General features: G+C 40.4%; 2 protein-coding genes across 2 annotated transcripts; both read right to left on the bottom strand.

Annotated features, from left to right (window-relative positions):
* Nucleotides 1–33533: 33533 nt before the first annotated feature.
* On the bottom strand, nucleotides 33534–34091 carry LOC142162207 (uncharacterized). Its single transcript, XM_075218529.1, has one exon. The coding sequence runs from the start codon at nucleotides 34089–34091 to the stop codon at nucleotides 33534–33536; it is 558 nt and encodes a 185-aa protein (XP_075074630.1).
* A 253-nt stretch (nucleotides 34092–34344) lies between these two features.
* On the bottom strand, nucleotides 34345–34928 carry LOC142162206 (uncharacterized). The gene is made up of 2 exons (XM_075218527.1): nucleotides 34754–34928; nucleotides 34345–34571 (listed from the first exon to the last, which is right to left on the bottom strand). Exons 1-2 carry the CDS (start codon nucleotides 34926–34928, stop codon nucleotides 34345–34347), a joined length of 402 nt encoding a protein of 133 aa, XP_075074628.1.
* Nucleotides 34929–72089: the final 37161 nt, after the last annotated feature.

The raw sequence follows: 72089 nt of genomic DNA, 5'->3' as shown, positions 1-72089 counted from the left end.
AAGAAGTAGATAGCAGCCCGCAGCTACTGCCGCGACGAGCAGCAGCAGCAGTCCGTCCAACACCTGCTGCGACGAGCAGCAGCAGCACGACGTCGAGAAGCAGCATGAAGCAGATGCCCCGGCAGCAGCACGACGTAGGAAGCAGAAGCAGCGGCGGAGGAAGGAGGAGAAGTAGCGGCGACGAAGCTGGAAGACGCAGTCGCGACAACAGCCATGGCGACTTCCTGTTTTTGGAGGAGGAAATGACGCAGTGACATTTGTATTGAAGTGAGGAAGAAGAAGCAGTAGGGTCAGCCATGGACATTGAGCTCAAGCTTGAGCTCGATGAGCTTCATCAATGGCGGATAGGGCTAGGAAATTCGGACGAAGAAGAAGGAGATGAAGACGATGTAGCCATGGGTGGTCGGAGAGCAGCTTCGTTTCTGCGTCAACTGTTGGACAAAGGGTGGTCGACGGGCGGACATGGGAGGGCAACTTGGAACTTGAGGAAGAAGAAGAAGATAAGGAGGGGGGGTGGCGGATGGTTTAGGTTTTTTAGGGTTTGTTTTTTTTCTTTTGTTTTGTTTTACAAGATAGGGGTGTTGGGTTATGGACTGGGTTGACCCAGTTCGAAATGGACTGGGTCGTAGGGAAGATTGGGCCATTTTTTGGGCCTGTGGCTTGAAATCGAAGAAGAGGCCCAATTCCGACTTTCTTTATATTTTTGCTCTCTTTTCTTCTTTTATTTTTCTAAAACTAAATTATAAAAATACTTAAACTATTATTCAAGAACTAAATTAAGTTATAAAAGCGCATATTAACTCCCAATAACAATTAACGCGCAATTAAGTAATAATTAAGCATAAAATTGTATATTTGGATATTAAATGCTAAAAATGCAAACGATGCCTATTTTTGTAATTTTATTTTTTGTAAAACAAATTTAATTACTAAAAATTGTAGAATTAAATCCTACATGCAAAATGCGACATATTTTTGTATTTTTATTAATTTAACAAATAAACATGCACAGACAAATACAAATAATTATTCAAAAATATCACAAAATATCACAAAAATTGCACACCAAGGAAAATTATTTTATTTTTGAATTTTTTGGAGTAATTCTCATACAGGGAAAAAATCACGTGCTTACAGCTGCCCCTCTTTGCCCGAAGACACGAAGGGTTTTCGTGCAAAGATAAAGCGAGCGATTTTTTGCCCATCCGAGTACTCCGTGTGAAGCATTTTTTGAAAAAGATTTGACCGAACCTTTGCTTCAAAGGTTTCCTATATATCCTGGGCTAAACAGGAATCAGGTCAATGTAGTTCGGAAAATTTTGGTAGCTGGGACTACCGTGGGACTGCATTGTTACTGTTGTTGCATGCTATTACCACTGCTTACCGATCTCCTTGTTACACCATGCTTAAAAGAAAACAAGAAGCTAGGCTAGAGTACAATTTGTTTTTGTTGCCTTGCTTCCTTGTCTGCTTGCATTTCTTCCGGTGCTTTTCTTCTTTTGACACATGTACTTGAGTTTGTACTGTGACCTCTTGTTGCAACCTTCTGTTTCCCGGTGCCGGGGAATTTTATTGTTTACTGCTGGAGATTCCTATTGTAACCCTCTGTTTTATTGTCCTCTGACTTGATCTTGAAATGTATGCCTCTGTTATCTGGGCGGGCTCCCAACTTCAATACTTGAAAATTAAAGACTTGAAATGTATGCCTCTGTTATCTGGGCGGGCTCCCAACATCAACAACAAATTTTAAAAATAAGCGACATTCCTCTCTTCAGGCGGGCTCCTGACTTCAAATACACAACTTTTAAAATAAACGACTTTCCTCTCTTCAGGCGGGCTCCTGACTTCAACAACAACTTTGAAAATAAATCGCCATTCCTCTCTTCAGGCTGGCTCCTGACTTCAACCAATACATCGCCATTCCTTTCTTTAGGTTGGCAAGATTTCAACAACTTTTAAAAACGCCTTTCCTCTCTTCAGGCGGGCTCCTGACTTCCACAACAACTTTGAAAATAATCGCCATTCCTCTCTTCAGGCGGGCTCCTGACTTCAACCAATACATCGCCATTCCTTTCTTTAGGTTGTCAAGATTTCAACAACTTTTAAAAACGCCTTTCCTCTCTTCAGGCGGGCTCATGACTTCAACAACAACTTTGAAAATAAATCGCCATTCCTCTCTTCAGGCGGGCTCCTGACTTCAACCAATACATCGCCATTCCTTTCTTTAGGTTGACAAGATTTCAACAACTTTTAAAAACGCCTTTCCTCTCTTCAGGCGGGCTCCTCACTTCAACAACAACTTTGAAAATAATCGCCATTCCATTCTTCAGGGGGCTCCTGACTTCAACCGATAAATCGCCATTCTATTCTTCAGGGGGGCTCCTGACTTCAACCAATACATCGCCATTCTATTCTTCAGGGGGGCTCCTGATTTCAACCCATGAATCGCCATTCTATTCTTCAGGGGGGCTCCTGATTTCAACCAATGAATCATCATTCTATTCTTCAGGGGGGCTCCTGACTTCAACCATTTTTTCAAAAGTGCCATTCCTTTCTTTGGCTGGCACGATTTTAACAACCCCTTTTTTTAAAAAATGCCTTTCCTTTCTTCAGGCGGGCTCCTGATTTCAACCAATAAATCGCCATTCTATTCTTCAGGGGGTCTCCTGACTTCAACCATTTTTTTCAATTCAAACTTCTTTTTTTTATCAAATTATCCTAGGAGAAAATTCATCAGACTAGGATTTGATATCTTATCTTAGGAGAAAGATTCATCGGACTAAGATTTGATATCTTATCTTGGGAGAAAAATTTCATCGGACCAAGATTGTGACTCTAGGAGATAAATAGTCAGACTAGGTCCATTTTGTTGTGATCTTAGGAGAAAGATTCATCCGACTAAGATTTTATTATATTATCTTGGGAGAAAAATTTCATCAGACCAAGATTTTGACTCTAGGAGATAAATCGTCAGACTAGGTCCATTTTGTTGTGATCTTAGGAGAAAGATTCATCCGACTAAGATTTTATTATATTATCTTGGGAGAAAAATTTCATCAGACCAAGATTTTGACTCTATGAGATAAATCGTCAGACTAGGTCCATTTTGTTGTGATCTTAGGAGAAAGATTCATCCGACTAAGATTTTATTATATTATCTTGGGAGAAAAATTTCATCAGACCAAGATTTCTATCTTAGGAGAAAATTCATCGGACTAAGATTTGATATCTTATCTTGGGAGAAAAATTTCATCGGACCAAGATTGTATCGGGAGGGAAGTTCATCAGATTAGGACTTTTTATCCTAAGAGGAAAATGTAAAGATCAATGATTTGAGAAACTTACCTTCGTAATTTCTTCTTTTCTTTTCTCCTCCCTTCGCTCTGCTTTGTTCTTGCTTGCTGGGGATAATACCACTGTGGGAGTCTCCTTTCTTCCCCTCCTTTAAATTCAAAATTTTTTTTTTGGTTTTTTTTGGTTTTTTTTTCCAGAATTTATTTAATCTCAACACTGCTGGGGATAAAAGTGTTATCTTCTTGGGATAACGTTGTTGAGGATAACGTTGCTGGGGAATTTTATCCTTCCAAATCGATGTTTCATTCTTCTGGAAGCTGCTGGGGATGATAATGGCTCTTTGCTTTTATGAGCACAAATGTCATCCCTTTGTTCTGTCTGCTGGGGATCAACTTCCTTCATTGGAAACTTATTATGTCGGGGGCAACACTGGTTCAAAGACCACTTCCCTTGAGACTGGTGTTATTTTTATTCTTCCTCGAATGGGTACCTGACTTCCAGAAAACTTTCCAAATGAAAGGAAAATTTTCTGCCCCAGTTTTACAGTCTCCCTTATGGCATGCATTTTCCGACATCAATGCCATTTCTTTTACCTGTTTCAAATTAAAGAAAATTTGTTAGTTTAAAAAAAACGGTGGTTGGTTGTGATACTCCTACTGGGATGACTTTTCCCTTTCTCCTTCCTTGCTCTGCGTTCCACAACTTGTTGGGGATGATATTATTTGCTGGGAATGATTCCTTTTGCTGGGGATATCCCTCTTCTTTTGTGGCACAGCTCGGTAACTGGTATTTCCCTGACCTTTTAGTCTCATATGAATTTCCCAAATCATGTTTATTGCTCTCTTTGTTTGTCCACGGGCCTTGGCCTTGAGGTTTTGATAACCTTTGATTTCGGCAAGGATATCCCTCTTGACACTCGTCAATCCTTTTGTCAATCTCCTTTTGCTGGAGATATCTTTCTTGACACTGGCCTTGCGCTTGTTCCTTGCTGACTATATCATTTGTATGTACTAGTCAGATCTTATCTTGGAAAGCTGATGGCCTATTTTGAAGTCATTTCCCACTGGTTCTGACCAAACAGACTCTACTGGGGAAATTTCTATGAAAGGAAAAGATAAAAGGAAACAAAATAAAAGACAACGGAAAAAGATGACTCTTTAACAAAAGAAACTATAAATAAAAAAAAACCTATCACACGCAGATACCGACTCTAATGGTCATGACATGCATATGTGGCCTATCCTCTGCTGTCAATCATCTTTCAAGATCTTCAATTGGCAATTCCCCACCTGATTCTTAATCTTATTCGACTTGTAGTGCCCAAAGGGTTTTCACTATCAAGCCTCTCTCATTTTGGGTTTTTCTCTCAGCTTCCATCGCCTTATGGTGTCCGTGAAGATTTTCACCGATAAGACTCTCTCATTTATATCACTTTCCAGCTGGGGATTTGGAGTGTTGCCGGTATGACTCTCTCTGCTGGAGATTAGATTCCTTTTTGCTGTGGAACAGAATGTTTTGTTCGCCGGTAAGACTCTCATTTGTCTGACTTGACATCTTTTGCAGACTGGTCAGAAGGTCTTTCTTTGGACCGTAATGTGGGTTTTTGGATAGGCTAGAAAGAAAGGGTATTAAAGGCTCAAAAACAAAATAAATTTGGGGTTAAAAATTACAACATTCGGAACCAATTTTGCTTACCACGAGCGCAACCCTTGCCCCAGTTTCTTGCTTGGGGATTATTTATTTATTATTTTTAATTTCTTTTTACACCATGACCGAGCACACTATGCACCCTATGACCGAGCCGTGAGGTGCCTACGTATCCTCTTTGAGGAATCAGGTCAAACGTAGTTCCCAATTCCTCTGTTTTCTTCTGACTTTCTCTTTTTTTTTGTTATCATTTTTCCTTTTTTTTTTCCTTTACCTTCCAGGCTCGTATTTCCTAGTCGTTGCTATTGATTCCGAACGAGGGGTATGAAAGAAAATAAATAAGGCTCAAAAGGGATAACGAAGGATAAAGTGTTTAGGTAGCAGAACAAAATGCCTTCGTCATTCCAGTCTTCAAAATATGCCAAGTGCAAACAACACAATTGAACATAGATTTATAGTCTCTTCCGACGGTGCTGGTCTTGACAATTATGTTAAACACTTGCTTTTCATTTGTCATTTCTAAAGCACTGCTGGGCGACACTCTCACTCTCATGAACGACCCTCATGCCAATTTGGCGAATCTTGCATTTAATGGTTTTCTTTAAGTTTTACTTGCCCCAGTTCCACATGACTCGGGCTTCAAATAATCTCACACCGTTCTTATTTCCTTTAAATGGTCTGATCACCTTTCCAGAGTTTTATAATTAACTTTTAAGACTAGGCCCAAACTGTGTGCGCATGTCATGTCCCTAGAATCGGCATTGAACGAAAATGACAAAAGGACTAAACAAAAAGATGACTGGAAATAATAAAAGACCGGTTTTTGTATTAGACTACCGGCGAAATGGTTTGAATAATAAAACAAACAAAACAACCAGAATAAAATCCTAACACAGCCTTGTCAAAACTTAAACAAACTGATATGACAAACTGGAAAGATAAGAAGGTTTGACACAAGACAATATTCGGATTACAATCCTAAGAATAATCCGGACAACAGAAATGACAACAAAATAAGCCACCACAAGCTTCTCTCTTGCTAACCAAGGAACGGAGCGTCCTCCCACTTTATCAAAATTGGCATCTTAGCCACTGAGCGTTCGCATCAATACTGCCAAGACCATTATCAGCTTTAATATCATCAACCTCCGTCAACAAGTCCCCAATAGGATTCGAGTGCTTCTGTTATCAGGCCCGATTCCTGCAGAGTGTGTATCACAAGGTGCAAGTAAAGGATTCTGCGCGATATTCTGGGTGTCATTGTCCGGATTACCACAAACTAACCACCTTCTTTCTTTGTGATTCGAAACAACAGGTTAAACTGGACTCAGTCGGTCCCCATTATTAACAACATTTTTTTTTCATTTTTTCTTTTCTTTTCTCTTTTTCATATTTTTTTTCATTCTTTTCTCTTTTTTTTTCATTCTTTTTTTTTCATTCTCTTTTTTTTGTTGTGGTCGAATCTTATGGAGATTGCCTACGTATCATGACCCCGCATGAATCAGACCTTGCGTAGTTCAGACCAATAGACTGGGTAAGAACAATGAAACATTTTTTTTCTTTGGAATTATCAATTTTCATAATAAAACAACTGGATTTCAAAGGTTTAAAGATGACCTACAAACTTGAAAATCAAACGACTCACGTATTATAATCAAAAGATTTATAACCTCAAAACAAAAAGGCCAGCTTCCTTTCCCCGTTTGACAAATGCAACCAAACGACTATTTTTGCAAATGTGGCCCTTCCAAATTTTGAGGCCGGAGAGGATTATTTTATGACACTTTACAAACTTGCTCATTCTTTTATGAAAATAGCCTTTCGACAACTGAAAGATACTCTAAGGCTATTTCGGCAAGAACGGTTTAAGACGCGGTCGAAGCTGGCTCGGCTTATTTTGACCAAAAATCCAAACGGTATTCACCTGACCGTTGACTCTTTGTTTTTTTTCAAATTACAATAAAAACCTAGTGTTGCAAACACGGCCCTTCAGCACCTCGGGGACGAAGATTTTTTAAGGCTGTGTGGGTCAACTTGACCAAAAGTCCTAAACATGACCCAAAAGGTGGCTGCTTATGCAAAGTCAGCCTTCCGGCGTCCCTTTCGGGAACATTCGGCTATGTCTTGATAAAACAGCGTCACCCGACTTCTTTATGACAAAATTAAAATTTGACATATTTTTTTTGGCTATTTTTTAACAAAAGGGGAGGCTGGACACCGCCCGACTTATTTATGACAAAATTAAAATTTTGACCCGTTTTTTATTTATTTATTGGTTTTTGGCTATTTTAGCAAAAATGGGGGTTGGACCCGATGAGGGTTGCCTACGTATCTCACATCCGGTGAGAATCGAACCCGCGTAGTTCGGGCCTATTAACCGAACTATTTTAAAACAGTTTTTTTTCTTTTTCAGCAACAAATAACAAAACCACTCTCAAAGCACGACTCTTTTCAATTTCATTTTGGCATTTTCAGAAACGAATAAAAAAAACTATTTTAAAAGTAAGACTCTTTTTCATTGTCATTTTCAGGGGAAGACAAGCTATTTTCCTTTTTTATATTTTTTATATATTTTTTTTAAAAAAAATAAGACAAAACAACGACTTTTTTTTTATTTTTCCTTTGCTTTTAGTAAAACAAACTAATAAGACATTTTTTTTCATTTTCTCAAATTTTCTGCAAGAGTTTTGACGGTATTCGGGCATTATTTTTTTTTTTTCAAAATAAACAATCAATTCCCTAACTGCTTATTTTTTTTCCATTTCAAAATATTGTTCTTGATATTCAAAAGTCAGTCAACACACAAGTCCGAATCAAATAAATGCGCAAGTAGGAGCAAGTAAGATGCATCAGGATGATCATTTTCATTTTTGGTACACCTGTCCTAGACAGACCCAACCCCTGTGTTGAGCCTCCAAAGTCAAATGCACGTGATACAAACAAACGTTCCTACTAGGGATCCGGCATGAAGCTGAGTTATTCTAAGTGAAAAACCTGAGGCATATTGTTCTAGCCCTAGCTTACCCAAGTGGATAGCTTGAGCCGAAGTGGGGGCAACGTACCGGGAGCACGAAAGTCTACCCGGCCTAGTTACTTGTCCCAACTTCGTTTTATTTGGTATGACTTCTAACAGAAAGGTGGGCCACGCGCACGTGTACACCATAAATTCGGAAGACTCAGAAAGAAGAAGGGTTTCGTAGCAGTTTTATATACACAATTCAGATAATATTAAAGCGGTAAAAGCATCATTTAGCACATTAGGCATATATCATGTAAAAATCAGATAAAAAATAAAGCCAACTATAACAGTTATTTTAAGCTCGAATTCTTGAACCCTGAACTAGTGGTTCTGGGTTAATAGTCCCCAGCAAAGTCGCCAGAGCTGTCACACCTCCTTTTTCCGCCCCCGCGAGGGTGCAAGGGAGTTTTTCCAATTAAAGGACAGTCGAAACGGGATTTGTTTGTTTATTTCAGAGTCGCCACTTGGGAGTTTTAGGGTGTCCCAAGTCACCAATTTAATCCCGAATCGAGGAAAATATTCGACTTTCCAAATGAAGTCTGCGAACCAGAAATTCTAAGTAAGGAATTCTGTTGACCCGAGGGAAGGTGTTAGGCACCCCCGAATCCCGTGGTTCTAGCACGGTCGCTTAACTGTTTTTATTCTTGGCTTAATTATCTCGATTTTACATTTTTTATTGCATGATTTTGTTATCGCTTCTGTTTAGATTGTTTATAATTAAAGACCCTTCTTCGAATCGAATCACGCATACGTGTATTCGTTTTATATATTATATATTTTTTAACGTGAAAAATCGTGTCACGCGTACGTGTACACAATGATATTGATAATATATTTATTATAAAATAATTATTTTTTCGAAATTGTGTTTTAAATAAAATCAAGAACATTCGCACTTTTTGTATGATTAAGTAGTGAACCGCACATCTCGGGTTTTATGAAATTAATTTAAGATCCTCCGACGAATCTCTTTTTATTAAAAATTTGCTCGAAGTTGCGCGAACGCATAATCCGAATTGCCTTTAGAAGTATAATCAAGTCACGCGAACGCATCCCTAATTATGCAGATATTCTTGACAGTAATATAAATTCTCTACAAATGTTTATTGCATCCATGTATTTTTAAATGTAAGAGTCATGGAGAATCACCGATTGGGATGCCACCAAATTTCTTGACAAAGAATTCAAAATTTATTAGGCGTTGACTGCGAGTTATATTTTACATGTATGAATTATATACCTCAAAACTATTCAAATTTTAAAGAATTAATGATATGAAAAAGAAACAAACAACCTGTAACTAAAAATACTACCATTTTTATCGTGGATACAATATTAATATATCCAAAAATCGAATCGCATATAAAACTGGAAAAAGAATTAATTTGATAAACAAATTAATAGTTTCTGAAGAATTTTCACTGTTTTATTTAATGCGAACTCTATTTCTACATATTCTTGACATAAAATGTTGCAATTCGTGCTTATAAATCCCATATCCTTCTCATATACTTGTTTTTCCAAAGTTATAATTGTTTGGTTAATTTGTTTACAATGGTAGATAAGAATCAAGTTGATAAGAAAGAGAACTATTATACAAATTGATTCAATAAAATTGCATCACATGCAATATAGTTGTACGTTTGAACCATTCCTAATATTCTAAACTCGTAACGAATTATATCAACTCACCTTTCACTTATGGTTATACATGTAACTGTTATCACGCCATGTACGAACAACATACAACTTTCATCAATCTAGCTTTAAATAAAATCGGACTTTTGTGACAAAATATGCTAGTAATGTAGTTTCTTGATACTTCCATACTATTTCATATTTAGCCAACAATATCATAAGATTTAATTAATGGCTAGCTTTCTGCCATGTTCCCTATCTTATAATTTGAATATAGCTATACTTAATGAAATTCTGAAATAAATATCATTATTACAAAGCTTATGCGAATTTCAAAAGGATGATTAACTAACGGTTCTCACATCAAATGTAAGCTACTATATTAACCAGCTGAAACAAAACTGAAATTTAAACTAATAGATTTAAACGAGTAAAAGACATAATTATAATTCCGAACTTTATTTATTTGGCCATGTTGAAGCTTTCCACAACATGAGTCTAAAATATATACATGATATTGGAAGCAAAAGAAAATGAAGATGAGAATCAGCAGCAGTAATAACAGTACAACAGCAACAACTGCCTAGCAACAGTAACAACCCAGTAACAGACCGGTGGAGTAGTAATCCCAAAAAACAAAAGCTTCAAGCTTTGATGAAACAACAATTAATTCTGATTTCAACCAATGAAAGAAAGCAGAATATTTGTTTTTAATTTGACAGTTTGAAAGTTTAAATATTTTTCGGAATTTTCTCCCTCTTAAATGTTCAGCCTTTTTTCTCTCTCTTATTTTTTCTTTCAGATTCGTTTCTCTTATCTGTGTTTTTTTTTCTCTCGTATCTGTGTGTTTATCTCTATCTGTCTTGTGTGTTTTTCTGTGTGTCTTGTCTTGTCTTCAAGACTTCATATATATAATCTCATCCCATAAATCTTTTAATCAATTAAAATCAATACTTTTTCTCTACCCAACCCATTATCTTCCCACTCATCCCCATTACATTAAATAAACATATCACACCACCCCATTATATTTTGTCCCCCATGCCTAACATAAACAAATACAAGATTCCCCCACACTAAAATTTGTCTTGTCCCCCCTTTATATTAAACAATTATATCACAACCCACCCTATTTTATTTTGTCCCCCATGCTTCATATAAACAATTACAAAATGTACAATTCCTAAACTACCCCTCCGACCTTATTACAAATTACTATTTTACCCCCGAACGTACTACAAATTACCAAACTACCCCATCAGCTATAACACATCAATTAATCAAACTTAACCAAAATATAGACAATATGATTAATTTCTAACAATGTTCAAACAACAAATTTCATGAACATGATTTCTTCAACATTTTAACAACAAATCACATGAACAAGATTTCAACAACATTTCAACAACAAATCACATGAACACAAATTGAACAATAAAGAACAACTAAAATTTGATTGAACAATATTTTAGCAACAAACAATCCTATTTTTGGATTCGACAACAACAACAAACAAGTATATTTAGATTTCTAAATTCAATAATATTGAACTTAAAATCAACTACTCTAACAACATTACAACAAACAATTCCTATATTAAACTTAAACAAGATTATGAGACAAATTCAAGAAATAATCATAGATGATAAACAAAAAATCAAATTATACAAAATTCGGATTCAAGATCATCCAAACAAAATATGAACATGAATGAATCTATTTTAACACAACAAACATGACGGATTAAAACGATTAAATCAATATATTTCCTTTAACACAACTAAATTTTTTTAGACAAATAACAAGATCGACGAATAAACAATTATGAACTTAAGCTTGAACTTAACAATATTAACAATTTCTAACAATACATAAACACATGAAACAAATTGAAGAAATAGTTAATTAAATTTCAATTTGAATCTAACAAACATCAAACTAACAAATATTCACTTAAACAATAATACAAACATGAAATGAATATGAAAACAACTAATTAAACTTCTATTTTGAAATCTGAAAATTAATTTTAACAAAGCACATGAACATGAACAAACTAGAAAAATGATTTCAACGATGAACAACGAACAAAACAAGAATTGAATTCTTTAACGATTTTGGATCCGGAAAATATCAAACAAAAATATGGACAAAAATAAAACTCAAAAACAACTAACCGGAGATGAATCAACGACGAGCTTTGATTGTAAACAAATCTGTCCGAGCCTCGACCAAAGCTCGAATGAAGGACGACGAAGACGAAGAAGAAGTAGATAGCAGCCCGCAGCTACTGCCGCGACGAGCAGCAGGAGCAGTCCGCCCAACACCTGCTGCGACGAGCAGCAGCAGCACGACGTCGAGAAGCAGCATGAAGCAGATGCCCCGGCAGCAGCACGACGTAGGAAGCAGAAGCAGCGGCGGAGGAAGGAGGAGAAGTAGCGGCGACGAAGCTGGAAGACGCAGTCGCGACAGCAGCCATGGCGACTTCCTGTTTTTGGAGGAGGAAATGAAGCAGTGACATTTGTATTGAGGTGAGGAAGAAGAAGCAGTAGGGTCAGCCATGGACGTCGAGCTCAAGCTTGAGCTCGACGAGCTTCATTAATGGCAGATAAGGCTAGGAAATTTGGACGAAGAAGAAGGAGATGAAGACGATGTAGCCATGGGTGGTCGGAGAGCAGCTTCATTGCTGCGTCAACTGTTGGACAAAGGGTGGTCGACGGGCGGACATGGGAGGGCAACTTGGAACTTGAGGAAGAAGAAGAAGATTGGGAGGGGGGTGGCGGATGGTTTAGGTTTTTTAGGGTTTGTTTTTTTTTCTTTTGTTTTGTTTTACAAGATAGGGGGTGTTGGGTTATGGACTGGGTCGACCCAGTTCGAAATGGACTGGGTCGTAGGGAAGATTGAGCCAATTTTTGGGCCTGTGGCTTGAAATCGAAGAAGAGACCCAATTCCGACTTTCTTTATATTTTTGCTCTCTTTTCTTCTTTTATTTTTCTAAAACTAAATTATAAAAATACTTAAACTATTATTCAAGAACTAAATTAAGTTATAAAAGCGCATATTAACTCCCAATAACAATTAACGCGCAATTAAGTAATAATTAAGCATAAAATTGTATATTTGGATATTAAATGCTAAAAATGCAAACGATGCCTATTTTTGTAATTTTATTTTTTGTAAAACAAATTTAATTACTAAAAATTGTAGAATTAAATCCTACATGCAAAATGCGACATATTTTTGTATTTTTATTAATTTAACAAATAAACATGCACAGACAAATACAAATAATTATTCAAAAATATCACAAAATATCACAAAAATTGCACACCAAGGAAAATTATTTTATTTTTGAATTTTTTGGAGTAATTCTCATACAGGGCAAAAATCACGTGCTTACACCAGTGTCAGCTGTTTCTGAGCATGTCTGAACCAGTCCTAGACCCTTGCTGGGTTATGTGCTTGCAGTCAAATGCTCTATGTGTCCCAAACCCCTTGACCCCTATGTGTGACTACTGAGTTTACTTGGTTCTGTGAACTTGCTATGTGTAAACCTGTCCTAAGGTGTTTTGACTTCTGTTCATCTCTTCAAGCAGGTCTCTGTTGTTTTGCTACATTTTTTTTTGACTTTGGTTAAATATAGTTTCCTACTAAAACCTTTTCAACTTGTGTCCTTCATTTTTCACTCCACTATTAGTCAATAAGTTATGCCGCCTCTAGTATGTGTACTGCCTTGGGCTCCTTTTGAGAACCCTCTGAACTCTGGCATACTGAGGCTGGCCTTTCCATACTGCACTTGTTTAATTCTTGGTCTCTAAGTCTAGGTGTAAGCACTGCTCGATATTCTTGAGATTCTTAGGGAACTTTGATGTACCTAAACTCTGATTTATCTATGGAACCGAGGCTTATGAGGCCATTGGAGGATTTGGGAAACCTAGGCCTAATTGAAAGCTCCTTATAGAATAGCTTCTTGATTTTGTATTTTACTTATGTAATTCATTCATTGGCCTGTAATAATTTGTAAATAAATATTGGGGTATTTAGTAAAAGGGTGGGTAGATTAATACTTTCTGGGGTAATACAGGTAGAAATCCTGCTCTTAGGACCTTACTTTTAAAGTCTGATTGCTTTCCTAAATAGAAAACATGCTCACAGGACTTTACTCTTTAATTTGATTACTTTGCCTAATAGAAATCATGTCCATAGGACTTCACTTTTAAGTTTGTTTGCTCCTCAAGTAGAAACCATGTCTATAAGGTTTTACATTCTATCACGTTTAGAACCATGCATATAGGTCCCAAGCAATCGTGTCTTAAAATCAGTTCAATAATAGATGCCATGCCTATAAGACTTAATTCCGATTCAGTTATAACGAGTATTTATATAGGTTGCCATACCTACAAATCGATTATAATTAGTAATACGCCTAGATATCATGCCTATAGGGAGATCTACTCGCAATACTGTCTGATAGTCCAATAAATCAACTTAATTATGCCTAGTTCGTTTCTAAATTGGTTTTATTAAGTATTAAGCATTTCCGAAACAAATTCTTTCAAACCTCCTCAATCTCATTAGATAGCATGCCTATAGGTATTAAAGGATCCTATTTCAAAATATGTTTGTTTCTGCATTAATATAGACATTAGTATTCTGCGTATAGGCAAGCCTTTCGGGCATTTTCAAAAACTGCATTTCTTTGAAATGTCTCTATCGCTCAATGTTTTCTGATCCTAATAGGCTTTTAAAAAGAGTCCCTTGACAACTACTTGGGTATAACTTCTGAGTCTAAAAAAGGGGTTGTCTGTTTCTGTATATTCACTTAGATATTTTTCTTTAGGACATTGTTTAATAAAATACCTTAACTATGCTTGAGTCATGCTGCTTATGTGTTTGTTTGAGGAGGACACTCTGAGCCTCTTAATTTCTCCCATTATGTGTGAAAGTCCTAAATGTTTTTGACCGACGCCTTAGAATTTTTGCCTTTCTAAACCTTAGGGGTACGTCTAGAACTGCCTATAGGTAGAGGTCCTAACTCCCTTCAGGACCATTAAGAAGGGATGGGTAGCAGCACGCAATAGGAATCATTGACCAAACACTCGCTTTGCATGACCATTAAGGGGATGGGAAGGGTAGACATGGGATATGATGACTACGTGTTAATATCACGTGTAGCCCCTCATTGAGGAGTGTTTACCGAACATTATGTGGTGTGATCCTATAGGATAACCAACCTAGGAACCTCCTTTACTAAATCCTTTCTTTATTTAAAACTTTGTTTTACAACTTGTTCAAACCTTTATCTTACTACTTGAGTTATTCTAACGTGCTTTACTTGCAACCTATTTGATTCAACTGCTTACTTGTAATGGACTAATATGTGAATATAAGTTTGACTGGGACCCACAGTTGTAGACCAAGAGGGGTGCCTAACACCTTTCCCTCGAGGTTACTTCGAGCCCTTACCCTAATCTCTGGTAATGCAAACCAACCCAAGAGTTAATCGCTCTAGGTGCCCTAATGCACCATAATCTATTAGATGACGACTCTTCAAATACCCAATTCCCCAAAGGAAATGAGTCATTACACCCTGTGAATGTTGAAACTTGAACCTCTTCCCCGTCTCAAAAAGGGGAGGGAAAAAGGGGGCGCGACAGTCCCCGAGTATTCAGGATATTTTTTGGCTCTAGGGCTGTTTTTTGCAGAAATATCGAGCTTCCTGGAAACAAAAAATGCTTTTGGGAAGTATTCTTTAATTACTTGGTACAAGTATACATATCTTTGCTGTTAAGGGCTCAGTTGTTCTATACGGACACGGTTCGTTCGACCGTTTGGCCCGGTATATTATTTTCCTATCGAGACCCTATTTGGCGTATATTTGCTTCTGTGAGTAGGTGACCTTCCAGGAGGATGCTCCCTAGTATTCGAGGTTGATTGCAAAAGAAGCCTTGAATACTTGTTGAGTCTTCCTTAGGTAGCATATGGATGTTGCGTTGTTAAAAACCTTGCCGGTAAAACCTTTTTCGAGATAAAACTCGGTTGAAGGAAAAGAGTGCAACATGTGCTTTAAAACCTTAAGGTTTTTGAGATGGTTTAGCTCTTTGACTGTCTCATTTGGACACCTTCATAAAGGTTAGTGCGAGGTGTAAATTGAAAGGGAGATGGTTATACCTTAGTGACGATGGCGCTTTGAGCCTCGGTAGGACCTCGGTATTTGCTCGAAGGACGTAGTGCGACCCTTTGTTTGTTCATTCAGATACAGCCGAGAATATGCCTTTTGGTTACTATTTCACTATTTGTTTATCCTTTAGCCCCTTTGACGGTGGAGATATAGGTATTTTGGGTTGTGTCGGCCACATTGACGGGTATGGCGGTTTTCCCTTTCGTTGTTTTGTTTGCCGTGTTGAGTCCGTTGAGGAATTCGAAAGGCGGGCATAATTTGGTCAAGCAGTCCGAGCTACTTTGTCACCTTCGATATGATAATATTGGTCGAGCTACCTGGATCCACAAGTACATGCTTAATTTGAAATGTGTTCACAAGAAAAGAAGTTACCTGTGTTCCATTATGGGGATGGGATAGAGCCTCGAGTTCACTTTTCCCTGTCGAGGGATGTTTTTGTTCTCCTAGTCGTGAGTTCCTAGAGGGAGCCAACACCTCAAAATATCGTATCGATGACGTGTTGCGGCTCATCTGCTTCGCTCTTTTTGGTCGTATCTCTTTCCTAAAACTAATATTTGTCTCGGTCGCTGAAAAATTCCCGGAGGTGACCTTTGCTGAGTAATCAGGCCACTTCTTCCCGAAGTTATCAGCAATCTTTAGTCCTGTGCCCGTGCATGTTGTGAAAGTCACACCCTAAGTTATGGTTCCTTTGTGAAGGGTCTGATTGTATAGGCCTTGGCCATCTGGTGTCTCTAATTTTACTAATGGCAAACACGATGTCTAATACGTCGATGTTGAAGTTGTATTTCGACAAGCGAGGTGCCTCCGTCAGCCCTGTGTACCTATCAAACCTAGCTCTTCTGAAAGTACCCAAGGATTCTGGCCTCGGTCCATCCTTCGATCATTGCGGGGTATGTTGCGCCTCGAGGCGTTTCTTCTATCTTCAGCGTATGGTTGGTATCTTTCCTTGTTTGGATTTGTCTCTTTTGACGGAAGCCTGCTGGGATATACTGAGCCCGAGGGGGCTCCTAGTTGGTCGTCTTCGACCCTGATCTTTGGCTGGTATCGGTTGTGGACGTCCGACCAGGTCACAGCGGGATAATCGACTAGGTTCTGCTTCAGTTGCTTCAAAGCTACCGAGCTTCACTTGTTCAATCCTTGAGTGAAGGCCTGTACCGCTCAGTCGTTAGAGACCGGTGGTAGTTCCATTCGTTCCATTTGAAAGCGAGATACGAACTCTTACAGCATCTCGTTCTTCCTTTGCTTAATTTTGAAGATGTCAGATTTCCTTGTTGCCACCTTGATGGCCCCGGCATGTGCCTTTATGAAAGAATTTGCCTGCATGGAAAATGAGTCTATAGAGTTTGGAGCTAGGTTATGATACCACATCATATCCCATTTCTTTCCCCAAACTTCTTTAGCAAGACAGACTCGATCTTGTCGTCCTTTAGGTCGTTGCCCTTCATTGCGCAAGTATAGGCAGTGACGTGCTCATTGGGGTCCGAAGTTCCATTGTACTTCGGAAGCTCGGGCATTCTGAAATTCTTTGGAATGGGTTTTGGGGCCGCTTCCTGCGGGAATGGCTTTTGCACAAACTTCTTCAAATCTACACCTTTCAGAATCAGGGGTACGCCCAGAATTTGGTCGACCCTGGAGTTGTATGTCTCAACCTTTTTGTCGTTGGCTTCTATCTTCTTCTCGCCCGATTCAATCCTCCTCGTGAGGTCTTCAAGCATCTTTATGATGGCGGGGTCCGATGCAGACCCGTTGTTGCTTGATCTCTTCGGTACCTGCTCGGCTGGGGGAGCCGTCCCTGGTGCTACCGTGCTGGGAGTTTTCTTGTGACTTTACAACTGAGCAATCGCCAGCTGTTGTGCCTACAACATTTCAAAAAAAACGTGAAGGCTAACCTCATGTTCTTCCCTAGCGGGGGTTTTTTGAGCTTTTTGTTAGTCTCCTTGGTGCACGCTCCTATTAGTGTGGGAGCTTATATTGACCTGTTGGGCATCGCGTGAGACCGCATCCATAGGAATTAGTTTTGGTGCATTCTCAAGGTTTCGTGGTGGCACACCAACACCTTAAACATCCACACCATTCTCTCCATCGTTCTCGCGATTGTTCTTTACCGAGTCAAACAATTTGACCTGAAATCAAAGATCTTGGGCAAGAAAAAGTGTGAAAGATAACTTGCGTTATGTAGTAGAACCAACAAGAAAATAATCACTATTATTTTTAGCCCCACGGTGGGCGCCAAACTATTTACCTTGAAAATGGTAATAACAATTAAATTTTATTTTGTGGTTCTAAAAATATGTGATCTATTTTTATGCTAGTTTTTAGGCAATGGATGCTAAGTGAAGTACTTGAAATCAAGATAAGAGCTTAAAAACGATATGTTAACCAAATCGAATAGCTATCAATTGGGGCTTCGAGCTTGCTTATTCGGGGCCTCGAGGTCGAGTTTGATGTCCGCCGAAGGTAGTTGATGTATGACTAACAGTTATCATAAAATCAATGACGGCTCTTTATGGCCAATAATAAGCAATAAATGAAACACAATAAATAGAACACAATGGATATGAACAATAAATGAAAGTAAAGAGATCAAGAGAATATGTTAGAGAGCAGAGAGAATGTTCTTATATATTTAGTATTGAGCAAACGAACCTTACAAAATGACAAGGATTCACATTATATATGAGGGGTATTCCAACATAGTACAGATGCATTGATTACAAAGATATGGGGCTGGTACAGTCATTTAATGTCTTAATTCGTTTTTTGGACTAGTCCACTAGGCTTTGTCACCTATATGTATGCGCCTTGGGAACATCACCTTGATCCACCGAGACCGCTAATTTACATTGCCTTGAGGTCGGTCGCTATTTACACTACCTAGAAGTCAATCACCTAGAAACCTCGGAGTCGATCACTAAAAATCCTCGAGATGCCTTGATGTTCGTAAAATCGAACCGTCGATTTCTACCGTATACAATTGTCTTATTACAAATAGAAGTTTGGGATTTGAATTCTTATAAGTGAGCTCTACCATATGATCTAGAGTAAGAAGAAAGAGTGACAGTCCTAAATGCCCCGTAGCCTCCTGCTTATAAGTGTGGTGCATGACACACCCATAAATATGACTCTACTAGACACGGCTTGTAGACTCCCTAGGGCAGAACTGCTATGATACCACTTTTTTCAAGACCCAAACTGATGGGCCGCGATGAGCACCCGATACCTTACTCAACCGAGTACCAACATAACATATCTTTTTATGTCATACTCTTATAGATATTTGAGCTGGAAGGTTGCCATGAGATAAGTAGGGTACAACATGTAATACCAACTTATACATAAGACATAAGGGCCTATAAGACCTAAATAACCACTCGTATACTGAACATAGGTCGACAAGGCCATACAATCTTTTACGTACATGACATCTGTCTACAAGTCTCCAAGAATAAGAAATTTTCATAAGGTTGGGACAGAGTCCCGCCATACCAAACAATACACGTCTAAATCATACTAACTAAACAAGCAACTCCGAAGCAAATGAAGCGCACCAACATCTTTCGCTGAGCTGATAGCCTACTTGGAGGGCTCTTGACCTGTCTATCGGGACCTGGGGAATGAAACACAACGTCCCTAGGCAAAACGGGACATCAATACGAATAATGTACCAAGTATGTAAGGCACATAAATAAGTACATAACAGACATGGAAGAAATATAGAGTAGATGACTCAACCTGTAAGTTTGGAAAACTTTGTAAGTCATGAAATACTTGTAGTGTCATGCATATGCATATGAATGTCATGTCGTACATAGGTACATGTTTCATAACATCATCAACCTCTGAGGGCATCCCATCGTATCATCTCGGCCATTGTGGGCAAATCATCAATGTATACCAGCTGATCAGGTGGTGGTGCGTGTATAACATCGCAATCGTCGACCTACTCATATCATATATATATATATATATATATATATATATATATATATATATATATATATATATATATATATATATATATACGCGTATATAATGCCATCTGGTCATGAGTCAATGTACATGTATAAATGCATGAAATACATAAGAAATACGTTAATAAGATTTTTTTCGGAATGCCATAAAAATCCATATACCTTTCGGATAAACTTTATCAAATACGTAGTTTTTTGAGACCCATGAATAGAAGATAATATAATAATCCACACGGGGAATCAAGAATATAGGCACCCCTAGTATTTCTATGAATAGAGTCATTTAGGGAAATTGTGTATTTGCTCGTTTTGTTTGTGTCGTATAGATAATGCCAAAAAGAAGGAAGGGTTAGCCTTAACATACCTGAAGTAGGAAAAAATCCGTATAATATTCCTGGAAAAGATTGTACCGTGCTCTCTTATAATTGCAAATCCCGTTGCTATTGTGTAGTATAACTTTGTATGAATTCCTTTGCTGAAGATCGTTATTCGTGAATTTAATATAAGGTGAATGTGATATACGGTTAAGTCTTTCTCTACAAATCCAAGAACTCTTCATTACTTTCTTTGTGAATTAGAGAACCTTTCTTAATGGCATATTTTCCACCAAAAATGAGGTTAGGAATCGCTTTAAATTGGTTGGTTTAATGGGCCCCACTTTAGGATGATTAATGTCACATGTTTTACTAAATCTTTCCACCTTTCAAGTATAATACAAGAGTTACAATGTTGGATAAGTACCTGCCACGTTTTTGGGATCCAATATTTATCCAAAATCACCATTAATTAGCCACTAATTTCATGATTAATTTGATAATCTTCCACCATTCAATAATTAACCAATTACCCACATAATCAAGAATTATCTCAAATTACTTCAAATACAATCCACTTTTAACATACCTTGTACACCTTACTATTATGGCCATGTGGTATCTTGTATGGTACTAGTCCATAAATACCGAGTATTTTAGCTCGGGCCATATTTTATCCTAAAATGTCAAACTTCGACGAAATTCATTTTCTTCGATTTGCTTACTCTCTCACCTTCATGAATTTACTCATTACTTGTTAGGAATAGAATAATCCTTATAATCTCCAAATAATCTTTTCCTTGGACTGATGTTCATTACCTTACGACAAATTCAACGTAAAATACTACAGGGTGCAACATCGTCGTAATTTAATACTGTGAAGCATAACATCATCGTAATATAATACTGAAAGGCGTAACATCATCATTGTAATGTAATACTACAAGGCATAACATTATCGTAATATAATACCGGAGGACGTAATATCGACGTAATATTGCGGGGCATAATAACAAGAGTGTTAAGGAAAGCTCGGGGTGCCAAGAGAGGGTCATGATAAAATGGGTAGAGGCTTGTAATATGATTTTCAAATGAGAAAGGCTAAAGGCTCAAAGGGGTTTACTAGGGATAATAACATTGGTTGGTAGTAGAAAACTCAAATGGGCCAAGGAGAGCCTACAATCACTTTTCAAACCAAGTAAAACTTAGGATTTCGACTTGAAACACATTCGGGGCAAGTTCTAGACCCTTCGCACGGTTACTTGAACTAGCAATAATTCATCTCATCCCTCATGCAACCGGATTGTTAAAGTGGATAGAGTCGAGGGCCTACAATGACCACATTCAAGTTTAAAGATCACTATGGTCTAATTAAACCACTCGATGATTGCCAAAGTCAACACAAGAGTCACAAAGTCACTAACTATAGCTATTTCTTTCAAAAACCTTGTCTCTAACCATAAACACGTAGTTAAGTGTGTTGGTACCAATTGAAGCATGATTGACTCTTCGAGCATGATTTAATTTTATTACTACTACTATTATTACCTAAACATAAAAAAAATGGACTCATTCCCTTAAGAAGATTGTCACGCCGTCCATCATTGGGACGAGTCACCCGGTTCACATAACAACTACCTTTGAAAAGAATCATGGTATTAAGAAAACCAAAGGTTTATTATCTACTAAACATAAAGAGAAGATACTAAATCAAACAAAGAAGCAAATAAGCAAAAACTACTGAAGATAGAATGAATATACATAATGAGAGAAAGAGAGAATATATACATAATAAGAAAAAAGAGAATAATATCAAGTTATTACATGCCAAGTGTATCAGAATGTATCAAATATGATCAATAAACTCCACCTCCCCCCACCACCGAATAAGGATAAGCATTATCCCTAATGCTTAACAAAATAAGAGTAAAAGAGGGGAAAGAGTAAAGAAAACTCCTTATAGATCCTTGGACATCTCTGTGTCCCCATCAATGTCACTGCCTTGAGTCTCATCCAACTGAATCTCATCATCCTGAACTCTGGGTATGGTTGGGTTGGTGAATATTCGACGCACTACCTTGGCAGTGGAGACAACCAAGTCTAGCTCCTTAAACTGGCCAGCTGGTGCTACCGGTGCTGATGGTGTTGTAGGATCAGGGCCTGCATGGTGTGGGTCAATCAACATGTCAAAGGGGAGATCTCCAGCTACAACAAGCTTGGTCACATATCTCCAAAGCTTGTACACTAACTTCTTGCTGGCTTGGGACTCTTTCGTCTTCTTTACTTCTTTTTCCCAGCTCTTCGATCACTAACCCGTGCTATACCAAAGTATCCGTGATAGTGTCTGGTTTTTTAGGAGCTTCTTCAATGTCTCTTCCATGATCGGGGGAAATTGAGGTTCCTGAACGGAAGACTGTGCTGCAATAGTACTGGATAAGTTAGACATCTTTGCAGTGGCTGTCTACATCCAGTTGTTGAGACTCGCCAATGTCTGGGAGACTCGTAGCATAGAAAGTGGGACAGTAGGCATGGGCACCGGCTTCAAAGTTGAGGTGGACGCTGTCGTAGGAACTGCAGTAGGGACTGAAGATGATGGTAGAGACATAGATACATCACTAGAGGAAGGCTCGACCGAAGTGGATGGAACATCAACTGCCTCTGCCACTACCACGACTGGCTCATCAGACTAGCCTGTGGCGGCTGATGGCTGGCCTTTTCTCTTCAGGTTGTTTGCATCCATTAGTGACCAAGATAAAGACTTCTTCAACTTCACCTGTGTGTCATAATCCCTCGGCTCTACCCTCGCATCCGTGAGATATTCTGTAATAGTGTTGGATATGGGTAAGACGAGTCATCTTGCCGAGCAGTCATTGAGATGTTGGCCGATATCACGACACCCACATTGATAGGGTACCCGACCATAATAGAAGCAACCATAACTTCCCGAGGGATCGGAAGGTAAGTCTTATTATAGCATGGGTCCAATCTGCTGTAGCCAAAGGTTTGCCACCCCTTTGCCTTAAGAATCAGAGTGCTCCGTCGATAGGAACCCCAGCGGCAATCCATGGTGTGGTGGCCCAGGTGCTGCTAGAATCTCCACTAACCAAGGTCGGGCTGCATCTCCCATTTCATACTTATCCAAATATTCGTTTGCCTCAACATCATCAAAACCCAAGTACGTGTTGAGTGTATGTTGATCAAATCTCACTTTGAGGTTACACACTTTGGTTACCTTTGTCCCCTTTTTGATATGCATCACATTAGCGTAGAATTCATGGACTAGGTACTCTTTGGTTTCCGCTACACTTTGAGTGAACCATATCCACCCCCTGCGTTCTTTGAACTGTCTCAACACTACTAGGTTATACCTCTCCAAATCTTTCAACTGAAACTGTCGCTCAAGAGTTAGCGACCTTATTGACAACTATGTACAAAAGCTGGTGATGGCGGTCGGGCTAACAAAACGGTCCACCCAAAACTCTTTCTTCTTTGACCTTTCAAGGCTGGCAGCTATAGCATTTCCCCATATGCCATCATCGGGGATATCCTAAACTGGTGTATCTTGTGCCTCGGGGTCAAGTGTAGTCGATGGATCAAAAGCCTGACTAGCACTTTTGGATCCCTCGGAAGTGAAATGAGATGAGGATGACTCGTCCCTGAGCTGGTATCTCCTCTGCGGCCTTGACTGTACGGCCGACTGCTCTTGCATAGAGGCTGAGTTGCTCTCTGATGCTTCCCTAGACGGGACATAAAATCTCATCTCTAAGAGATCTGCACCTCTCCCTCTGTCGGCTGTAGCTTTCTTTGTAATGGTTTTTCGCTAGCCGAGGGGTAAGACACTCTTGCCTTGACCCCTAGAAGGTTCACCCCTCTATTTAAAAGTGTCCTCTGCCTCTAGATCGAACCATTTTCTATATCAAACAAAGATGACTGTTAGTTGCAATTCAATGTTTAGACATACAAGGAGATATGCAAGTATACACTAGAAACACAGTGAGGTTCATAGTTAAAACATGCTTGCAGAATAAGGATCTGCGGTCCACACAATTTTCTTATGGCTGCAGATGAGGCCTTGCGGACCGCAAAATTTTGTTTTGCCGTTGCAAAAGGTGAAGTGCGGTCAGCACAATTTCTCTTGCATCCGTAACTCAGAAACCCAAAATATGCCAACTCTCTGATGATAGAGAAATGGCTTATGTGCGGCCGTAACATGTTTTCTGCGGTCCGCACAACTAGACATGCGGCAACACATTTGATTCACAAAGTGTAGACTCTCTAATGACAGTAAATGGTTGTTCTGTAGCCGCAATGGGAATTCTACGGTGCTCACATTTTACCTTGTAGCCGCAGACCCCTTCTTCCCTAATGATGCCATAGAATCCATTTATGTGGATCACACAATTAGACCTGCAACCGCATAATTCAAAAACTTCAAACAGTTCAGTTGGTTCATTCTAGGTTTTGCAATTTTTGTGCACAATTCGACATGGTAACATGATAGAGGCATGAAAATATGTTGACCTAGTCCCAAATGAGCATGTATTAGGTAACCCACTACAGATTTACCCCATATGAATGCACAATTGTGTTCTACTAGCAAATGGCCTAAAAATAACTAAAAATCTATAAATTAAACTAAAAATGCAAAATTCTAACAAGGAATTTAAGTATAGCAGATGTGAATGAGTGTAAGGAATGAGTGATCAAAATTGTTGGGTGTGTGGACATTTGAAATCACAATAGAGGACTATTTATTTATACTCAGAGAATGAAAAAGAGTAAGAAATGCCCTATTTCCTCTATTTATACCATTTGGCCAGTTAAGGGAAAAGAAGGTCGAGTGCGACCGCCCAATTTCAATTACGGTCTGCACTCTATTATCTGGGGCTTCATTCTTGGTTTTTTATCTGTTGTTCGTAATATTTTGTGTGCTGTCACATATTTCTTGTTGTGGTAGCAGATTTCCTCTTGAGGTCGCACATCGACCTTTTCTTTGACGGACTAAACTTCAAAGAGTTTGAATTTTCAACCTTTCATTTGTTAGGTCCGCAAGATAATTATGCGGCTACAGTGCACTATTGCTGCAACAACTAGAAATGTGCGGTCCGCAATTCTTGCAACACTTAGCCAAATTTCTGTCCACAATTCATGTAAGTCACACTCAACCCTGTAGCACACTTTAAGTTAAGTTAGCACAAAAATAACACCTAACTACAAAAGTAAAAAAGGAAAATAAACATGGGTTGCCTCCCAAGAAGTGCCTGATTTAACATCGCGGAACGTTGTAGAATACGATCAATTGAAATGAATGACCGCCACGACGTGGCCATCTCCATTTTTTCCCAAATAGTGCTTCACTCGGTGACCATTGACTCGGAATACTTCATTGTTTTTGTTCTTCAAATCCAATGCACCAAAAGGTGTCACACATACGATTTCAAAAGGACCGCTCCATTTAGACTTTAGCTTTCCGGGAAACATCCTCAACCTTGAGTTAAACAACAACACAAGATTTCCCACCTTGAACTCTTTGTTCCAAATGTGTTTTTCATGAAGATATTTCATCTTTTCTTTGTATAAGGACGAGCTTGCATAAGCATGATGCCGAAACTTATCCAATTTATTCAAATGTGCAACCTTCAAGTTAGAGGCTATATCCCAATCAAGGTTCAACTTCTTTAGAGCCCACATGACCTTGTGCTCAAGTTCCACCAAAAAATGAAAAGCTTTTTCGAACATCAACCGGTACGGTGACATCCCAATAGGTCTATTGTAAGTTGTCCGATAACCCCATAATGCATCATCAAGCTTCTTGGACCAATCCATCCGGTTAGCATTCATTGTTTTGGACAAAGTACTTTTTGTCTCCCGGTTGGAGACTTCCACTTGGCTTCTAGCTTGTGGATGATAGGGAGTAAAGATTTTATGAGTTACACCATACGTGCTAAGTAAAGTGTCGAAAGCCTTGTTGCAGAAATGTGACCTCCCATCGCTTATAATAGCCCGTGGAGTAATAAACTTTGTGAAAATATTCTTCTTCATGAATGCTAGCACACTTCTCGCTTCATTGTTGGGTAGATCAACGGCCTCAACACATTTGGACACATAATCCACCGCGACCAAGATGTATGTGTTTCCACACGAACTTACAAAAGGACCCATGAAGTCAATAACCCACACATCAAAAATATCAATCTCCAAAATCATAGTGATAGGCATTTTTTTTTTTGAGATTCCACCGGCTCGTTGACATTCATCAAATCTTTTCACTAGCTCACTAACATCCTTGTAAAGAGTGGTCCAATAGAAACCACAAATTGGCAATTTGGCCGTCGTTTTTACTCCACCATGATGATCACCATATGGCGAGGAATGACAAGCCCCAATAATTTCACCTTTCTCTTCCTCTAGTACACATCTTCTAATCACTCCATCCATACAAATCCGGAAAAGGTATAGTTCATCCCAATAATAATTGTGACAATCTCATTTGAGTTTCTTCCTTTGGTTTAAAGAGAACTCATCCAGGATGATTCCACACACAAGAAAATTTCTTAGATCTGCGAACCATGGCACCTCTTCCCTTGAAATAGCCAAGAGTTGCTCATCGGGGAAGGATTCATTGATTTCAAGGCCATCATGCAGCCTCCCCTCCTCCTCCAAACGAGAGAAGTGGTCCGCCAATTGATTTTCACTCCCTTTTCTATATTGGATGTCAATATCAATCTCTTGCAACAAAAGCACCGATCTCATCAACCGAACTTTGGAGTCCTTCTTGTTCATAAGATAACAAAGTGCCACATGATCCGTGTGGACAATAACTTTTGCACCCATCAAGTACGGGTGAAACTTCTCAATTGCAAACACATTGGCAAGGAGCTTTTTTTCCGTGACAGTGTAGTTGACTTGGACACTATTCATGCTCTTACTAGCATAGTAGACCGGATGAAAAATCTTGTTGATACGTTTCCCCAAAACAACCCAACCGCAACGTCACTTGAATCACACATGAGTTTAAACGGCACATTCCAATTTGAAGCGGTGATGGTGGGAGTACTTGTCAACTTGAGCTTAAACAATTCAAAAGCTCTCATGCAATCATCATTGAAGTTGAACTTAGCATCCTTGTCAAGAAGGTTGCACAATGGATTCACCACCTTAGACAAAATCTTTGATGAAGCTCCTGTAAAACTCCACGTGGCCTAAGAAACTCAGCACACCCTTCACCAAAGTTGGAGGTGTAAGTTTAGAAATCACCTCAAACTTTTCCTTGTCAACTTTAATTCCATTCTTAAAGATATTTTGGCCAAGGACAATGCCTTCCTCGACCATGAAATGACATTTCTCCCAATTGAGTACCAAATTTGTTTATTTATATCTTGCCAACACTTTATCCAAATTTGCAAGACAATCATCAAAAGAATCTCCAACCACCGAGAAGTCATCCATAAAACTTCAAGGTAGTCCTCCAAGATGTCCATGAAAATAGCCATCATACACCTTTGAAAAGTCACTGGTGTATTGCACAAACCAAATGGCATCCGCTTGGTTGTTTTCTCTTGATCTTCTAAAGCAATAAAAATTTGTTTTTAGCCCGAATACCCATCAAGAAAGCAATAGAAAGCAAGTCCGACCAATCTATCGAGCATTTGATCAAAGAAAGGAAGTGGAAAATTATCCTTCCTTGTGGCTTTGTTGAGCTTGTGATAGTCCATACACACTCTCCAACCGGTCACCGTTCATGTAGGAATCAATTAATTCTTGTCATTGGTTACCACTCTCATGATGCCTTTCTTCAAGATATATTGAACCAGAGAAGTCCACGAACTATCGGAGATGGGGTAGACAACCCCATCATTCGTGCATAGTTGTACGACCCCATTCCTTGCAAGGAGTTCACACATTCCATGAATCCATCCATCTCGTCATCATCAAAGTTGAGCAAGATGGCCTCCATCATATCACCAACATTAATAATATCACTCATATAATCAACAATAACATCGGTCACAAAGACCACAAATGAGTACACCTCACTGCTACTTGGTTGCCGCATTCACTTACACACATAGAAAACCGTTTTTTCACCACCAACCCGGAAGGTAAGTTCTCCGACTTCAACATCACAAAGAGCCTTCCCCGTAGCAAGGAAAGGTCTTCCAAGAATAATCGACACTTTATAATCAACCTCACAATCTAGAATGACAAAATTTGTGGGAAGAATGACTTTATCAACACGAACCAAGACATCTTCAATCACTCCCAAAGGTCTTTTCATAGTATGATCGACCATTTGCAATCTCATAGAGGTGGGCCTTGGTTGCCCAATTCCCAAATCTTGAAAACCAAATAGGGAATCAAATTGATACTTGCCTAAAGATCCCAAAGAGCTTTAGCAAGTTCAGCACTTCCAATTGTACAAGGAATCATGAAAGCGCCGAGATCCTCTAACTTAGGAGCCATTGAATGCACAATTGCACTCACTTGATGAGTGACTTTGATGGTTTCAAAATTCATTGACCGCTTCTTTGTCACGAGATCCTTCAAAAACTTTGCATAGCCGGGCATTTGTTCCAAAGCTTCAACTAATGGCACATTGATTGAGACACTCTTCATCATTTAAATGAACAACTTCAATTGATTCTCACCATTTTTCTTGGTGAGTCCTTAAGGGTATGGACGTGGAGTCTTATGCAATGGTGTCGTATTTGCACTACCGGTTTTGGTATGTAATTAATGTGATCCCTAGACGGTCTCACCTCCTCTTGAGTCTCTTCCACACCGTCATCAATATCAATCTGAACTTCATCATTTGATTGCACCACATTGTTTGGGATATCTTCTTATTGTATCATTTGCTCATCATCCACAAGTTGCCTTTTACTTGAGGTGGGTGCATTCCCACCTTTTCCACTTCTTGTAGTAAGTCCATTACATGCCCTGTGTTGTTTCCACCCTTTGGGTTTACCACCGGGTCACTTGGTAGTACCCCATTAGGATGAGTATTTAGAGTTTGAGAGATTTGCCCCATTTGAACTTCTAAATTGCGAATTGATGTGTTGTGTGAGGCAAGTTGGACGTTCGAATCAGCATTCTTCTGCATCATTTGCTTGAACATATTCTCAATGCGCCCCATTTCATTGTTTGAATAACTTGGACAATGGGAAGGATAAGAAGGGGGTTGTTCGGTTGTTGATACATCGGTGCCTTTGAAAACCTGACTCCTGGTTGCCTTGATTATTGTTCTATCTACCTTGATTGTTACTCCCCCCTAATTTCCTTGATATTGCCACTCCGATTTCCTTGATTTTTGTTGTTATGCCAATTCCCTTTATTGTTGCCACCACTCCAATTTCCTTGGTTGTTAGAATTCCAATTGCCTTGATTATTTTGAGGTCGCTATTGTTGTTGGTTTGGGCCTTGGAACTTGTTTCTTTGCCCTTGAAAATTGTTCACATATTCCACCTCCTCTTCTTGTTCATTGTAAGAATCATCTTGAACAAAACAAATATCCTCTTGCATATAGTTATCCACTTGATTTTGCACTTGTGGATCCTTGGTCCTTCTCTTGTTTACCATCATGTTCACCCATTCCATGGCATTGACTTGCTTAGGATTTTTCACTTGTTAAAGTTGAGCCATTTCTAGTTGATTCATGGTGGTAGTCAATTCGGCAATGGCTTGCCTATGGTAATGCAACTCTTTGTGAAGGTGGATCATGTTCGGATCACCTTGTGGGACATTAGCCCGGGATTGCCACTCGATGATGTTTCTGCCATTTCATCCAAAATCTCACATGCATCCACATAAGGCGTAGTCATAAGTTTCCACAGACAAGTTGATTCACTACACATTGGTTGGTCGGGTTAATCCCATGATAGAAGGTTTGTTGAATCATGTTTTCCGTCATATCATTGTTGGGATATTCCTTGACCATTGTTCTATACTTATCCCATATCTCGTGTAGTGTTTCATTGGGCTCTTGCTTGAATGCCAAAATCTCATCTCAAAGTGTAGCCATATGACAAGGAGAGAATAACTTAGCAATAAATTTCTACGTCAACTCATCCCAAGTACGAATGGAATGGTTCGGTAGTTGTTCCAACCAATCTAAAGCTTTCCCCCGTAGAGAAAAGGGAAAAGCCCTTAGCTGCAATGTATCCTCGGAGATATTTGTTTATTTGTTCACCTAACAATTGTCCACAAACCCCTTCAGATGTTTATATGCATTTTGACTTAGAGCACCAGTGAAGAAACCCCGTTGCTCTAGCAAAGTAAGCATCACATTGGTGATTTAAAAGTTGTCCGCCCTAATACGGAGGAAGGGGGAGGGGAGGACTATTGCACTAGCATACCCTTTACTAGGTAACACTTGGTGTGGAGCCACTCTTGGTAGAGGTAGAGGTGGAGCAGAGATATTGTCATGAGGCGCTCGACCTCTTCTATTTGCTTGAGGTTCAAGAGGAACCTCATCAACTTGCTCATTGCCGACGTCCACATCCCCCAAAGGCATATTTTCGAGTTCATTATTTGCTGCCATAATTGTATCTAAAATTGTTTCACACAAGTTAGTAACAACTGAAGGAAAAGAAGATATCCCAAAAACAAACCCAAATATATAGCTAACACCGTTTTTGATTCCCCGACAACGACGCTAAAAATTGATCATGTCCAAAGCACACCTCAAAAGAGATATGAAACGCTTGTATGCAATAATAAATACCCAACTAGGAGTCAGGGTCGAATCCACTGGGAGTTAGGATGGGAGTTAGGGTTACAAATTTGAAATGACCAATTAGATTATTTAGATTGCACTTCCACAACAAGGTTTTGTTTTCAATTTCTACTGTTAATCTAATAATTGAAAGATAAAGAAAATAGACTAGACATAAATGTTTTTAAGGTTTTTTCCAAATGGGTAAAAGGTCCAGGGTTGTGACCATAACCTAGCTGTTTGCCTAATGGGATAAAGACGTTAATACTTGTTTTGTTGTTTGAGGTGTATTATAGCTCAAAACTCTACATTACCCACTCAATACCTCTCGGTCAGAGAGTGATTTTGCCTAATTTAGTTTTCTCAAGAACAAATACGTATCAACCAAAACAGTTGATAAGAGCTCAAGTCGAGTTATTACTATCTCTAGGTTGAACCCTTTAATTAGGTTAATCAATCTTTCAATTGACCAAATTCCTTGTTAACTAAGTTATCCTAGACTAGGTCCCTCTTTCTCAAGTAGAGACTAAGTCAAATAGGCATAAATCAATGTGTACAACCATTAACTCTATAATTATAGCATGAACTAAGCTAAATAATCAACACTTAATCATAAACAAGCACTAAATTAATCACCCGTAAGGTTTACACACTAGGGTTGGGTCACAACCTTAGTAGAAGTCTAGCTACTCCTAATAGAAATTACAGAAAATAGAGAAGAAAAGCTAATTAAACTCATAATAGAAGATTAAAATAAAGAAATCTAATGTTAAAACACCACAATAATGTAAACCTTCCTAATATAGTAAAGAAAAACGGCTACAACTACTTCAAATATTCAAACTTGACCTAATTTTGTGAAACTCGTCTATTTATACAAGACTAAAAATCTCGACAAGAATGCCCCTAGGGAGGTTCTTCAGCCGCACAATTCCATGTGCAGTCCGTAGATGTCTTCAGCTGGCAGGAAGTGGAGTTCTACAGCCGCACATTTCTAAACTGTGGTCGTGAGGCAGTCCACACATTTCTGAACTGCGACTGCTAGGCAATCTTCTGTGGCCTCACAATTCTTGTGCGGTCCGCACTTTACAAGGACATTAGTACTTGGTTTTAGCATACTCTCTGAACTTTGCATCTTAATCAGTAAAAACCTAGATTTGCGGCCTCATAATTCATGTGCATACCACACATTTCTAAAAGTCATGTTGGAATTTCCTTTTTGGCTTGCGGCCGCAGATGGAATTCTGCGTTCTGCAATTTCTTCCGCAACCATAGAACTCATTCTGCAGACCGTACTTTTGTGCTTCTGCGTCCTTTATTGCCTTGTGCTTTAGAACACTCTTCTTTTTTATTCGGATTTCATCTCAGGAGACCAAACTTCCAGAATTCCTGCAATTTTGCACAATTTCATTAGTTTCAGGAGCACAATTCAATACCTTTGGACTAAAACAAAAGTTAAAAGGTGCTAATAAGCAGTCAAAATCCCCACTTATCACCTACCCATAGATGTCCAGCCCACCTTAAGCCCAACAACATACCAGCCCACCATACCCTCCACCGTCAGCCCAACAAATATCTCCAAACCATCGTCCACCAAGCAAATTCACATCCTTTATGTCGCCCACAGGCAACACAAATTCTTTTACCATTTAAGTGCAAAACCTTTTTACTGACTCAGCTCCACATGTCACACTCAATACCCTTATGCCACCCCCTATTTGTCCAGTTAACTCATACATCACCCTTCAACCACCTGACACAAAAGACCAACCCACCTTAATTCCATATTCAATAGAAACTTTGGTCCAATTAATCAATACTCCTAAATAACACTTCTCCAAATATAATACTTCATCCTCCCAATTACATAATTTCCATGCAACATGCTCCTCTCTTTCAACTCTAATTACTTCAACATACCCATACTCTACTTCTATTACTCCAACTCACTTAATGTCATCTGTACCTTCCTCTATTCATGGACCAACACCAACCACCTTATCCTCCACCGACCCTGTTCATCACTAAAAATACCTCGGACCTCCTCCCCACAGTCATTGGTTGGAATAGGGTCTCACCGGTTAAGCCCTCCTATTTTCCCTAACAATCAATGATCAAGAGATCATAGTGGTTCTATAAAACTTCTCCTACCTAGCACAATTTGTGTCAGAAGGCATGAGACTAGGCATGGATGCCTTTGGTAAGTCTCACTGGTCGATGAACGCTCTACCACCATGCACTCTACACCTTATTATGGAAATCCCTTTCTACAACCCCCCCCCTGCTAGGACCGATCTTCTCCCCTTGGAATACTCAACTAACACTATCCTTACCGATGGACCTAATGATGCTTTTACACAAACCTCTGAACACTCTACTTACCTTTCCAGCCTGATCTTTCCACCCCAATCATTGTCTTTTGAACCTGACGCAACAACCCAACAACATGACCTATCATCCACCCTATTAGAAATGAGAGAGACAAGAACCTCTCGTGAAACTCTCAACGACCTTCACAGCTAGAGGCGGATCAGGAATTTAACTTTATGGGTTCAAGATTTCAAATTCTAGGACAAACCTCAAGGTACTATACAATAATAGTCGAACCATGTATGAGTGTTAATATTCCATATATTTAAAAAGTACTGAATCACTAAGCACAAAATATATTAAGTAAATATAACCATTACAATTGTGCCTGACGACTTGTCATATTTTGAAAACGATCTTTGATCGCATTATTAGGTATACTTTAAAATACTTCATCTTCTATATAACAAACTAAACAGACATTTATAAACTCATCACCAATTCTGGTACGCAAATCATTTTTGATGTATTTTATTGAAGAAAAAGCTCTTTCTGCCGTTGCAGTAGCGACAGGCAATATCAAACTCAACTTCACAAGCAAATAAATAAGTCCCCAAATCTTGTGCAACTCTGTTTCAACTAGTGTTTCTGAAAGATCTCCAAGCCCTTTCAAGTTAGAGAAATAAATGTCTTCTCTTACATAAAAAATATAGTTGTCAAGCTCGTAGCTAAGATCATCAAGCTTGGAAATTCTATACTCATGAGCATAAAGTTTAGCAAGCTTCATAATTCTTTCTTTATCATAATTTGCAAAAAAATTATTCGGACTCAAACAAGCCATACCAAGAAGTATATCACTATTCACTGCATCAAAATGACTATTAAGTTCTGAAAGTTGCAAATCAATGAAAACATTAAAAATGTCTATACGCAAATGATGAGAATATGTCACACTTGAACTCCTAACTTTTGACTTTCCAAGATGATAATTCTTATCCATTTCAAGGATCACAATACCATGCTTGGCACAAAATGAAGAGGCAACAGCTATCAAAGATTCTCATTTAGACTCTCTCATTGATTGCAATTGGCTCTCGGCAAAACCAATGAGCTTCATAGCATTTACACTATTGATCTTTTCTTTGCAAAACGATATTCAAATCGCTTGTAATTGAAACACTAGTAACATCAAAATGCATAAACTCAATCGATCTGATGTCATTCACTAGACTTTTTGCCATTGATCTCTCAAGTTAATCTGCACCCTCATTTGCAAGAACTTCAAGAACATGAATAATTGACGAGAATAATGCAATAAAGTTACGCACTGTCTTAACATAATATCCCCAATGGGTATCTCCTGGCCTTTGAAGTCCAAGTTCTTGATTTTGTCCACTTTCCATATCAACTTTACCAAGCACAAGCAATTCCTCTAGTTTTTGTGCTTCATCCTCTCGGAGCAACTCCCTGCTTAAAAGAACTTCCAATAGTATTCAAGACATTAGCAACAATATCAAAACAATTGATCCACACCATATTGTTTCTTTTCAATAGCTACAAGAGTCATATGCAATTGATGAGCAAATCAATGTATGCAATAAGATGAAGGAGTATCTTTCAATATTAATGTTTTAAGCCTATTGATTTCTCCTTGCATATTACTAGCTCCATCATAACCATGTCCCCGTATTTGTGATCGACTTAATGAATGCTCTAAAAGCAAAGAATGGATTTCCTTTTGCAATGACAATGCAGTTGTGTCTTTAGCATGAACAGTACTAAGGAATTGCTCTATAAGTTTTCCCTCTTTATTGACATATCTCAGAACAAGAGTCATTTGTTCCTTATGAGAGACATCCTTAGATTAATAAACCAATATTCCAAAATAATCTCCATTCATCTCTTCAACAATTGGTTTCATTGTTTCTTTTGCACAAGCATTTACAATCTCTTTTGGGATATTTGGAGCAGTCATCATATTATTCCATGAAGCATTCCTAACACAACTTTTTTCACTTCATCATCTCTATCCTGCATACCACTGCGAGAGATCTAGAATGTTTTCTTTTTTTTATAGATGTTCCACCTTCATTACTGCCTCGAAAAGGCAATCCTTGTTTTAGGAGAAATCTTGCTACATCAATCGAAGCAGTCAACCGAAGTCGATACTCATTTTTAGCTTTCTCAGACTGCTTGTCAAAAGAGGTTAAAATTGATTGTTCTTGATTTATCAAATCTCTTATCATTTTGAAACATCGATTGTGAAGACTATTAACTTCACCAATATATGTATTAAGCCTTTTTGTAGCTTTATTAAAAACTTTAAAACCACTCTTTGTGAAATAATCCCCAACCTTTCCATGTCCTCCATGCTCATTTTTAAATAAGTAGCAACATAGGCAAAATGTTGCATCAACTTTGATACTATATTATAACCAACCCGAATATGAAGTGTTAACCCACTTGGGATTACATTGGCGCATTAGTCCACCAAAATTTCTTTTTGGAAACTTATGATTAAGAATTTGACTGTCATGACCCAAAATCCACTAGTCGTGATGGCACCTAACCCAACCTGCTAGGTAAGCCAACTGACATCTATCCAGTTTCAATAATATTTAACAGGATACTTAATCAAAATAAATTATCAAAATCTTATACACTTTGTATATGTGCGAAATGGGGAGGCCCGATTTCACGGTCACTGCACCACTCCCTTAGCCACAAAAAGGCCCCGAAGATCCGGGGACACGGCTAGAGGCTTCTACCTCGAAGGATCTTCACACTCGACCTCGACGCAACATGAGTCAGTGGTTATCGAGGGTAAGCGAGAAGTTCCCTAGGCGTGTGGTCCGAACTGGCGTCACCTGCAAGAATAGTACCAGTCTGCACCAGATTACTAGGTAGCTGTGCCAGCTATCTTACTTTGTAATAAATGCATTTGTACTATGTTGGGATTCTCCCTTATATATAAAGGAGTTCCTTGTCATTTTTAGGGGGATCTGATACTCAATATAAAAAATACATGAACATTCTCTCTACTCTCTAACATGTTCTCTTGATCTCATTGCCCCCATTTATTGCTTGTATTCATTGTGTTCTATTTATTGTTCTTCATTTATTGCTAATCATTGATCATAAAGAGCCATCATTGTAGCTCTCATAACTGTTAATCCTCCCCCGATTGCCTTAAGTCGGCCACCAAACTCGACCTCGAGGCCTCATATACGCCAGCTTGAGGCCCCGATCTCCAGCCGTTTGGTTCGATTATCATATCGTCTCTAAGCTACAATATTGCTTTCTAATCTTTTACTTAGCATCCATTGCCTAACAACTAGCATAAAAATAGATCACGGATTTTTAGAACAACAAAATCAAATTTAATTATAATTACCATTTTCTTGGTAAATAGTTTGGCGTCCACAATGGGGAAAAAAATAATAGTGATTATTTTCTTGCTGGTTTGCTGCACAAAATAAATTATCTTTCACGCATTTTCTTGTCCAAGATCTTTGATTTCAGGTCAAGATGCCTAAACTAGTAAATGTACCTGAAAAAAAATAGCCTCAAAGACTGTGGAAAGGGCAGTATGGTTACTCCAGGTATGGGTGTGCCACCGCAAAATCCTGAGAGTGTACCGGAACTGATTCCTGAGGGTATGACCTTATGCAACACCCAATACGTTAACACCAGTCCTCACATTAAGAAGAGCGCATGTCGAGGGCTTCAGCGGGAAACCCAGAAAAATCCGACCTGGGCAAAAAGAGAGATTCCTCAGCGTGACGTTCATATGATCATCGGGGGGACCGATATTCCCTAAGGACCCATGATCAAATGGAAAAAAATATCCGCTGTAATAGAAGGGCCAATTCGAGGCCGCATGACCAAAGACACCCTTGCATTCAACGAAGAGGATTTTAAGACCTTGACGTAACCACATAACGACGCACTGGTAGTTTCATTTCTTTTAACTAACATTCAAATTAAATGTGTGCTCGTGGATCTAGGTAGCTCGGCCAACGTAATCAGGTCAAAGGTAGTAGAACAGCTTGGGTTCCTCGATCAGATCGTACCCACCTCCCGGGTCCTCCACGACTTCAACATGGCTGGCGAAGTAACGAAAGGAGAGATCGCCCTCCCGGTTGACATGTCCGGTACCGTTCGGAACACCAAGCTCCATATCATCGGTGGTGACATGAGGTACAACGCACTGCTTAGCAAGCCGTGGATACATAGCATGAGGGCAGTACCGTCAACTCTACACCAGATGATGAAGTTTCCAACAAATGACGGAATAACAACTGTATATGGAGAACAACATGCAGCAAAACAAATGTTCGTAGTTCACTGAGAGGCGTCGAATACTATACACTCTACCTCAGATGAGTCGGGAAGCATATAGACCTCCGAGGGTAGTGAAGAAGATTTCCTCGCTCCTTGAATTTTTGTTGCCCCCGAAGAGTCGGATGCAACGAAATTGACAGTTGAAGAACTGGAGCAAGCTATTTTGGTCGAACATCTCCCAGAATGGAAGGTATACCTGGGAACGGGATTAACCCCCGAACTCAAGAAAAAAATCATTCAATTCCTTATTAATAACATTGACTGTTTCGCTTGGTCCCACTTAGATATGACAGGAATCCCATCAGAAATAACAACCCATCGACTAAGTGTCGACCCCAGATTCAAACCAGTGAAGCAAAAAAGAAGGCCCCAGTCCGAAGTAAAGCATGCATTCATCAAGGACGAGGTAACAAAACTCCTTAAAATAAGGTCCATTAGAGAGGTAAAGTACCCCGAATGGCAGTCCAATGTAGTGGTTTTGCCTAAAAAGGAAATAAGTTAAGAATGTGCGTATATTATAAAGACTTAAATAAGGCATGCCCCAAGGATTCGTTCCCATTGTTTAAAATTCACCTTCTGATCAATGCCAGGAGCGGCCACGAGACCCTCACTTTTCTCGATGCCTACTTGGGGTATAATCAAATTCAGATCAACCCCTAAGTTAGGGAAAAGACTTCATTTATCACAAAGTATGGTACTTACTGTTACAATGTAATGCCCCTCGGGCTGAAAAATTGCAGGGGCTACGTACCAATGCCTAGTCAATAAAATGTTCAAGCATCAAATAGGCAAATCCATGGAAGTTTGTATTGATGACATGCTAGTTAAGTCCCTGCGTGCAGAGGACCATTTGACTCATTTGCAGGAAACATTCGACATCCTCAGAAGTTACAACATGAAGCTTAACCCCGAGAAATGTGCCTTCGAAGTGGGTTTGAGCAAATTCTTAGGCATCATGGTATCAAATAGGGGGATAGAGATAAACATCGACAAAATCAATGCCATTGAAGAAATCACGGTAATAAATAATGTAAAGGCCATGCAACGGCTGACAGGGCAGATAGCGGCTCTGGGCAGATTCATATCAAGGTCATCAAATAGGAGTCATCATTTCTTCTCTTTACTAAAAAAAAAGAATATTCGAATGGACTCTAGAATCCCAACACGCCTTGGATGAGTTGTAGCGATATCTGACTAGTCCGTCTTTGCTCCACACACCAAAGAGGATGAAACGCTGTATTTATACCTGGTCGTATCCGAGATAGCGGTGAGCGGTGTACTAGTTCGAGAAGAGCAAGGTACACAATTCCCTATTTATTATATAAATTGGACCCTGGGGGATGCCGAAACTAGGTATCTGCACCTAGAAAAATTAGCTCTTGCGTTAATAAGTGCATAGCAAAAACTGAAACCTCATTTCAATGCCATCGTAATTGCATTTTAACAACGTACCCTCTCTGAAGCATATTGCATAAGCCCGAACTATCGGGCCGATTGGCCAAATGGACCATCAAACTCGGGGGTATGATATCGAGTATCAACCCTAAACGACTATCAAGTCCCAAATTCTGGCGGACATCATGGCCGACTTCTCACCCTCTCTCATTCCCAAGGTAGAAAAGGAACTTCACTAAAAACGGGCACATCTTCCGGGGTGTGGACCTTGTTCACTGACGGTGCCTCAAACGTGAGAGGATCCATACTTAGTATAGTCTTGAAGCCACCTACGGGTGGCATAATCAGGCAATCTATAAAAGTTGCAAGATTGACTAACAATGAATCCGAGTATAAGGCTATGATTGCAAGTCTGGAATTGGCCAAAATCCTGGAAGCTGAGATCGTCGAAGCAAAATGCGAGTCACTTCTGGTAGTAAATTAGGTAAATGGGAGCTTCGAGGTCCGAGAAGACAGCAAAGATACTTGGACAAAATCCAAGTCACATTACGTCGTTTTAAAGAATGGACCCTAGTCCACATACCTCAATAGCAGAACAGCGAGGCCAATGCCCTTGCATACCTAAGATCATCTGTTGAAGAAGATGACCTACTCCTCGGGGCTGTTGTTCAAATATCCAAATCAGTGGTGGAGGGAGGTCATGCCGAGATTAATTCCACTAGCCTAACATTGGAATGGAGAAATAAATATATTGACTATTTGAAAGATGTGAGACTACCCACGGATCCAAAGGAATCGAGGGCCCTGCGAACCAAAGCACCCGACTCTCGCTTGACAAAAATGAGACTCTGTACAGAAGAACTTTCTATGTACTCCGAGAAATTCAGGAGGGTACTTGCGGAAACCACTCCGGCGCCGATTCCTTAGTCTGAAAGGTGATCAGGGTAGGCTACTACTGGTAAAACATGAAAAAAGACACCAAGGAATTCGTTCGAAAGTGAGACAAATGCCAGAGATTTTCCCCTATGATTCACCAACCCGATGAACAACTACATTCGGTCTTATCGCCGTGGCCATTCATGAAATAAGGAATGGACATCGTTGGACCCCTACCAATGGCACCGGGTAAAACTAAATTTATTTTATTTATGACTGACTATTTCTTGAAATGGGTGGAAACGCATGCCTCCGAAAAGATAAGAGAAAAAGAAGTCATTAACTTCATCTGGGACCATATTATGTGCCGATTCAGGATTCCTTCTGAGTTAACATGCGATACTAGGAGGCAGCTCATCAAAAGCAAAGTAACACAGTTCCTCGAGGATCACAAAATAAAGAGAATCCTGTCGACGCCCTACCACCTGTATGCAAACGGTCAGGACTAGTCTACAAACAAAACCATCATCCAAAACTTAATAAAGAAGTTGGAAATCACTAAGGGAAAGTGGAGAGAAATATTGCCCGAGGTGCTATGGGCATACCGAACTACCCCAAAATCAAACACATGGGAAACACCCTTCTCTCTAGTATATGGTGCCGAGGCTTTGATACCAGTAGAGGTCGGAGAGCCAAGCGCTAGATTCCAACACACCACCAAGAGTTCGAACAACGAGGCCATGACTACGACCCTCGAACTATTGGATGAAAAGAGAGAAAACTCACTTGTCCTAATGGCCGCCTAGAAATAAAGGATCGAAAGGTATTATAAGAGGAGAACAAACCTCTGACACCTCGGAGTCGGGGACTTGGTCCAAAAGAAAGTCACCCTCAACACCCGAAACCCTAATAAAGAGAAGCTAGGCCAAAATTAGGAAGGACCATACTGCGTCCTCGGAGTAATTGGCAAAGGGTCCTACAAGCTCGGTACCATGGAAGACGAACAACTTCCAAGCAATTGGAACATATTAATGCTGAAATAATACTACTATTAAGGTGTCCAATGTAAGATTCTGAAACACCATCCAGCTCGAATACCTTAAGGTTTCAAAGCACACATTGCACTTTTTTCCTTATACCGGGTTTTTATCCCGAAAAGGGTTTTATCAGCAAGGTTTTTAACGAGACAACATCCGTATACTACCTAAGGAAGACTCAACAAGTATTCAAGGCTTCTTTTGCAATCAACCTCGAATACTGGGGGTCATCCTCCCGGAAGGTCACCTACTCGGAGAAACCAAGATGCGCTAAATGGGGTCTCGATAGGAAAATAAAATACTGGGCCAAACGGTCGATCGAACCGCGTCTGTATAGAATAATTGAGCCCTTCACAACAAAGACATGTATACTTGTACCAAGTAATCAAAGAATATTTTCCAAAAGCATTTCGTGTTTCAAAGAATCTCGGTATTTTTGCAAAAATGGCTCCTCTGTCAAAAACATCCCGAATACTCAGGGACCGGCGTCAATAACTTGAAACAATGCGACCCCCGGGTCGGTGCTTCAAACTTGTAAGCCCTCTATGAGGCAACATTAAGATCACAAAACTGCTCCAAAGCAGAAAATGTCCCGAACACTCCGGGACTGGCGTCGAAAACTCAAGGCCACATGACCTCCGGGTCGGAAACCCCGAAATCATAAGACCTCAATGAGGCAATACCTAGTTTACATGTAATGGATCCCGAGCCAAGAAACCCTTGATAACTCAGGGATTGCTACCAATTGGCACCCCATCGACTTATCAATACTTGAGGCCACAAGACCACATGCGGCAGCCTCAATCTCGTATGACCTATATAATGCAATAACAATATCTGTAAGACCTCAAGCAACGCATGAACCACACTTGTACCAAGTGACAATATCTGTAGGACCTCAAGCAAGGCATGGACCATATTTGTACCAAGTGACAATATCTGTAAGACCTCAAGCAAGGCATGAACCATACTTGTACCTAGTAGCCAAAACTGTAAGACCTTAAAGGCATTTAAAACTTGTAAGACCTTACTAAAGGCATAATCCTGATGTTAAAGTTAAGGTTGTATATCGAACTTGTAAGACCCCTAAAAAGGCATACCCTCGATATAGACACCGAAATTGCTTCACTCGGGGACTTAAAGGCTCCGACCAAACACAGGTGACTATGATTCACAAGGCTGTACAAGCCAAACTAATGTGACTCGGGGACGCCTGACCATCGCTATAAAATTATAGGCCTTCAATTACTTCGAAAATATTTCAAAAAGAACCGGTTAAACAGGTACCCTCAACATAGGCAAAAGAGCTTCGACCATGTCAGCTCCAAATTATAGGCTTCGAGATACTCAGCCACCGAACCAACCTCTCGAGGTGCTCGATCACTACCATACAACGATTCGCAATCGAGGTTTTAATCGAACTATCGAAGAGTCAGGCAAACATAATTCTAAAAAGTCCTTAATGAGTGAAAAATAAAACCCATATAAGAGGTCGCACCAACCCAATTCGTAAGAGCCATTTTCGCCAATCCATATAAGATGTCGTACCAACCCAATGCATAATAGCCACTATCGCTAGCCCATGCAAGAGGTCGTGCCGACCCGATGCGTAAGAGCCTAAGGGCCAACTTTAAATTCAAAAACTTGAGGGTCGAATGAGCTCGAGTCGATACCCGACTCGGAGACCAAACACAAAATAGTTAACTAAATATGCCTAAGGGAAAAAGCGTAAGGGCTCAAACGCCGGTTTATACTATAATGTCGCACCGACCAAACGCGTAAGAGCCACTGTCGCCAGTACTAAAATCTAAGGTCGTACCGACCTAATACATAAGAGCCACTGTCGCCAGCCCTTATGAAAGGTCGTACCGACCTAAAGCGTAAGAGCCAATTCTAAATTCAAAACCTTTAGGGCCAATGAGCTCGAGTCGAAACCCAACTCGTACACCGAGCCCAAAACAGTTAACTGAAAAATCCTAAGGACCCAACGCATAAGAGCCCCTGTCACTAGCACTAAAATTAAAGGTCGCACCGACCCAACGTATAAGAGCCAAGTTTAACCCAAGATTACTCGGGGACTGACCTTTGATTGTTACGAGTCGCTCAGTAATAGCAAAAACCCGAGGGTCTAACCCAAGGTCTAAGATCTCGGATCGATTATAAAAAAAACATCACACATTATTCCCAAAGGGCAAAGGAGAAAAGAAGTGATAAAAAACGAAAAGCCTTTTATACATATTGCTCACAGAGGTACGTTTACAAGGCCTTTAAAAACCCTTACAAGGAAGGATCCAAACAGAACCCTGATCTATCATCGAGCCTACATTTTTGACGGCTCTGCCAGAGGTTGTTCCACAACAGTTCTGGATACAGCCCCAGGACCTTCAATGGCTTCTTTTCCTCTGGGGATTCCACCTTCATTCTCATTATCTCCTAATCCACTACCCGACGCACCCTCATAAGCAAATATGGCAGCAACCTTCTCCTCTAGGGTCTTCACCCTCTCGATTTCGGTAGACAAATTAATACACCCTGCATGTATATCCTTGAGAGTCCGCCTCCTAGATACTAATCGAGCATGATCCACGAGTCAAATCAATTTTAATTCGCCTCCTCAAGCAATCTCCCAGCTTGAGCATTTATTACAACATCATCCTCTTTGTGCAAAGATATAAGCGCCTCAACTTCAATTTTGATCTCGGATAGTGCAAGAAATAACTTAGAATAGAGACCTCTGTACTTGTCACTATCCGCCCTCGCTTCATGAAGCTGGTGCTCGACTAAGGCCATCTTTTCTAGGAGGGTATCCCTATCAGAAGTTATCTCTCTCACGTGCCATTTGAGTTCGATAACTTAGGAGTCTCTGGCTTGGAGCTCCTCCCTAAGTAGGGCACCTTCCTTCTTAAACTACACGAATCAGATCAAAGATGTCAAAACGTCGGGATCTATCAAACATTCAGACAATAGCAAACAAAAACTAGGTAACCTATTCAACAAAATGAGTCTTCTCATGCTCGTGATGGGTCACCTCAACCAAAAATTGAGCGAAAGTCTGATGATAAAGTGCCCTGGCCTGAAGCCATAAAAAAGACAAGTCATTAAGACAAAGATTAGGATGACAGACAGAATTTACAAAAACTACCTACTCACAAAGCTTGTTCATCTCGCTGAAGATGAGTGAACCATCGAGCTCTGGATTCCCTTGGGAGCGGCTAAAGGCCTTTCAAACGCATCTCAGCGTCCGATGGGAACCCCCATATCGGAAGGTTCTTTATTTTGGGCATTTTGCATTCCCTTAGGAGGTAAGGTCATTCGCTGAGGGGAATCACTCCCGAAAACAACACCAATAAGATCAATTGGAGTCGACTCTCGTCCCCGCAGGGCTTCAGAACTGGGTTCCTCCAAATCACCTACCAAATGCATATCAACTCAAGGGATATTTTAGCCATCAAGTCTAAGGGACATCACCCAATACTTCCTCAGTTGCCTCTACACCCCAAAATTGGACCACGACGACATCAAGCTTCGGCTCGGGAGCTATCGTCTCTATGACATGAGGGTCGATTGGGTTTTCCCCTCCCTCAGAAGCTATCAAGAAATTATTGTCCCCCTCGCCTTCATATCGAGGGCTTCCCATTGCTTCTGGAGTTAAGGCTGCTGGGTCAGCCTTAGTTTCTTCCACCTTGGTCTTCTTGGATTTCGAAGGTTCATTCGACGGTTCCCTTTGTCTTTTCTTCCCTCCATCAGGTCTCGAGGTATCCTCTTTACTAGGCGATGTTTCCTTCATCGGGGGGACCTCTCCAAGGCCTACAGGATGCAATAGGTAGGCACAGAGAGTAAGAATGCTATCAATAGCAATTCTAATTAAAAGGTACGACTGCAGCAGGAGTAAAGACTCACCATGATACTTGGCTTCCCATCAAGCTTGGGACATATCACGCCACACTCACTCAGCGTATGGGAAAATCGAGTCTAGCCGACCAACCCAGCACGAGAGGTTTGTAACCGTGCTAGGGTAAACTGCTACGGCTGCATTAGCAAAAGAAATTAGCGCATGGAAATATGTTCCTAAAAAGGAGCAAGGAGATGCTAGATAATATATCTACTTACGTTCCATGTTCCACCTTTCGGGGAACGACATCCTTTTCATCAGAATCAGGTCCGAAGTCCTAACTCGGACAAAATAACTCATCCACCCTATATTCCCAACTTCGTCAATGCAAGCAAAAAGGTCCCACAAAGCTCAGCAGTGGAGCGTTAGCAAGCACCCACAGAAGAGTCAGGGGTTGTACATCCTGACCAAGTTATCGAGGGTAAAGGGAATCTCCCCAATCATGTTCACATAATACCTGATCGTGTAGACAAAGCACCAGAACGAAGGGTGAATTTGGCCGAGGGTCACTCGATACCATTGGCAGAAGTCGAGAACCACGGGGTCTATCGGAGGAAAGGATGGCCCCAATGGACCAAGGGTAAATGGGTAAGTATACACACTAAGAAAATCATCTTTGTATGTCGTTATATCCTCCTCTCGTGAAGAAACCTCCACAAGCACCGCATCCCCCCAATGGCAATCAGTCCTCACCATTTCGATGTTTGTTATTGTGCTAATATATTGAGACACAGGCTCACGATGCCCCAGTTTCGAAGAAGGTTTATCGAACTTGAAATCGGAAGCCGTTGCAAAAGATCCTGGAACGCATTCCCCAACGCAAGGAGGTGCTGCTGCTTTGCCTTTAGATGAAAGCAAAGAGGAGGAGGTTACATTCTCTTGAGAAGCAGAAGCGGAAGTTTTTGCCATTCCTAAAATATTTCAAAGGATAAAAGGAAATTGCATTTCAAAGAAAGAACAATAGTGAAAGAACTTTTTTGAGGGCTTGGTGGTGCAGTGAACAATAAAGAATGAGAGAAAGGGTATTTATGGAGGCCCAACACGCATGTTGAAGGAGGCCAAAGGACAACCAGCCACTGTAATCAATACAAAGGCTTTTAAGGGCTGTGTGTATGCGACCTTTTGGCACCTTATTTATCTTGTCAATCATTTTGCAAGATGTGACTACCATCGTTACAGAAGTACTAGAAAGGGCAGGGATTTGAGGTCATTTCTTATCGTTTCATTCTAAGAAATGCAGGGACTATCTATATACGGGCGAAATTGGGAGGCCCAATTTCACGGTCACTGCGCCTTTCCCTTAGCCTAAAACAGGCCCCGAAGATCTGGGGATGCAGATCGAGGCTTCGACCTCGAAGGCTTTTCACACTCGACCTCGACGCAACATGAGTCAGTGATTATCGAGGGTAAGCGGAAAGTTCCCTAGGTGTGAGGTTAGAACTGGCATCACCTGCAAGAATAGTACCAGTCTACACCAGATTACTAGGTAGATGTGCCAGCTATCTTACTTTGTAATAAATTTATTTGTTCTATGTTGGGATTCTCCCTCATATATAAAGGGGATCCTTGTGATTTTGTAGGGGGATCTGATACTCAATATAAATAATACAAGAACATTCTCTCTATTCTCTAATATATTCTCTTGATCTCATTGCCCCCATTTATTGCTTGTATTCATTGTGTTCTACTTATTGTTCTTCATTTATTGCTTATAATTGATCATAAAGAGCCATCATTGTAGCCCTCATAACTATTAATCATACTTCGATTGCCTAAAGCCAGCCACCAGACTAGACCTCGAGGCCCCATATACGCCAGCTCGAGGCCCAGATCTCCAACTATTTGGTTTGACTATCACATCGTTTTCAAGCTATAATATTGCTTTCTAATCATTTGCTTAGCATCCATTGCCTAACAACTAACATCAAAATAGATCACGTATTTTTAGATCCACAAAATTAAATTTAATTATAATTATCATTCTTTTGGTAAACACATTTCCCAATGACTAGTAGTACAAATCATGAGCTTCTAAGAATAAACTTTACAAAGCTGATATGAAGTAAATACATATTCTGTTTGAAAAGTACCTAAACAGAGTTTTATAAATCTAAGGCTACCATCAACAAGAGGGAGCTACAAAAGGGATGCAGGTACACCTTCAAATCCAGCTCCCATCGAACACAACACAACAACAACCAACATATACACACATTTGTAGAAGTATAGTATCAGTACAATCGACCCCATGTATTTGTAAGCAACAAACCTAATCTTAGGTTGAAAGTAGTGACGACCTAGAACATAGGTCGGGTCCAACACTAATAGCCAACAACATTTCATAACAATATAAAGCATATAAATAAGGAAGTAACTCAGAGCTAAAATGCTCAACTTTTTCACAGTTTTTCCGAAAATAATTTTGCTTTTCAAGAATATCAATGAAAACCCAAATTCTTAACCGAAATCGTCGAAAAATATGAGATAGTTTGAAAACTGTAATTTTTTCCCAAAAACATTTCATCAGTAAAATGTTTCGTTTTCAGATAGCATAGGAAAGTATATCTCTATGCCTACATGTCAAGATATAGGTAAAAAACATTAATGTCACCCAAACCGGGTAGCAAAAAAGAAATGCATCTCTATGCATGTATTTCAAGTACGCATGTCAAATGCAATGCCTCTCAGTGATGAACACATGTACTCACACTCTCAGAGTAATCAAACTTACTGTCTCGCATTTTTTACCGTGCTCAATACACTGTATAATATTAGTTGCGGCGTGCAACTCGATCCACACACACACACACACACACATATATATATATATATATATAAGGTTTTACGTGGTGAACCCGATCCACATATATATATAGCCATAAGGCTCGTTGCGACGTGCAACCTGATCCATATATATATATATATATATATATATATATATATATATATATATATATATATATATATATATATATATATACATATACATATACATAGTCGACTCCGCTCACTGGGGTGTGCAGACTCTGGAGGGGCACCTACAGCCCAAGCGCTATAATCCGCACGGACAACTCACGTGCTGACAAACAACTCACGTGCTAAAGTATCAAGATCAAAATCAGCATGGACAACTCACGTACTGCACGGATAACTCACGTGCTAAAGTATTAATATCAGAATCCACATGGACAACTCACGTGCTATAGTATCAATATCCTCACAAATCAGGCCGTTGACCTCACTCAGTCATCAATCTCTCCAGTCTCTCTCTCTCGGGCTCAAAATGTCAAGAAACTAGCCCGAATATGATGATATGATGTATCAATAAATAAGAGCAAAGACTGAGATATGATATGCATATGAGTGCGTATGACTAAGTATATAAAGCAATGAAAGAAGATAACTCAACATCAGAAATGACCTCAGTGAGTCCCAATAGGATACGCATGTAGCCTAGACATGTATCTCATGGATCACAACATAATAGCTCAAGTACGTAGAGATTTCATGATTACAAGTAAGGTCAGGTAACTACACAGTACCATAGAAATAACGGAGTCACAATTCACATGATGCACACCCACACGCCCGTCACTTAGCATGTGTCACCTCAACAATGATCACATAGCACATAATTCGGGGTATCATACCCTCAACACTAAGTTTAGAAGAGTTACTTAACTCGAACAAGCCAATTCCAATACCGAGCAAGCCAAACGATGCTCCAAAAATGATATCTCGCACGTTCCGACCTCTGAACGTCTCAAAACTAACCAAAAACAACTCAAATACATCAAACAATGCAAAATGCTCCAATCTAAATTGAAAAAGGTTGAATCTTTAATTAAAAGCCCAAAATCGGCCAGAAAGCCCAAACAGGGCCCACACCTCGGCCCCGACGAAACTCACAAAATCCGACAACCCATTCAATTATGAATCCAACCATACTAATTTCAGTCAAATCCGACTCCGAATCGATGTTCAAAACTTTAAAATTCACTTTAAGAAACTTTAGGCAAAAACTCACAAATATCACTTTGAAATCATCAATTAAATCCTAGAAACAAAGATGAATTCATGAATTATAATCAAAATCGAGTAGAAAATACTTACCCCAATTCATATGGTGAAAAGTGCCTCCAAAATCGCCCAAATCCGAGCTCCCCAACTCAAAATATGACCAAATGAACAAACCCTTGTTTTATATATTTTTTTGCCAATTATTCTGCCTCGTTTCTCATGCTAAACGATCCCAAAACTGGGTTTTTATGCCTCTCTTGGATTCCTTGTGAAATTTTAGTCAACTTAGGCTTTTGAATCACTCCATTTGACCTTATAATGAAGGAGATATGTTAGTTTCAATATTTGCAAATAGTGCAGATTTTTAAGTACGAATTCAGTGGCAATTTCATAATTAATCTGAAAAATCTCGCAACCCAATTATTAGTAAAATGATCATAAATTCCTCATACGATGTCCAAATTCGACGATTCTTTTTTTTTTGTGGCTCCATAATTACGTTAGGGATTTAATGCTTTAATCAAAATAGAAATTGAAGCTCATTTGATTAATGTGGTACCATTTATGCTTGAAGAAACGACCTCGAAACATAAGAAAAACGAGCTCGATGCAGCCCAAACCTATCAGAAACTCACTCGAGCCTCTCAGGACCCTGTACGAACATACCAACAAGTGCCATAACATAACACAGACAACCTCGAGGCCTCAAATCATGCATAACAATATTGAAATGACGAAACGCGCCTCAAATCAAACTTAATGAACTTTCAAACTTTTGACTTCCAAAAACGCAGGCCGAAACATATCAAATCAACTCGAAATGAACTCAAATTTTGCACACAAGTCCTAATACATCATACAGAGCTACTTGTTTCCCCAAACTACAGAGCAAAATACTCAAAACAACCGGTTGGGTCGTTACATTCTCCCCCACTTAAATACATGTTCGCCCTCGAACGTGCCAAGGGTTGTTCCTAAGCCGTCAAACCGCTGTGTAACCTTACCATGCACATACTCGGGGGTGATCCCCTCACCTATTCTATATAGGCCGAACAACACAACATAACTGAAGATCATTACTTCAACCTTAGTCCGTAAACCACATAATCCAATTTTCAACATCCGGAATTTACCACATACTACAAGACCCGAACTTCGCATCTACACACTGTATTAGCCTGAAAAAGCTATATCAAGTCATAACCACAACCCAAGATGTAATCATCCAACATACCACACAACTCGCATACTCATAGTAAAATTTCTGATCACAGTAGCTGCTCAAAACAACCCAATATTGGTAATAAACCTCATGACAAATAAAACCTCGTTCTAAAACCTTTCTGTATTGCTGATGATGAAAGAAACACACAAAAACTCATAACCATTCATTAGATCACCCAGTTGTGGAACTCCCGCTCCTTTAATAGGAACTATAATAAATTTCTAAGCCGATCAGCTACAATATCCTTCTAAATATAGCGCAATCAGATCCGATAGCCCCCATTCTAGGTCTGATGACATCATCTTATCTAACATAATCACTATAGTGACATACCACATCCATACAATCTACATCCACAACCCATGCAATCCGTGCACCAGTAAGCAACAATCCCAATGTACTCAAATCATATAAATGACTCAAACGAGAGGACTATCTCGCAAGCTTAACAAACAATGCTACAACGAAATGCCGAAAATCCATCACACACCGTAGGACCATCACACTAATCTAACACAAAGGTTAATACCTCAACATAACTTTGTTGCAATGCGTGACCCCATCCAAATACTGGTCCATGGCATATACCTCAAGCCAGCTTGCTCAAAATCAACAACCATGCAATATTCCACATCAAGCACCCAAAGTGCATTACCATAACCACGGAGAAGCAAATGACACAACGCCATACAAAACCTGAAAGAGCATAACCAATACACAATCAATCATGCAATACCCAAATACCTATCTCACTCAAATTCCGGTATAAGGCCCCAATAGAACCGCACCATGTGTGCATATAACTAATGAATAACAACTCCCCGTAGCATAAAAGAGTAACTTACATATCATATCAGAACACGAATGAGCTCAACAACAACCGAATGTCACATCCCTCAACCATAGAAGTATGAAGCTAACCAATCTAATACACATCCTAATTGGGCCTACCAATGGACCCCAAATCAACTCTAGTCATCCACAAATCGATAAATAATCCTTCAAAGGTCCACAATGGCCTAACCATAATGAATACCATCCTCTAACTAGCTTTGCCACATTTTTATAGTCCACAACAACGAATTAATTTGCTCTTGAGAACTCCCAGTCTCCAAATCCATAGAACACACGATTCACCATCTCTAATCTCAAACTCCACCAACCGGATGTCTAACACATCCCTCACACACGATCATCCAGCGAGGAATACTTCTAAAATTCTTCCATACCACATAGCAAAATTTGAATATTAGCAGTCGATTAACTAAGAGAATGTTGCAATACCAATGACGTATCCATAAATTAAAATACATTACCCTTTTTGAAATGTATACTCTCATCAAGCCATATCAAATAGTAATGCCATTTACCTAGTCATCTGAAACCATCCATGTTGCCTAAGAATTTATGTCCTTCCCTTCAAAATCGAGTCGTGACCTTGCACATGCCAATCTCGATCCCACACAGCATACCGCATATACCATGCCATCATATAAAAAATACGAGAACTTCATAATCCATTCTAAGTCACAAGCAACTACATACTCAACTAGCCAAGAACTTTCCATTTGATTTCATCCGGAGAAAATCACTATGCATCACATGCTCCTCACGCTAGTAGGAAATATACTCCTCGAACCGTGGTAGAAACTATTGAGATCTCTTCAAAACCTATTTGCACATATTAAGCCATCAGAACGAAATCCGTTTAACTCGACCAAGCCACGCCGCTCACTAAAAACCAAGAGCATTACCACGAAACACATGTAGAAATCCACCACATCATAAGCACCCAAAGAATCGATCATATCCATTACCATGCCGATCCAAACTACTACCAAGCTATCCTATTACTCTGAGTTCCTTCTGAATTACCTTCAAATTGATACCTTTCCTCTCCATAATACCACAATCCTCAACCAAGACTTACAGCACGAGACCTACCATAAAACCACATCGCCCTAAGGCTCATAAGCCACTAAATGCTCTCTTAAGCACCCTAAAATACCACAACCGAGATAGTCACTCTGATGAGACCTTCGTGAATTTCAAGTTGTTCCTTCACCTTCCTGATAATGAAATGTAGAATCCACAATGATATAGAAATCCTACGAGTCTCGACACCATCAACTGAAACTCTCAGATTCTTGCCATGTACAAATCTGTAAATTTTGAAATTGCCACATTTAAATCTTGAATTCATTAGAACCATTCTCGAGAGTCATCCACTCTACTTAAATCTCAATAGCACCACAAATATGGACTGAACAACCTATGCCCCATTTGCACCCCAACACCCTAAGAAGTAATTCACACCTGCAAGCCATCGAGCAAATTTCTTCTCCATGAACACTACATGTTTCATGAATAACCACTCAACCATTCCATATTTTCTATATACCTATAGAGTGTAATACAACCCGTATCCATAAATTCCCATACTCGAGTCATCCTCGATCTCAACCTCTGTAAGCCATAACTGATTCACCAGTATACCTCAAACTGAAACCAATACAACTCATAATCGCGCAATCAACCCGTCGATAGTAGACTCCCCCACTTGGCTCAAAGCCAATGAATAAAACAGTTTATAACTTATAATACCCATACTCTATTGCTACCTAAAATCCTACTGAAATTCAACTAAATCCTTCATAAGCTTATGTATCACAAATTATATAATACCTCAAATCATCTGCTAAGCTCGCGTTCATCCTCGTGACAGTCAAGCCAACATCCTCAAGCATTCCAAACTCATGCTCTACATATATAACCCACCGGTAAGAGAAACCTCTCCACAGAAATAACATAGGGATCACACAACCTTAGGACACCCCGTAGGTTATAGCCCGCCTGCTCAGCCTCAAACTGACATCTCTCTACGCCCTTCCACAGTCATAACTATTACGCAATCACTCAATCTTCCTGAATCTGAACTCATATCATGACATGAAAATCTAATTCACTCCTCAACTTAACAACATGAAAAGATCCTTCAACACACCCATAACTCGAGACTATACATCAAATCAAGATGGAAATCAAGCACCCAATATTTCTTTATACACATCAAGCAAACCCTTCTCATCACATTCAAACCATATGAACACATCTTGCTATCACAACATACTTACCACATAGCCATCCAGCCACAAATTCCACTAAGAGGGACACAAGTGGATATATAAATCCAAAAGCACGTGTTTACACAATCAACACCTCTATGCTCAAGCTATAGTCAAAACTCGACCTCAAGTCCTCTAGACTGTTCCATCATCAAGACACTAAAATCACATCTCGCACCTCATCCAGGGAATCACAAGTTGTTGATGCACATCTGATACCGAGCGCTCATGTGCGTAAATGAATTCGTAGAATGAATACAAAGGATTATGCATTAAGCTGAATCGATACCGCACGATAAGGAAATGAAGATGGGAAGAATATCCTAAATGTCATGTAGCCTCTCTAAGATAGGTATGGATGTCATCATACCGATCCTTAAGACTATACTAGATACTTGCTCATGACTTGTAGAACCTATAACCTAGAGCTCTGATACCAATCTGCCACGACCCAAAATCTACTAGTCGTGATGGCACCTAACCCAACCCGCTAGGTAAGTCAACTAACATCTATCCAGTTTCAATAATATTTAACAGGACAATTAATGAAAACAAATTATCTTAATTTTATACATTTCCCAAGGACTAGTATTACAAATCATGAGCTTCTAAGAATAGAGTTTACAAAGCTGATATGAAGTAAATAGATCTTCTGTTTGAATAGTACATAAACAGAGTTTTATAAATCTAAGGCTACGATGAACAAGAGGCAGCTACAATAGGGATGCATGTACACCTTCAAATCCAGCTCCTATCGAACACAGCATAATAACAGCCAACATCTGCATGCAATGTGTAGAAGTATAGTATCAAAACAACCGACCCCCATATACTAGTAAGTAACAAACCTAATCTTAGGTTGAAAGTACTGACGAGCTGGAACATAGGCCGGGTCCAACACCAATAGCCAACAAAAGTTCATAACAACGTAAAACATATAAATAAGGAAGTAACTCAGAGATAAAATCTCAACTTCTTCACAGTTTTCCAAAAATAACTCTATTATTCAAGAATAACAGTGAAAGCCCAAATTCTTAACCAAAATCGTCGAAAAATATGAGATTCGGGTAAAAATCATGAATGTCACCAAAACCAGGCAGCAAAAAGGAAATGCATCTCTATGCATGTATTTCAAGTACGCATGTCAAATGCAATGCCTCTCAGTGGCAATTTCATAATTAATCTAAAAAATCTAGCAACCCAATTCTTTGTAAAATGACCATAAATTCCTCATACGATGTCCAAATTCGACAATTCTTTTTTGCTATGGCTCCATAATTATGATAAGGATATAATGCTTCAACAAAAATAGAAATTTTATTAATGTGGTACAATTTATGCTTGAAGAAACGACGTCGAAACATAAGAATAATGAGCGCAATGCAACCCAAACCTATCTGAAACTCACCCGAGCCCCTCGGGGACCTCGTACGAACATACCAACAAGTCCCATAACATAACACAGACCAACTCGAGGCCTCAAATCATGCATAACAACATTGAAACAAAGAAACGCGCCTTAAATCAAACTTAATGAACTTTCCAACTTTCGACTTCCAAAAATTCGCACCGAAACATAGCAAATCAATTCGGAATGAACTCAAATTTTGCACACAAGTCCTAACAAGCAAAGTGTTCCTTGCAAAATTGATTTTGAATAAGATAGTCAGTTATCTATTTTATTAGAAAATTTCAACAATCCTCTTCTCTATTTTGAAATGTCCAACTAAACTAGTTACATATTAACCAATTTTATTATCAATATAAGTTTAATAAATTATTCCCATAAAAGTGTTTAAAAGCTCATATGGTTACATATTTTTTCCAGAATTTTAAGTATTTAAGACTTAAAGGTAGTAACTTTCTTCTCTATACATTTATCATTGAGAGAAAAAAATGGTTCCTTTTACTGATTGCCCACAAAAGTTCAAAAAGAAATAAATAAATCATCCATAAGAAGTAGATAATAAGCAATTGTACCATTATTATAACTTATAATATATAAACTACATCATAATAGAGAATCATAACCTTAAAATCGGAGGGTCCAATTTTCCATCGTTACGACATCTCGAAGGCTCAAAACCATGGTCGAGTTTCATCCCTCGAGGGACATCGATGCTCGACCTTGGAGCAGTATGGACCGATGGTTATGGTGAGAAAGTGGGGAGTTCCCAAGGCGTGTAGCTAGAGTCGACAAGGTCTGTCAGGCTAGTCTAAGCCCGCATCATGGCATTAACTAGCTGTCCAATCTCCATATCTTTGTAGTAAATGTATTTGTACAATGTTGGGATTTCCCCTCATATATAAAAGGGATCTTTGTCATTTTGTAAACACATGTTGCTTAATACTAACTACTCAAGAACATTCTCTCTACTCTCTAACATATTCTTTTGATATTATTGCTTCCATTTATTGCCTATATTTATTGTGTTCTATTTATTATTCTTCATTTATTACTTATTATTGGCCATAAAGAGCCATCATTGATTTTATTCTAAATGTTAGTCTCTATCGACCACCCTCGGCGGACATTGGACTCGACCCCAAGGCCCCGAATAAGCAAGCTCGAGGCCCCCATCGACAGTGATTCGGTTTGGTTATCACCTAGCTATCAAGCTCTTATCTCATTTCTAAGTCTTTTACATAGAATCTATTTCCCTAACAACTAGCATAAAGATAGATCATGTATTTTTAGAACCACTAAATTTAATTTAATTGTTATTACCATTTTCACGGTAAAAAGTTTGGCGCCCACCGTGGGGCTAAAAATAATAGTGATTATTTTCTTGTTGGTTTTACTACGTAACGTAAGTTATCTTTTACACTTTTTCTTGCCCAAGATCTTTGATTTCAGATCAAAATGTCTGATTCGGTGAACAAAAATCTTGACAACCATGTAGAAAATGGTGTGGATGTTCCAGGTGTTGGTGTACCAGCACGAAACCCTAAGAACGCACCAAAGCCAATTCCCGTGGATGTGGTCTCACACGATGCTCAACACATTGATGTAAGCTCCCACACTAACAAGAGCGTGCACCAAGGAGACCAACAAGAAGCCCAAAAAACCCCAACTAGGAAAGAACGAGAGGTTAGCCTTCACGTTATATTTGAAATGTTGTAGGCACAACAGCTGGCTATTGCTCGGCTACAAAGTAACCAAAAACTCCCAGCACGGTAGCACCCGGGACAGCTCCCCTAGCCGAGCAGGAATAGGAGAGGTCGAGCAATAACGGGTTGGCAGCCGACCCCGCCATCGAAAAGATGCTCGAGGACCTCATTTGGAGGATAAAATCGTGTGAGAAGAAGATAGAAGCCAATGACAAAATGGTCAAGACCTACAACTCCAGGGTTGACCAAATTCTGGGCGCACCCCCGATCTTGAAAGGTGTGGATTCAAAGAAGTTCGTACAGAAGCCGTTCCGACAGGAAGCAGCCCCAAAACCCATCCTGAAGAAGTTCAGAATGCCCGAGATCCGAAGTACAATGGAGCCTCGGACCCCAACGAGCACGTCACTGCATACACTTGCACATTGAAGGGCAACGACCTAAAAGACAACGAGACCGAGCCCGTCTTGCTAAAGAAGTTCGGGATAACGCTCTCGAAAGGGGCCATGATGTGGTATCACAACCTTGCTCCTAACTCCATAGAATCATTTTCCATGCTGGCAGATTCTTTCATAAAGGCACATGTCGGTGCCATCGAAGTAGCAACAAGGAAGTCTAACGTCTTCAAGATCACGCAGAGGGAAAACGAGATACTGCGAGAGTTCGTATCTCACTTTCAAATAGAACGAATGGACCTACCACCAGTCTCTGACGACATGGCAGTGCAAGACTATACTCAAGGTCTATATGAACAAAGCTCGGTGGCATCGAAGCAGCTGAAACAAAATCTGGTTATATATCTCGTCGTGACCTGGTCGGACGTTCACAATCGATATCAATCGAAAATCAGGGTCGAGCACGACCAACTAGCAACCCCCTCAGGCTCGGTATACCCAAACATGCTTCTGGTGAAGTAGCCAAATCCAAACAAAGAAAGGTACCATCCATACACCGACGACAGGAGAAATGCCCCGAGGCGTAACATACCCGGCAATGATCGAAGGATGGACTGAGGCCAGAATTCTCGAGGACTCATCAACAGTGTCGGATTCGATAGGCACACATGTCCAATGGAGGCACCTATCTTATCGGAATAAAACTTTAATGTCGATGTATCAGACATTGTGTTCGCCATCAATAAAATCAGAGACGTCAGTTGGCCCAGGCATGTGCAATCAGATCCTTCGCAAAGAAATCATAACTTAGTGTGTGAATTCCACAACACGCAGAGCCACATGACCGAGGATTGCCCCCAACTCTAAGAAGAAGTAGCCAGATTACTCAGTAAAGGTCACCTCCGAGAGTTCCTCAACGACCGGGCCAAAAATCAATTCTGGGAAAGAGAGGCGTCTAAGAAGGATGAAACGAATGAGCCACAACATGTCATCCATATGATCTTGGGAGGAATCGATGCCCCATAGGAGCCCATGATGAGAAGAACAAAAATATACATCACCAGAGAAAAGCGAACTTGGGGATACATACTCGAGGATGCTCTAACATTCAGCGACGAGGACATTGAGACCTTTTCTCAGCCTCACAACGACTCATTGGTAATCTCTTTTCTTGTAAATACATTTCAAATTAAACGTGTACTTGTGGATCCAGGTAGCTCGACCAACATTATCAGGTCGAGGGTGGTAGAGTAGCTCAGAATGCTTGACCAAATCGTACCTGCCTCTCGAGTCCTCAACGGATTCAACATGGCGAGCGAAACAACGAAAGGGGAAATCACCCTCCTAGTCAACGTGGCCGGCACAACCCAAAATGCCAAATTCCATGTCATCGACGGAGACATGAGGTACAACGCCTTGCTCGGAAGGCCATGGATACACTGCATGAGACTAGTACCATCCATCCTTCATCAAATGATGAAATTCCTGACAAAGGATGGGATTAAGACCGTCTATGGGGAACAAAATGCAGCAAGATAAATGTTCGGGGTGCATGATGTGGCCCCGACACCGGTACCTCCACCTTCAAAGGAGCCGAAGGATAAGCAAATAGTAAAATATCGATAACAAGCTACACTCTCGGCTATCCCTTACTAAACAAAGCAGGGGACCGTACCACATCCTCATTACAAGCGACTGAAACATATCAGGGTTCAAAACATCGCCGACACATTCTACACTAAGGTATGACCATCTCCTTTCTCTTTCAATTACATTCTACACTGACCTGAGTGTAGGTGTCCAATCAAAATAGCCAAAGCACTCTCCAACTGGGTTTTTTTCCCAAAAGGGTTTTATAGGCAAGTTTTTTAACGAGGCAACATCCATATGCTACCTAAATAAGACTCAACAAGTATTCAATGCTTTTTTTGCAATCAACCTCAGAATACTGGGGGCATCCCCCTGGAAGGACACCTACTAGAAGAAGCCAAAATGAGCTAAGTGGTCTCTCGATAGGAATATAATGCACCGGGCCAAACGATCGAACGAACCGTGCTCGCATAGAACAACTGAGCTCGTAACAGCAAAAACGTGTATACTTGTACCAAGTAATCAAAGAATAATTCCCAAAAAGCATTTTGCGTTTCAAGAAAGCTCGATATTTTTTGCGAAAATGACCCTAGAGCCAAAAACGTCCCTAACACTCGGGGACTGCGCCGGCAACCCGAAACAATGTGACCCCCGGGTCTGAGCTCCTAACTCATAAGCCCTCGATGAGGCAGCATCAATAACACAAAATGTCCCCAGAGCCAAAAACGTCTCAAGCACTCAGGGAATGGCATCAAAAACTCAAGGTCGCATGACCTCCGGGTCGGGAACTCCAAAATCGTAAGCCCTCATTGAGGCAATACCAAGTTTACAAGTAATGGCTACCGAGTCGAGATATCCTCAATGACCTGGGGACTGCCATCAATCGCCATCTCTATCAACCTATCGACGACATACAGGCAGCCTCGGTCTCATAAGACCTATATAAGGCAACAACAATATCTGTAAGACCTCAAGCAAGGCATGAACCACACTTGTACCAGGAGACAATATCTGTAAGACCTCAAGCAAGGCATGAACCACACTTGTACCGAGTGACAATATATGTAAGACCTCAGGAAATGCATCAACCATACTTGTACCAAGTATCCAAAACTGTAAGACCTCAAGGGCATGTAAAACTTGTAAGACCTTACTAAAGGCATAAACCCGATCTCAAAGTTAAGGCTATATATCGAACTCGTAAGACCCATAAAAAGGTATACCCTTGATATAGACACTGAAACTACTTCACTCGGGACTGAAAGGCTTTGGCCAAATACAAATGACTAACGTCACAAGGCTGTACCAGCCAAACTAACACAACTCGAGGACGCCTGACCATCACTACAAAATCACAGGCCATCAATTACTTTGAATATACTTCGAAAAGAACCGGTTAAACAGACTACCCTCAACATAAGTAAAAGAGCTTCGACCATGTCAGCTCCTAAACACAGGCTTCAAGATACTTAGCCACCTAGTCAAATCTCCTGAAGTGCTCGATCATCACCATATAACAACTCAGAATCGAGGTTTTATCGAACCGTCGAAGAGTGAGGCAAACATTATTTCAAAAAGTCCATAACAAGGAAAAATAAAGCCTACAAAAGGTCACACCGACCAAACGCGTAAGAGACTCTATCGCTAGCCCATACAAAAGGTCATACCTACCCAATGTGTAAGATCCACTAATGCCAGAACGTACAAAAGGTCGTACCGACCGAACGCGTAAGAGCCTAAGGGCCAGCTCTAATTTCAAACACTTGAGGGTCGAATGAGCTCGAGTCGAAACCCTATTCGGAGACTAAACCTAAAATAGTTAATTAAATATGCCTAATAGAAAAAGCATAAGAGCCACTATTGCCATATCTCAAATTGAAGGTCGCACCGACCAAACGCGTAAGAGCCACTATCTTTAGCGTAAAACCAAAGGTCGCGCTGACCCGGTGCATAAGAGCTTAAGAGCCAGCTTGCAATTCAAAAACTTAAGGGTCGAATGAGCTCGAGTCGATACTCGACTTGGAGAATGAACCCAAAACAATTGACCAGACACGCTTAAGAGCACAAACATAAGAGCTCGAATTCCGTCTTATGCTAAAAGGTTGTATCGACCAAGCGCCTAAGAGCCTATGGGCCATCTTAATGAGCCTCAGGGCCATACCACAAATCTAAAGATTCCTCCTAACTCAAAAACCAGTTCATCTAGCTAAAATAAATGCACAAGAAATGAAACCGCGAGGCTTTCCTTTTATACATATATGTGGGAAATCTACGTCCCCCTTAGGGACTATGGCTAGTCGGGATCATCCTCGCTATCCTCGGTATCGTACAGAAATAACCTAGCACCACGTTCGTCTGCCCTCGCCCGCTTCACCTTTTTCGTGAGGTTAAAGCCCCTAGCATGGATCCCTTCGAGGGTTTTCCTTCAAGACTTACACCGAGCATATTCCTTGCTCTTGCCCTCGTGGTCAAGAGTCCTTCTTATCTCAGCTTGAGCATCGACAACATCCTTCAAATAGACCGCTACTTTCTGGCCAGCCTTAGTTCGGCTTATTACAGCTTCAGCCTAGGCATCCACAACCTCGACCTTTATCTTTAAAAGATCAGACTCAAGCTTCGTAATCATATATATTTGCACCAAGCTATTATCACAAGTTAAACAAAGTTGAACCTTAAAAGCGGAGGCTTTAGCCAAAGCACCCTTTTCCGCCAAAGCCTGAACATCCGCCTAAGCCTTTAACTCACCATACTCGGGTTTGGCTCGGCCAGCTTTGTTCCGAAAGGGCTCCAGATACTCCGTCTTTTTCTACAACTAAAATAAACAAAACATTAGCCTCAGGATCTAGAAGAAGGAACACACACTCCATCGAAATAAAAACTACCTGCCCCTTCAGGTAGCTCTCATAATTCAAGCTCCGATTTGCCTCATACCATAAGCGTTCCAACTTGACTTCCCTTTCGTTGCAAAGGAGCCTAAGGTATTTCTCCCCATCCAAAGCTTTCCGCAGCCTGGCCTCATGGTGAAGCAGCTCGAACTTAAGCTTGTCAAAGGCCTGCAAAAGAAAACTCAATAAGAAAGGGAAAGTGCGAAACTCAAAAAGCCTATGCCAAAACTCACCACAGAGTGAAACCGCTAAGCTTCCTTGAAGGTTGAGCGCACATCTGCTAGTATGGCTCCTCCAACCCCAGAAGAGCCAACCCCTGATGGGATATGGTCGTTGGGTGTATAAGACCTCGGGTTTCGAGTATCCCTCAAAGTGCCTTTGATGGTAGAAAGAGTCGGCGGTAGATAACTCTCACGCCTCCAAGTACCTTCGATGGGAGAAAGAGCCAGCGGTAGATAACTCTCACGCCTCGAAGTACCTTTGACGGAAAAAGAAGACGACAATGAAAGCAAAATTGCCTTTCCAAAACCATAAATCAAAGGTGAAGCAGGCTAAGTCAATACATCCTCTCCGAGCCCCCGGCCTGGATTAGTCTTTCTTTAAGCACCGTCGTCCTGCAAAGGCATTTCTTACTTTTTGTTATTATTATCATTCCTCAGTCCTGAAGCTGGCGGTCTTTCTCGCTCTCCTAAAAGGCACGGCTTCACTGTAAGGGGTTCCCCAATGCCTACGATGGCAGAGTTAATTTGCAGAAAGAAAAAGTGCCCTTTTGAGAGAAAGGGGGGAGCAAATCACATAGCATGTACCACAGTATTTTGCCTCCCACCTATACTTAGATAAAGCTCGCCACTTACGCTCATTGTAAGTCGAGTGGGTCGCCAACTTCCAAACCAAATCCGGTAGATCAGAAACCTCGCCCGACATCCATGAAATCACTGCAGGAAAAAAAAGGTGCATTTATGAAACACGCCTTTGCCATAAACGAAACTACGAAGGCACGAGTGTACCACTTACATGTAAAATTCCATTCCTCAGGAAATGGAACGAACTCTACTGGAATAATATCGATAGTCTGTACCCGGATAAATCGGTTCATTCATCCCCAATCTCCGACTTCTTTGTCGTCAATAACGAAAGGCATATTAGATCGTCATTGTGGGGTAAGTAGGCCTCGATAGTGAAAGGTCCGATACAGCCTGATGAGATGACTGAGAGTGAATTCAAGATCTGCTTCTTCCGCAAAGAACCTCATCATCAATACTATCTGCCAAAATTATGGGTGAATCTGTGCCAAGGTAACCTGGTACTTTCCACAGAAGTCGAACACAACCCCATCAAGGGTTCCCAGCAAAAGAGGTACGTGTACACGTTCAAAAACCCCTCGACATGGTCCATAATGCTCTCCTCTAGGGAAGGTACTCACAATGCGACCTTTTCTCCCCATCCACAGTCCTTCCTCACCAACTTAAGGTGCTCCTCTCCTATGAAAAAAATGAACTTCAAGGCATATTTCCGATAACCTCGAACGTTGGGAGTCTTTTCTGATAGGAGATTCCCTCCCGAAGCAAAGTGCCCAGAGACGGAGCTCCCTCCTCCTTGAAAAGCGGAATATTGGAGAACTTTGGCGAAAACTCTAAGTTAAAGGAAAATTGGTGCAAGAAAGGAGAACTTTATGATAGAGGATAACTACTCAGAATAGCGGAATCTCCAAAAGGGTGAAGACGACCCTATATATGGGAAAAGTGACGACCACCTGTCTGCCATAAAGGCCGATTAAAAATGTTAGTTAAAGCTTCTTTTGCTTTGGAAAGATATGCTAGCAGAATGGCCTCGGTCATTTAATAACTGTATCATACACTCGACGCCGCTATACGATGTTTCAGGGTTGAAGACCCCGCATCAACCAAATCCTGAGATTGTACCCGATCTCGATGACCTTCACCAAGAAGAAGATAGGCTCCTAGAATCCATTAGCATCAATCAAGTCCTGAGATGGTACCCCATCTCAAGGACCTTTACCAAGAAGAAGATAGGCTCCAGGAAGCCATTAACATCATTACAAGTCCCGAGATGGTATCCGATCTCGAGGACCTTCACCAAGAAGAAGATAGGCTCCAGAAAGCCATTGGCATCTTTGCAAGTCCCAAGATGGTACCTGATCTTGAGGACCTCCACCAAAATGAAGACAGGCTCCAGGAAGCCATCGGCATCATTGCAAGTCCCGAGATGGTACCCGATCTCGAGGGCTTCTCTCAAGGAGAAAACAAGCGCTAAAGCTCTACTCGTATGGGCTTGGCCTCGAGGTACCATCTAAACTCGGGTAAGCCCTCATCCGAGATCTATCTGTAATGCCTTAAGACTATCTACACTGAGTTCAAAACAAGTCTCCACGTAGCCCGAGCTTGAATGAAACCCCACTCGAGGATTGGTCCTAAAAGCCTAAAGGCTACCTTTATTCTTGGGCGTCTGAGAAAATCTCCCCATCGAAGACTATCACGGGGTCAAAAAGGCTAAGTCTCATATTTCAATTTTGAAACCCTACCCTCATTCAACTCGATGTCGGGGATTCCGACGACTCAAGTTTATCAAACCAACCCGGTTTTGATGTTCACACCCATCGGTGGAGACATGCATTTAGATTCCTCACAAAAGAAGGTGCAAAGAAATATAGCATAAATAAAAAAAAATTGGAGAGAGATCTTATATTCATAAGCACATGATTAAAAAATCCCACGAGGGGTCCTTACATAAAAATAAAGAAGCAAAAAGGTACATATATAAGAAAAGCCTAAAGTCTAATCTATTCTCGGGGGTACATCCTTGGCTGCGGTATCTTCGAGCACCACCTCCTCGGGGGTCTCATCTTGGTCCTCTAGAATGGTATCTCTGAGGGCAAAGATGAAGAAGAGGAATGTGATGGAGAAGAGGAAGGTGACACAGAAGAAGCAGAAAGGGATGAAGAAGTGGATGGGTAAAAAATCTGGCTAGTATGGATTTCGCCAGCACTACTATTATGAGGCCACTTCTTGAGATGTTCCACCGATGCGGGGTGCAACAATTAGTAGATAGTACCACCTCTCTCCACGGAAAGCAAAAGGAGTAAGGTGCCGCACCGGGTACCCGGGGGAGGTAAGCAATGGTGTAAAGTCCGAACACCCTCCTGAGCAGCGATATAGAGTCCAATCATTTTCCTTAGTCAGAAGAAATTAGCCCCCTATCTCCTCTTTTCGAGCTAATGACGACAGTAGTAACAACAATAACAACAACAACAAGAAGAAGAAGTTGGTGTGACCTCGCTCGGTAAAGAAGAGCCCCGGAAGAAAGGCCATGGCACAACTGATGAGAATGCCGCCATGCAACTTTGAGATCACGAGCCTCAAACATGGGAAATGACAATGGATGAGGATGGAGAGAAAAAAGGCATGAAAGGCTGATTGAAGAACATTTGAATGAAGAATAGATTCCATGAGGCTCCCATTTATGGAAAGGGTGGCAATGTAACCGATGGTGCCATCAATGTATTTGAAAGACGTACCGGTAGACGCATTCAATGCATTTTCGGGAGCTGGACCGGTGGTGACATTATTGCTTTGAAGAATAAGAATCGGCAGTATATTGAATGATTCTGGAAAGATGAAACGACGGGATGTCGCAGCTATCACGAAGGCTTGCATCATCAGTAAGACATCATCGCAGGATGTTGGAAGATATGTATATCAAATTCATTTCTTATCGTTTTACTCTAAGAAACCTGGGGACTATCTGTATATGGTAAAATTAGAGAGTCCAATGGAAGATCTTGAATAGTTCAAGGGGAGCCTACAATCACCTTTCAAGCCAAGAAAAACTTAAAATTTCGCCTAGAAGCACATTTAGGGGAAGTTCTAGACCATTCGCATGGGTACTTGGACTTGCAACAAAAATATCTCACCTCTCACAGCGCTGAATTTTTAGAGAGGATAAAGTCGAGGGCCCACACCAACTATATTTGTGACGACCCGACCCGTCGTCTCATGAGTTGTCGTTCCAATTCCCCCATTTCAGCTTCTTTACGCTTTGTTATCTTTGTTTTATGTGATCGAATTGTTAGTTCGAGTTCAGAGAGGATTTGGTAAGAAATGAGACACTTAGTCTCTTTTAAGAAGGCTTAAGTTGGAAAAGTCAACCGGGTGTTGACTTATATATTAGAATGCTTGGAAGTGAGTTCCGATGATTCGGTTAGCTTCGGGAGGTGATTTGTGACTTAGGAGCGCGATCAGAATGGGTTTTGGAGTTGTAGAGAAGATTTAGGCTTGAATTGGCGAAATTGATATTTCGGTAAATTTCGGTTGATAGGCGAGATTTTGATATACTGGTCGGAATGGAATTCCGAGAGCTGCAGCAGCTTCATTGTGTCATTTGGGATGTGTGCGCAAAATTTTAGGTCATTCGGACGAGATTTGATAGACCTTTTGATCGAAAGCATAATTTAAGAGTTCTTGGAGTTCTTAGGCCCGAATCCTATGTTAAATTGGTGATTTGATATTGTTGTGAGCATTCCGAAGTTTTGAACAAGTTTGAACGATGTCATGAGATGTGTTGGTACAATTGGTTTGAAGTTCCGAGAGTTCCGGGTAGGTTCCAGGATGTTTTTAGTGCAAAAGTCATAGCTGTAGCAGGTCTACAGGGGTTGCAGGCCCCAGAATTCACCCATGCGGTCCGCACAAAGGTGAGTGCACCCGCGGTGAGTGTTGTGTGGCCCGCACAAACACGGGCGTGGCCGCGGTAGGTGTCGCGCGGTCCGCACAAATTGGGCGTGGCCGCGGTGAAAAATATTCCGCTGGTCCTGCTTCGGAAGCTCATATCTTTTGATCCACAAGGAATTTTGAGGTGATATAAAAATGAAAGTTGTATCCCTTCGTGTCTAGTTTCCAGAAAGATAACAATATCGCAATTTCAACATATGTATAAAAAGTTATGGCCAAAATACTAAAGCCTATCACTACAGAGGGAGGCATGTGCGGCCGCACGTTGCCTTTGCGCGGACCGCACTGGATTGCGCGGACCACGTGAGTTTTGATGCGGCCCGCATTAGATGAAACCTGAGGGGTACCTATAAATACGAGGTTTTGGGTTTTATTTAATATTTTGACCTAGAGAGCTCGGATTTTGGTGATTTTTCGAAGGTTTTTCAAGAAATTCATCGGGGTAAGTGACTTTAACTCAGATTTGGCTAGAATACATGAATCTATCACTGAATTCATCATTTAATTCGTGATTTGAGATGGAATTTGGGAAGAAAATTGTGAAACCTTTCAAAAATATAAAATGATGATTTGAAGGACCAAATGGTATCGGAATTGGATAATTTTGGTATGGTTAGACTCGCGAGGGTATGAGGATTCTGAAAATGTAAATTTTACCCGATTCTGAGACGTGGTCCCGGGGCTCGGGTTTTGCTAATTTCGAGATTTTGATATTTTTTCGAATGTTTCGTTTGGGCTATGTTCCCTTAGCATATTGTGACGTATTCGTTCTGATTTTGGATAGATTCGACGTGCGTGGAGGCCAATTCAAGGGGCAAAGGCGTTCTGAGCTACAGAATTAGCCAGTTCAAGGTGAGTAATGGTTGTAAATGATGTCCTGAGGGTTTGAAACCCGGGATTGCACATCGTAGTGCTATATTGAGGCAAGATACGCGCTGGATGATGAGCGTGGGGTCTTTCAATACTGGGGATTGTGACTTGGTCCATTCCGATTGATGATTTTACTGAAATTCATTTGTTATCATCATGATTTGGGCTGATTGCCATATTTGGGCTTCGTGCCAACTATTTGAACCCTTCAGGGATTTTTATCACTGTTTCCTTACTGCTTGACTTATTATTTGAACTCAGTCCTGTTGATATCTACTATTTTAAAAACTCAGCCACTTTTACTCGGATTTGAAACTTAAATGATATTTCTACATCATGTTTTGGGCTGAGAAATACTGTTTTACTAATGCCAGAGGGGCTTGTGATGATTTTCGGACTGGGTGAGGCCGAGGGCCATATGTGAGGATATGCTGAGTGATATGAGGCCGGGGGCCTGAGATACTTTGTATGCCACGAGGTGGCTTGAGTGATGTGAGGATATGCTGAGTGATGATTCCACGAGGTGGCTTGATATAGCGCTTGGACCGTAAGGGGCCCCTCCGGAGTCTGCATACCTACAGTGAGCGCGGGTACCCATGTGATTTGAAACAGTGGTAACAATGACACTGTATGATGCAATTTGGTTAGGTAACAATGGCTGACCATTATGTTGAGTGATTGATACTATGCACGAGGGGCTAATATGAGTGATTGTGAGGTTACAGTGGTAACAATGACACTGTATGATGCAATTTGGTCAGGTAACAATGACTGACCAGGAATAACACCGTGCGGTCAGGTAACAATGGCTGACCAGGAACTAATTTGTGCCCGAGAGGCTGGTACTATTCTATATGATTGCCCGAGGGGCGAGTTTTATGTGTTCATTTTGCATACTTACTTGTCTTTTACTTGTTTAACTGTGGTATTTGTGCCCGAGGGACGAATTTCTATGCATAGCGGCACTAATTGTTTTGAAATTATTTCCCAACTTATTGAAAAGATCATTTTCAAAAGAGGTTTAGAACCGAGCCAAGTTATTTTCTAAGAATTCACAATTTCACTGATTTTTCTCAAGTAGTTTTACACTGCTTCTATATAGCATGTTGGTTACTCTATGCGATTTCATGCTGCTTAGTTATTATTTACCTTTATTACTCACTGAGTTGGAATACTCACTTTACTTTCTCCACCTCGCGTGCAGTTGTAGGTATTTATTCACCCGGTAACGGGTATTGGCTGTGTGAAGGCAGAGTTGTAGAGGTTTTAGCGAGGTGACTACCAGCGTTCGCAACACCACTGTCTTTCTATGTTATTCATTATTCTTGTTCGGTGTATTTCTAGACTGTAAAGTGGAAATTTCATTCTTATAGATGCTCGTAACTTGTGACATCCCGGTTTGGACTGTGTCGGGATGGTTCCTACTATTGTTAACGTTAAAATTTCTGCAATTTATGAGTATCATAATACATGTTATTACTGTTATGATGATTAACTGTCTAAAAGAGGTATTCCATTTTGGTCTGGTTGGCCTTGTCTTCACGAGAGATGCCATCACGACCGGGTTTGGGGATTGGGTCGTGACAAGTTGGTATCAGATCCTAGGTTACATAGGTCTCACGAGTCATAAGCAGGTTTAGTAGAGTCTCGCGGATCGGTACGGAGACGTCTGTATTTATCCTCGAGAGGCTGCAGAACCTTTAGGAAACACTTCTCATTCCTGAATTCTTATCGTGTGTCCTTGAGTCAGCTTGAAAAGTAACTCTTGAAATTCCTTCCACGTGTTCACACGCGCGCATGAGCGCTCACTATCAGATGTGCCTTGATGGCTTGTGATCCCCCGGTCGAGGGGCGAGATGCAATCTCTGTGAGTTTAGGTTGGGCTAGTCTGGAGGACTTGAGGCTGGATTTTTGCCTATGGCTTGAGCACCGAGGCACTGATTGTGTGAGCAAGTGTTTTGAACTTATATGTTCAGTATTGTCCCTAATAGTGGGAATTACGGCTGGATAGCTATGTGATGAATATGCTAATTCTGCGTGATATTTCTATATGACCTGAAAGTGTTGAGGAAGATTTGCTGGATGATAGATGGACTACTAAGTATATGATTTCCATTGTGAGTGGAAGTGTAGTTCCGAGATTATAGGCGTGTGAAGAATCTTTTCAAGACTCCTAGTTGAGAGTGAAGTAAATTTCATGTCGCGGTATGAGTACAGACTCAAGAAGGTCAAGTGACTGCAAATACTTATGTCGGTGGAAGGTGTGCAGAAATGTTGTATTGAGGCGAAGCAGGTGGGTTATCTCCTGCGGAGTGTTCTGAAGTGGCGTGATCCTCATGTGCATGTCAGAAGATCTCATGTGTAATTGAAGAATACGTACTGAATTTGGAATTTTGGGTCGCTTAAGAGAGTGGGTTTAACTGTTGAGGGAATGAATGCGAGAGTTGCAGAAGGTTTAAATTACTAGACAATATGAGTTTCGCAAACTTATATATGATTCGAGTTTAATCTCACTATGGTATTGTGGCATCAATAGAGTAAAAGTGTTATGAGTATTATGTGTTCTGATCTATGGCTTCGAGCCAAGTTGGGAAGCTTGCTATTGGTTAGCGGATTGTACGGTGGTGTTGCTATGTTGGTTCCGATTTGAGGCATGCTGGCGAATCAGTTCTGATTGTGGAATTGAGCCGAGGATGGCACGAGTGAAGGAAAATTTTAATAAAGGTTATATGGTGCTTCGTAGATGTGTGAAAATAATAGGATGTCTTGAGTTGTTGTTGGTAAAGAATGCCTAGCGTATAGAGAAGGAAAATGCTTGTTTGTATTGGGATGAGGTCGTATCATGCGGTGTCAGAGTGCTAATGAGGCACATGTGGTTTTGTTAATTGAGCAGGCTAAATGCAAGCTGAATAGAGTGAATGGCTCTCGAAAGTGGTTCTAATGTGTTCAAGATTCTACATGTAATAATGGGGTATCTTAAAGTAGCATATGTGATTAGGAACCGAGTCTCCATTGGAAGAGGTCAAGACTTGTGGTATTTTTATGTTTATTATGAAATTCTATATATTAGTATCTAGAAAGTAAAGGTAACGGATTTAGATTCGCAGGAAGTTCTCCGGAGTGGAGTATGTTGGAATGTGATGTATCTGGAAATAATTGAGAGAAGATTCAGTGGCTTATGAGTCTTAGACAGTGTGGTTTTGTGCGTGGGTCTCGTGCAGTGAGCCTGGGTTGAGGAACTGTGATGCTACAGGAAGGAAAATATCAAGTTGAATATGAATCAGAAGGAAATTTAGATAGATGGAGTAGCTTGATAGTAGACCGGATCGACATGGTGAGGATATGATTAATTCTTTGTATGTGTTCGAGGTAATGAGTTCATACAAGTATTTTGCAGCAATGCTCTTGGGATTTGTTGGCTTGCTTAGCTTGGTCGAGTTAGAAGGATTCCGTCCTAGCAATTTAATTTATGCAAACGGAATTGAGAGAGTACTTGTTGATTTCTATCGTGGTTGAAGAGGTACATTTTCTATGAATATGAGAGACATGGGATGTGTAATGATTTTTCTTCTATATGGGATTAATGGAAGTTCTTGACTGGTGGAGTGCATATATGTCTGTGGCCCAGAAGGGAGGTAAGGTTTTCATGTATCCTCGGATGGTATATTATATGCGGTATGTTGTGGAGGAACGAGACTTGCGTGTACTAGGTTACAGTTTAGTTCAGAAAGGAAGCTCATAAAAATGCTTAGGCAGTGGGTAGCCTCAGATAATCAAGGAAAATGGTACTGCTATTTGAAAGGGATTTGATGAGAGTATATGTTTCAGAAAAGGGCAATGTGATTAAATGGATGGCACTTCAGTGGTATTGCGGCACTTTTGTGTTAGATCGACTGGTGATATTCGGGTTGGCTTGGTGACACAGGGAAATTTTAGAGTATCTATCATGGAATTATTGGGTATTAAGGTGTGGTATGCTTTCGGACGGCGAAATTGGGATCAGGTGTGATGATTCGGGTGCTATATGGAGCTGGAGACTGAGAGTTCTCATGTACAGGCTATGTCGTGGTTGTGGACCATATGTATTCGGCACCGTTGAGCAACAATCGGGATTTGGAGGCTCGGGTGGATCTTTATTTGCTGGTATGTTAGATTTTGGATGTGATGTTGAAATTCAGACTGGTTGTCTGAGTATTAGGTGATTCTTAACTATTGCGCTATGGGCTATGCCGGAAATGCCACGGGTTAAGTGACGAGGTGCATTGGATTATGTTTTATCATAGTGGCTTATATTTTAAAGACCCAACGGGCGACGGGGGAAGGATTTTTTTTCTTAATTGGGCCTTCGTGATGATTTTTAGTGCAGAGGTTTTTACCATTGGTTACATACCGGTGTTAAGGGACTTTTCGGATGCGTTTTGTGTGGCCGGGCATGTCGCCGGGCGAGGTTGTGGATTTCGATATTTATTTGGTGCCGGGAACCATATCGTACAGCTCCAGCAGGATTTATAGTAGTGGAAGGAGAAGTTTTAGGCTTTCTTGGTAATGAGTTCGCTGGTAGGCCAATCTGGATACGCGTTTAGCTTGAGTTGGCTTAGTTGGCCCCGAATTGTATTGTTGAGGGATAGGTTGATTCGATCGTTATTGAGCTTGCTAGTGATATGAGGAGAGCTATGGGTTGCTTTTCGGTGTAGTGAGACGTCATGATTTGTTGGTTATGGGCACATGTAGTGTGGTTCTACTAGGGAATTCATAGTGAAAGTGGAGTGAGAAGAGTAATTGGATGTTGTACGGTAGATGGAGGATTGGTTATGACCTATCGGGTTGCGTGGCGTATGTTATTTGTTTCACCGTGGGTGTAATGAATTGCTTTGGTTCCAGACATCAAATTGTGTGTGGCTGTCAGTTTTGAGCATAGTGACATGAGTGGGTTTCATGTGTAACAGTGTTTGGATAGGATCGTGTATTGTGGTGAGGCCACGTGGAGATATGACCGTTCAGGGTAAATTCAGGTGTTCTATTTCTATGATGTGAGACGGGGTCTCAGCCTTGTGTTGTGATATTACAGACGAGCTTGAAGTACAGCTCTTTCGTTTGAGTCATTTTTCATGATTTGAGTATTTTCAGACCGTTTCTTATTGGTGCGCGTATTTTGCAAGTTGTGGCTTAGGCTTGTATTGGTGTGTCATGTCACCTGGATGGTGTATTTGGTCAGGATGGATCGTTGGGATCATCAATGAATACAAACAGACTCGAATTCAACATGTTTAAGGGGTTAATATCGAGGTTCGGTTCAAATTTGCTATGGTAACTCCCAAAGGGGAAGTGGCCTCATGAATGGTTAACTTGAGAAACGGTTTCGGTTTATTGCATGTTTCGGTATCGTTAGCAGTATATGAAAGTGTTGGAATGAGATTTCAGTCGATAAGAGCTTCTCTATCAGTATTTAGGTGTTGTGTGCAGCTGCTGCGGATAGGGGTTATGGTTGCGA

This window comes from Nicotiana tabacum, chromosome 7, assembly GCF_000715075.1.
Source record: "Nicotiana tabacum cultivar K326 chromosome 7, ASM71507v2, whole genome shotgun sequence".
In the NCBI taxonomy this organism is placed as follows: Eukaryota; Viridiplantae; Streptophyta; class Magnoliopsida; order Solanales; family Solanaceae; genus Nicotiana; species Nicotiana tabacum.
This window is presented reverse-complemented; position numbering and strand designations above follow the sequence as displayed.

What these genes read in the sequence shown, in the direction of transcription:
- LOC142162206 (XM_075218527.1), bottom strand. Translation starts at nt 34,928, where the DNA reads ATGACTCTTGTTCTGAGATATGTCAATAAAGAGGGAAAACTTATAGAG. An exon ending in ACATGGTTATGATGGAGCTA is followed by an intron (nt 34,572 to 34,753) that starts GTAATATGCAAG and finishes TACTATTGGAAG; the next exon opens with TTCTTTTAAGCAGGGAGTTG.
- LOC142162207 (XM_075218529.1), bottom strand. Translation starts at nt 34,091, where the DNA reads ATGGATAAGAATTATCATCTTGGAAAGTCAAAAGTTAGGAGTTCAAGT.